The 72,089-nt window shown below is 32.0% G+C and overlaps 2 protein-coding genes across 2 annotated transcripts; both read left to right on the forward strand.

The window, feature by feature from the left end:
- Nucleotides 1–262: 262 nt before the first annotated feature.
- LOC114716416 (G-box-binding factor 4-like) lies at nucleotides 263–51,302 on the forward strand. Its single transcript, XM_028901423.1, has 5 exons — nucleotides 263–487; nucleotides 48,258–49,010; nucleotides 49,130–49,201; nucleotides 50,161–50,190; nucleotides 50,757–51,302. The coding sequence occupies exons 1-5, from the start codon at nucleotides 263–265 to the stop codon at nucleotides 50,835–50,837; spliced, it is 1,161 nt and encodes a 386-aa protein (XP_028757256.1). The 3' UTR covers nucleotides 50,838–51,302.
- An 18,386-nt stretch (nucleotides 51,303–69,688) lies between these two features.
- LOC114716442 (uncharacterized) lies at nucleotides 69,689–71,904 on the forward strand. The gene is made up of 4 exons (XM_028901450.1): nucleotides 69,689–69,973; nucleotides 70,069–70,184; nucleotides 70,542–70,931; nucleotides 71,619–71,904. Exons 1-4 carry the CDS (start codon nucleotides 69,835–69,837, stop codon nucleotides 71,688–71,690), a joined length of 717 nt encoding a protein of 238 aa, XP_028757283.1. The 5' UTR covers nucleotides 69,689–69,834; the 3' UTR covers nucleotides 71,691–71,904.
- The last annotated feature ends 185 nt before the right edge of the window (nucleotides 71,905–72,089 follow it).

Below are 72,089 nucleotides of genomic sequence, written 5' to 3' on the forward strand. Positions count from 1 at the left end.
TGTGCCCTTCCTTTCTTCATATGTATCCAATTACTTTAGTTGTTCTTTTCTTTTAGCTAACTTTAACTTGTGTGGTGGCCTTACATAGGAGGGGAGAAGAATACTGAATACTTGACAAACTACATGACAAACTAACATAAACCTACATTCCCTACCTCTCCAAAATCATTCTCAGGGCATTGATGCCATCTTGAGGGACTTAAGAGACACAGTCCAAAACATAAGACAAATATTAAACAAGCATCAAGAACAACTAGTTACAATGAAAGAACGGAGTAATAGCCCTGTCAAGGAAAAAAGCCCTCTTATCGATGAACCCAGCGATCACCATTCTGCGAAGGGCTCTAAGCATGACTCTAGCAGCAATACTAGCAAGTCTGCCAACCCAACCTTATTAAAATCACCTAAATTTGAGAGCATTTTTGAAAGTTTAACCTATCAGTATTTGAGGAAAGACTCAACCCAACTAAAGCAGAGGATGGGTGAAGTGAGTAGAAAAGATCTTCAGGATTGTCCAATACACCTCCCATCAAAAGGTGCATGTAGCCGAGCAGTTGTTGCAGAAGGCAACCCAGTAGTGGGGTGATAGTATAAGAACTTAGACAATTATTTATTTAAAATCTGACGGATATATATAGATACATATATATATATATCAATTTTAAAATAATAAGAATTTTTGCTAGTGATGTATTTGTATTGAAATGTGCTATTTAAATTAAAAGCAGTTGTAAAAGAAATGCTAATAAAAACACCATAAAACTACAGGAATAAATATGGAAGCGACAAAAAAAAGTCTGGAGCACTAAAATATAATGTTAAATATCAATAAATCACAAATATATCAAATATCATTAATAAGTTCGCCATAGATAGGGAAGCTAAAGGTGTATATCATGATGGTGGCGACTCAACATTAATACCCATGGATATTAATCTACACAACCTTCTATGGAATTAATTTAAATGAAGGTGCATTCATTATTTCATGTGGTTTCAATTTAGAAGTATGATTTTTGAAGACTATTTAATGTAAGGTTGAGCGAAATATGCATGTAAGGATCTTATATGTGCATAAGCATGGGAGAAATGTACAAGAAGTGGTGCAATATGCAACTAGGCATCCGTAATATGTAATTAGAATGTGCCATATGCAACATTAGATTAACAATATACAATTAGGATTTGTGATATGTAATAAGGTACCATACGCAACTAGGCATCTGCATATGTAACTGGAATCACTAATATGCAACTTTGGATCCATGATAGGTAATTGGGATTTGTGATATGTAATAAGATGGTATATGCAACTAAGAATTTACAATATGTAACTAGAATTAGCAATATGCAAGTTTGAATCAATGATATATAATTGGAATCTCATATGCAACTAGGCATCTGCAATATACAATTAGAATAATTATATGCAACTTTGGATCAACAATATATAATTAGAGTAATTTAGTTGTGGAAAAATTGTAATAAGATCCAACCCAAGAGAATTAAATACGAAAAGGTCCCTTAAAATTATTAAATTATTTTGAAATCCTAAGGGATCTCATTGTAAGAGTTTTTATTTGTTTAATTACCAAATTGCACTTATTTTTTTTAAAATATGTATTGATAATTGGAAGAGCGGTCATTCACAACTTAAGATATAACGATTAACAATTACCGCAGCAGGTATTAACAACACATTTTCTCATTGCATCATAAAAATATACTACATGAGTTGTCAATTTGTGTCATAATAATTGTTAATCGTTACACTTTAAGTTATTAACGATTGCATTTTCAGTTGTCAATGCATACTTTAAAAAGAAATAAGGGCAATTTGCTAATTAAACAAATAGAATCTCTTGCAATGGGGTTCCTTAGAACTTTAGATTATGATTTCAAGGGACTTTTTTATATTTAATTTTCTTAGGTGGAACTTTATTACAATTTTCCCTTTAGTATTTCACCCACTACAATTAATTACACTCAAGGACCTAAATGTTTCAGGTTAATGTCCAATTAATTTTTCAAACAGGTACTCATCCCCAACTTCTATTTTTCATGACAAAACATTTCTATTTTCTATTTAAAGTTTACAATCGTGATTGTACTATATATATTTAGCTAAAAGTATCGCAAATTCATCACAATATTACCAACAGAACTCTTAATTTGATTAAAAAAGTTAAATAACTGATTTTTTTTGCCAACTAAATAACTAAGTTTATATATTTTATTTATTTAAATTACTAATTTAATGACTAATAAATTAATAAAAATTTAATATTGATTAGTTAACTGTTGTTATTAATAAATTAATAAAATCAATAAAAAAATTTCAAAATCTAACCTATGAATATGTTCTCTTCCACAGTAAATCTCGAGTTTCAAATTTAAACATGAAATTTATTTCGGTATTAATTATAAAGATTCACAATCGAAGATGATTTTTATTGAAAATTTGAAATTTCACCGTTGGAAAAAAGTATCCGTTGCATTTGAGGTTTTAACTTGATGGCAAAGCAACTCTTCACCTCGAAACAGAAGGGTTAACCGACAAAGAGAACATTGATAGAGTGAAGTAAGAAGCCGCAATCGATGAAGAAGCGATGGACTTCGAGCCAGTGGACGGAGATTTGATCGATGAAGATGGCTAGGTCAACATTAATGGCTCTGCATTTCTTCATGCTTCTCCTCTGCTACAGGTGATGCTTCTCCATCTTCTCCTCCTCCTCTTTCTTCTTCTTCTTCTTCTTCTTCTTCTTCTTCTTCTTCTTCTTCTTCTTCTTCTTCTTCTTCTTCTTCTTCTTCAAATTGCGAAAGAGGAACCAAAAATCCCCACTTTTCCTTTTTCTTTTGTTGGACGAAACTTACTTTACAAATTATTGGATGCTTGCCTGTGGGATGTTCTTTGAAGGAACTATCCAAAGTGAACAGCAACGGCAAAACAACGTGTGGTTAACTGGACTGAGCACGGTTGACGACAATACCAAAGTTGGCATATTCAAATCTCCGAACCCAAAGATACACGTTTTGCGCATTTGGTGCCTTCTTTACCACTTTTTTCTCTGTTTGTGACACATTCCTTCTTCTCTATGAAATCAATGAAGCCATTTTTATTTACCATTCATCTCCCATCCCTCGCTACAATGCTCATTGTGTTTTATATAGGAGCATCCCAATATTGTTCTTTGGAGCAAGGAGAAGAGAGAGACACAGAACTCTCGTAAGAAGCGTGGGATGACATTGGTTTGTTTTTGTAATGATTATTTCCTTCCATTTGGTCTTCTTCACTCTGTTCTATCTATTTTATTAACTGGATTTCACAACTATACCCGCTAACATTAAAACATAAGTAAATAATCCGAGGTGTACACTTTAGATTTTAACATATCTTTTTCCAAGGTCTGGCCTTTAGCTGTTGGAGAGGCTTTGATGCAAATTCGTTATTATGTTCGTGCTTTTCTACGAAAAGTAAAGCAGGCCACCAATATTTTCTGCTGAGGTAAGAAAAATGTTTGACTTTATTTTTTGGTTTTTTGTTTTCAAAATTTTCCTTGCTGTGAATAGATTTCTTAATGTTATCTGGTAGAACTTGATGATGTTTTTTTTTCCAGTTAGTTTGGTTTTATACATGCTTCACGAGCAGTGAAAGTATTGTTATATCCATCTTGAGAGACTTTTTATTTTCTCCTTAGATTTTAGATACCATCCAACTCAGTGTTCTCTTTAATAGCTCAGAAAAGTCCTATACTCTTGCTGCCTTTTTTGCTGAGTATCGTCTAGGTCAGGAATTGAGGGCCATAGCTTGTTTCACATATCTGTTCAATGAATAATTATACTTTGTTTGACATTTTTGCTTGACTTTAATTGAATGTCAAATCATTGTTTTTTGCTTAAGAAGTAGCTGGATTACTCTGATGGAACTAATAGTTTTGCTCGTTAATGTCAAGCTAGTCAGCTACAATCTCTTCTGGAGGGAATGGGAGAGGAAAATTGATAGAATAAAGCTACTAGGAAAAGTTCCAATGATCACAATAAAAGAAAGCGCCAAAAACAAAGTACAACAAATAGTTCTTCCTAACATTCGAGAGGTTAAGAGCTCTCCACAACCTCCATTATTCTGCCCGCCTCTCCACTAAGGCACACAACCCTAGACAACTATCTAACCACTACCCTGGCCATTAGTGGGCCCTTTCTCAAGTCTGCCTCACATCTTGTGGTCCCCTCTCCTGTTCTGCATCTTCCTCATGTTTTTGGGCTTGTCTTTCGGCTGCCTTCTTTTATATGTTCGGCCCAATGATGTGCTGAGTCCATTGTATAATAAATATTAGGCTTGATAACTCTGATACGTAGAGAAGGAGCCTTCACTTAGTTATGCAATTTTGAGTCTAATCATCCCTGGTTTAGTAGACTAGATAAATACAAATGAACTTAACCCGTGAAAAATAAGCTTTCTAGGGTTACATATATAATTGTATGTGTACTCAAACATTTTTGTACATTTAAGGGTTACATATATAATGGTATGTGTACTCAAACATTTTTGTACATTTAAGTGAACCTTGTAAATTTATCATTCATTTGATTTTGGAAACCTCTCCTAACACATACACATTTATAACAGGGACTCTATTCTCCCCTTCGGGCATATGACTAAGCATGTAAAGGTGCTTTTAGGTGCCTGTTGTACAAAACTTGACCTACATCCCTCCCATTAGCTCATGAACATTCTTTCCCTTTGATAATGTTGCTTTAATGGATCTCGTGACGTATTGCAAACAAAGGCTTGCTACGTGTGTGTAACAAAACATGTGACATAGAACATTGATGCATGTTGGTGTTGAACTTGAGTCTACTCTTCATATTAACTATTAAAACTTGTATGCTATGACAAATTAAAAGAGAAATATCCATCATGAAAATCATTAAGCATCCCCATATAATCAGGTTGCAATAGGTATGTGTTTGTTAGGCTGTTGGCGCATGGTTATATATACACAAGTCTATGCCTTTTCTCCGTTCTCATTTTTCTTCTTAATTTTCTTCTTTTTTCAAGATTGCCTTTCATTTACATTTTTTTTAACTTTAGGTTTTAGCTAGCCAAACTAGGATTGTAAGAATATTTTTTCACGTCTTATGCCGTAGATTATTCTAGGTTGATTTTTCTTTGATTATAATCAAATCTGACCATTTTAAGTTAGTAACATTGAAATGATAACTTTCTGATTGTGATAAAGATTATATGTATTCATGGTTTATGCGCGCACACACATTCATTTTTCATGTTTTTATACCTTTTCTGGATGTTTAGGTGCAGTAGGGGAAGCTTTCAGAAAATGGATCCAGCCACTACTTTCAACAACTAATTGATGCTTCTACTCATTGTCACAGTAAGTCTAAATTTAAGAATTTGTTCATTTAACTTGTTTGACTTGGTTTGACACACCAACTAGCATTTTATTAGTGTTAAGCAAAAAGAAACTAACCAAATTCTTCTCTAACTTGGTTTGTTCCTATTTAGTTTTAATATAGTTTTGGAATATGCTACAGATATCATTTTAGAGTCAATAATTATATTTATGTGTAAGTTGGGACTCAGGTGTAGCCATTACACATGTTCTATCCCTCTAAGTTTTACCATCAATTTGTATTAATTTTTATTTGTTTGTTTGTGCCTTTTAAAATTCAAGTGTTCTCAAATAATCTCGTTTTGTCCCTCAACTTCGATGCTAATCTTTTTAGGTACATGATGGAAGTGACCTCTTAATACTAGTGAAGAAAGTGAATATCAAACCAGTATTAAGAATCTGCACGTTTTCAGGTTCTTTAAAAGTAGTCAAGATATCATATCTCGTTGTGGGTTTTTGTCATAAGTGAAATCTGAGTGTCAACCTTTTTAAATCTTTTAGTAATCACGGCCTTCATTTTTCTTCTATTGCACTATTATAGTACAATAAGAAAGACGAATTGGCAACTTTGTTTACCATACTAATGTTGAACTTGTGTATGATTAGACATAGAAAGGCTGTTGTTAGCAAGAGTGGTGGCAGCCTCATTGGTAGCAAGACTTGATTCAATTCCTATGGCCGCATTCAAACTTGCCTTCATGTGCTGTTTCTTTACAAGTAAGCCATTTAGTCCTTTTTTCTATTAATTTTGTTTTATGTGTGTGGTGTATATATATTCATGTTGGTATTATTTATTTATTTATTTTATAGAACAGAAACATGTTTAGTTTTGCTGTTATTATGCCTAGAAAAATAATGAATAAAATAACTAGGTTCACCTCTTGGAACCTTTAGACAAACTACCTGGTTCTATCTAGTCGATTTTGTCTAGCGCAATGATATCTAGATTCCCCACCGGGAAGGACTGGTATCTTGCCAGCCAAAAGGGATCAGACCATGGTCTCATGACCTGTTTGTCCTCTGGTCCATGTTTAGCTCTAGTTTCTGTTGGGATACATATTTGGTTATGCATATAATTTTATAGTTTTTAATTTTATTCTATTCAATTTTGTTCTTTGGTGACTGCTAGCTAGTCAGTATAGGTAGGATGAAGATTCATAGGAAAAAAATGCCTCCATGGAGATGATAATTTTTATTGTCTGAATTTGGATTTTGTTATGAAGTTGTGATAGATTTATTATCTAATTTATGTGTTTATAGTCGATTGAATACATGTGTTTGTACGTTGTTGATTGAAAATTATGCTTGTATATGTTGACTGAATTAGAGGCTGATATAAAGTCAAAATGTTGTTGTGGGGGCCTAAGCAGTTAATTTATATACCCTTTATTTATATTTTTTATAACAATACCCTTAATTTACATTGTCATTACTATATATAATCTTTTCTTTATTTTAGTTTAGCTTTATCATGTAAGGCTGTTTTAGAGACAAATGAGATTGGTATGTGCAAATTTTGTCACTTAATAATCTTGAGACTAAAATTTGTTATATGTTGGCACTGTGGAATTTGTGTTTTGTATTGTAGTATGATCATAATTTGAGTTTTGAGATGAGTGATTGTGTTAATGTTTGCAACCACTTGTGGGAGGTAACTTTCTATTATATGAGGCAGGAGTTTTGTGAATTCTTTAAAATAGGAAGATCATTTTTTAAAAAAATAGTTTAGCAATATATTTTGATTTGAATCTATCTATTTTTTTCCTCCTCCTCCTTATCATAATTCTTTTAGCCCTTGTTTTTTTGGCTCCTCCACCCCTCTTCGTTCATTTCTTTTTGTTTGTCAAACATTATTTTTCTTATCGTCAATGCATTGTTATTTTCATGGACTCATATGCAGGTTTATTGAATTTTTTTATTATTTATTTACTATTCATTTCTTTATCTCTATTTCTTTATAAGTCTGCATATTTATCAACTTGACTTTTAATAAGGCTATAGTATACTTTTCTTTATGATGAAATATAGGAAACAAACATTAAAAACTGATCATCCAACAGCGTGACAATCCTTCTTGGTATGCTGATTCCAGCTTCATCTTCCTTCACTACTTAAATTTCTCGCGGAGGTCGTGTCCATTCCATCCACGTAGCATCCTGATTTGTAATGAGCCTTGCGAGTGCATCCGCCCATCTGTTCCCTTCCCTATACATGTGTGAATTCTAGTTCCCATTTCCTTCTTAGAAGTTCTTGCGATTGGATTGTGCTTTTGTTGCTTTCGTTGAGTACTTTCGCAGACTGAATGTTTTACCCTCTGGCCTTAGCATCCCTCTCCACTTCTATTTGTCTAAATCCTAGCTCCCACGCTAGTTTTAAGCCTTCAATTAATCCTCTTATCTCTGATTGTTCAGGTTCATAGGTCTCCAACTGCATTGAGAAGCTTCCAATCCCTTCCCCTTTATCCCCCTTATTACACCTCCACATCTCTTTCTTCCATTTCCATTCCTCATTCCATCCACATTCAGTTTGCACCATCCTCTCTTTGGTTTCTTCCACTGCTCCCCTACATTTTGCTCCTTTTGTTCTCCTTTATCTTCTGGGTCCCATCTTTTCTTGTAATTCCCAAGGTACCTCCTTATAAATTATTCCAGGTTCTCTACATTGCTCTACTTCTCCATGTACCTGGTCATTTCTCCATCTCCAAAGAAACCGGCATCCCACAGTAAACAACTCCTACCAATCCGATTCCATCTCTCCCATCCACTTTCCCTTCAAATTTTGTCATATCCGGTCATTCCCTCCCATCGTAAAAAACTCCCTGTGATAAACTTTGTTAACTAGATTTGCCCACATATTCATGGCCATGGGGCAATTTCTCAACACATGTGGTTGTGATTCAGCTTCCATCTGGTAGATACTGCAATACCCATCTCCAGCATCCCATTTTTGAGTCAGTTTTCTTGTAAGGAGTCGTTCATGACAAGTTTGCCACATGAATACTCTCATCCTTTCTGGTACTTTCAGCTTCCATACTTGTGTCTTCCACATTCTTTCTCTTTGCACATTGACAATTCCTTGCAAATTTTCGTAATCACTAGCCGTTGAGAAGTGCCCATTTTTCCCTTGTAGCCATCTTATTCCATCTCCCTGCTCTCAACGTCAGGGGCCTCATTGAAAGAATTTTCCTTATCACGTGGATTGGGGCCCATGGCTCTATCCCGTCCGACTTCCAATTGCCCTCTGCATCGACTAATTCATACACTTTCATCCTATTGTCTGTCTATATTATTCCTGTCCTGAACTAGTCTGCCCAACGGTAGTTCATTTGGTACCCATCTATCAGAACAAACAAGTGTGTCTCGGCCATGCCTAACTTCTCTATGCGTGTACCCTTGGAATTGCTCCTCTGACTTAACTATGCTCTTCCATAGGCTTAAGTCCCTTCCTTTATTTTTAAAAAAATATACTTTTATCCTTTAACCCTGAAACTATTAATAAGAATGATGATGTTGAGGTATTGAGGGCTCATAAAACATTTTCAATTACTAACATATTAAGATTAATTTTCAAAACAACTATAATTATTATTAAAAAAATCATTATTTAAGACTAATGATTTTAAAGTTAATGGATTAGAAATACGCTTTTTTAAAGTTAAAGGATTAAGTTAAACATTATATAAAAATAAAAGGCTAAATGTATACTTTAGCCTTTAATAAACTATTCATTCATCTCTCTTCTTATCTGTTGTTAATTAATTTAGTTAGTTATTTGTTATTTATTATTATTTTACTTGTGTATTTATTTGCCTGTTTTTATTGGTAGGAAAATTGTATAAAACTTTTGATTGATTGAATTTATTTGCATGTTTGTTATCTAATTAAATAATTATCCATTTTTCACTAAATGATTAAAACATTTTCAATTACTAACATATTAAGCTTAATTTTCAAAACAACTATGATTATTATTAAAAAAAATTGTTAAGACTACCGATTTTAGTTTTAATGGAACCAGAAGTATGCTTTTTAAAGTTAAAAGGATTAAATTAAAACATTATATAAAAATAAAGGGCTAAATATTATCTTAGGCTTTAATAAACTATTCATTCATCTCTCTTCTTATTTGTTGTTGATTAAATAGTTAGTTATTTGTTATTTAATATTATTTTACTTGTGTATTTATTGCCTATTTTTATTGGTAGGAAAATTGTATAAAATATTTGATTGATTGAATTTAACTGCATGTTTGTTTATCTAATTAAATGATTATCCATTTTTCACTAAATGATTAAAAGGATGGGTAGGATTATCATACACACTTTTTATTTTTTTCATATATTTTCAGTTAAATGATAGGTCCCTGAAATTTGGGCCTATTTTGATTTTGGTTCCCGAAATTTTAAACTTGTGATTTTGATCCTTAAAATTTAGTCTATTTTAAAATTTCAATTCCTAACATATTGGGGATTAAAACCATAAGTTTAAAATTTTAGGCGCCAAAATCAAAATGTGCCCAAATCACAAGGACAAAAAATGACATCAACTCTTTTTGAAAAATTTGTGTAAGTGTTGACTGCTCTCTATATTTATGATATTTTTATTGTACAATTATTTATTGCTTAAAATTGTCAGCATAATTATACTTTATAAGTTGTTTTACAATATAAGTTGCAATACAATAAGGCTATCGAATCATTCGTTCAAAATATTTGTTTCTACTGCACACTTAGTGATTGATTGCCATTATTTATTTATTTATTTCTTCATGTTTGATTATTTATATTTATTTTTTTAATCTTTTATTTGCTTAATATTTATTTACTTACCAGTTATTTTTACCTTGCTCATAGATTTTTTAGTTTTATTACTTAATGGGTTTATGTATTCATTTATTTGTTTGTGTGTTACTTGTTTATTATTTGTTTCATAATTTTTGTTTAACCTTTTGTTAGATATTTTTCTTAAAAAATTGCAAATAAAGACTGTGAAAATTATAAATTTGATATCAGGAATCGTGACAGCACTTTAATTGGTTCTAATAGGAATTAATTTGCAGATCATAACAAATTTTTGGAAGAATTCCTAATATGAGATTTTGTAATTTTCATGGTATTTGTTTTTGCAATTTGTCCTATTTTCTCTCGACTCTTGTTATGTTTTATAATTATTCCATGCTCTATTTTCAATTTTGTATATATGAATATAATTTATGAACCTCTGGCAATAAATTATTAATTCATTCCCTTAATTATCTATGCGTATTAGATAAAAAAAATTATGTTCCTTACGTAATTGATTGGATTAATTGAGAATAGTGTTTATTACTTAAGATTGAAAATTTGAGTGGTGTGTTGATAAATTTCTATTCTCTAGTACACCTTTTTTTATATGGCTATGATAAATTTTTCGAATTTACGTGTGCGCTTGGTTGTCCTCTCAATATTTTGTCCAAACAATTTCTTACAAACTAAAGGTCATAATTTATAAACTACATTTATTCAACCAGAAAGGTTATTAGTTTATTCACACAAAATGAATATTATTTTATAATTAATTATTGACTTGCTTATTTATTTTTAATTTACGGGCCAATAGTCATTTCCTATGCGTCTATGCTGATTTGATTCAATTTTCAGTTTTATGTCGAAGTTCTGTCTCTTGTTTGCATCAAAGCATGAGCTTTGAGGTTTTTTGGGCTTTGTTGGAAGTTAGAATGTGATTATTGTTTGGTTGAAATTCATTTATGATTTGAGCTCCGTTCGTGATAACCTTTCTATCTTACGTGCGTTTGACCAAAACATGAGATAGGTAATTTTTAAGTGATAGGAAATAAAGCTGGTGAAGGACTTATTGACCGTATCAAAGTATCCTATTTTATGCCTGATGGCATGACATATTGAGTGATAGTAAATAAAGCTTGTGAAGGCAAGAATCTGGAATGGAACCAGACATTGTGAAGGCAAGAATCTGGGATGAAACCAGACAGACTGCAAATGGAAGAATATGAGACGGACCAGACAGACAGCAAATGGAAGAATTGGACGAAATTGGACAGATTGGAAAGGAAAGATTCTGGACGGAACTAGACAAACTGTAAAGGGAAGAATCTAAATGGAACTAAAGGCAATAACACAAGTAGGGGGATGCAAGGAAGATGCAACTTGGAGAGAGAAACTGCAGCCTAAAGCTTTGGATTGTTTGAGGCAAATGATGAACATGACTATCCAAGAGTAATTCTGATGACGAATCAAGTTGCAAATTGGGAGGTGGTCACACTTTGATTTGACATTGGGCAATGCTAAAAGGAAGAGACCGACACAAGTTTGGAAGTGATTGGCATGTATAAATAGGTATGACTAGACTAGGATGAGCATATCTCCATTTCTTTTTCTTTTTCTTTTTCACAGGGTTATGGAAAAACCTGGCTTTGGTACCTTGTTAGATGTAAAGGAACCAGATGTACTGTAACGTCCCAGGTGTCAGAGTGCAGGCTTCACCACCCCAGGTGTCGCTCGCAAATATTGTCCACTTTGGTGCTGCTGTAACTACCTCACGGTTTTGTTCACTTAGATGCAGTTGTAGCTACCCAAAAAACGAGTCTATGAGGGAGAAGTATCCACATTCTTATAAAGTGTGTTTTGTTTCCCTCTCCAGCCGATGTGAGACTTCACGATCCACCCCTTTTAAGGCCCAGCATCCTTATTGGCACATCAACTTGACTGTGGCTCTGATACTAAAATTGTAACATCCCCATGTCTCGGAGTATAACCCAAGTGTCGCTCGCAAATAATGTTGGCCTTGGTGCAGCTGTAGTCACCTCACAATTTTATTCCTTTAGGTGCAGCTGTAGACACCCAGGAGACGTGTCTACAAGGAAGAAGTATCCGCACTCTTATAAGGCGTGCTTCTTTCTCCTCTCCAACTGATATGGGATTTCACATGTACTACGAAGGCAAGAATCTGGGACGGAACCAGACTTGCTGTGAAGGCGAGAATCTGGGATGGAACCAAATAGATTGCAAATGGAAGAACCTGGATGGAACCAGACAAACTAGAAAGGGAAGAATTTGGACAAAACTAGATGAACTATAAAGGGAAGAATATGGATGGAACTAGATAGACTGCAAAGGCAATAACATGTTTGTGACAACATATCAGACAGAGGCGGGGGGATGCAAAAAAGATGCAGCTTGAGAGAGAAAGTATCCATAGCCTAAAGCCTGGGGATGTTTGAGGCAAATGATGAACACGGCTATCTAAGAGTGATTTCGATCATGAACTGAGTTGCAAATTGGGAGGTGATCACAGTTTGATTTGATGATGGGTAATGCTAAAAGGAAGAAACCAACGCGAGTTTAGAAGCGACTGAAATGTATAAATAGATATATGTGACTAGACTAGGATGAGCATGCCCCCATTTCCCCCTCTTTTTCTTCTTCTTTTTCACAGGGATTGTGGAAGAACCTAGCTCTGGTACCATGTTAGATTTTGACGGATAGAAAGTTAAGGGAAATAAGAACATCAGGATATTATTAATTCTTCAATAAGCAAAGTACAAATGAGCCTTTAGATAGAAAACTATAACCTAGCAAACTAACTCTAGAATCTTATCTGATTTAATGTAATCCTAATATCTCAAACTTATTTTTCTAAAATATGATAATATAATATCCAAATGTAATCGTAGACAATGTCCCAATATAATTCTAGATTATTGGATTATTAATAAAACATAGGAAAAATCCAAAAAAAAATGACCGTTGAATTTTAAAATTCTAAACAAGGAATTACTACAAAAAATGTATTATTATTTGCTTTTCGAATATAATCATTTTCTTTACTAGTGTACTAACTAATATTGATTTAAAATTTTGAATTGAATAGTCATTTTTTTGAGATTTTCCCTAAAACATAATACTAATTAATTAGTCCAGTACACTTTCACATTGAACAATGGTGCTCTTGATTTGCTTAAGTGCCTTGTTAAAGAATTTGACGTATCAATGTCATCAGTTGCAATTTTCATAACCTATTGATTTTATCACATAATTGTTGTTTTATTATATTCTATGTACAAGATAATTGACTTAGATATTGATTGGATATTTTATCACATAACCCTTCTATTTTCATAATAAGCCTTGGGGAACGTTTTGGAGCTCTTCCAAATTTTTGGCGCGAGGGCTTAAATGAGTTATTTGACTTAAATAATGTGTTTAATTGGTTTAGTTCTATTGGAATTTGAGTTATATGTGATTTGAGGTGAGGGTTGTTGTTAAAAAAGGGATTTTGAATTATGTTTATTTAAATTAGATCAGAGTTTTACTTGGTTTAGATTGTTAATATTGATTAGATTTCAATTTTTGGTGTGTTAGAGGTTGCAAATTCTAAGTATAAATTGAGATTTGTTATGGAGGATTGATATTGAGGCTGACTAATGTTTTCTCTGGGTTGTTGGGGTTGAGGAAACAATAATTATAACTTTAGACTAAGGAATTGAGAGTTTGATTGTTGGAGTGGGTGGTGAGGTGAAGGGTTGAAGCCTTGACTTCTTTGACTTGTTAAGGGTTTGATATCGAAGTTGTGTGCAATTCAGTGATACTTTGTGCTTAGACTTAGTCTTTTTGGTTCATGTGCACCAAGTCTTATTGTTGTAAAGGTGGGTAATCGGTTTATCGGTGGTTATTGTGTCCTAAGCCTAATTACATATTTATGATCCCTCAAGGATGTTTGTAGGATTTGTGGGCTATCATTGTGGTTTGGGGGGGGGAGTTTAAGGAAAACTCTTCTAACCATTTGCATTAACCCTTTCTGTTATAGTTAGTTTTATTAACTCGGGTTGATTTTTTTTTTTTTTTTTACTATGGTAGTCATAAGTCTTATTGTTATGAAGAAAGAAGAGCTTTTCAACTTGATATGAGAGTCTACTTTTGATTTTAGGACATGTGGGTTATGGGCCCACAATGCTTTCACTCTGCTTTTTTTGACTTTTGTGGTTTATGGGCGGATACTATGACTTAAGCCCAAGTTGGTTTTGTGTGTTGTCATTGTGTGCCCTAAATCCTAAGGTGTTCTATTGTACTGTATGATTGTGTTTTGGGAGGAAAAAACATATAATGAACTCTCTTGTATTCATGATAGCTTTTGCGTTAGTTTTAACCATTTCCATCATGTTTGGCTTTATTAACTGAGGTTAACTAATTTCTTTCTTTTTCTATCATAGTAGGTTGTTATGGTTTTAAAACAATTAAGTTTTATTGTTATGATGAAGGAACTTTTCAATTTGATATGAAAGTTAGGTTTCAATCCTGAGACCTGTGGGTTGTGGGCCTATCATACTATTGCTTAACTTCTGTCTTTTTCTATGATAGTAGATTGTTTGATTTTAAATGTTTAAATTTTATTGTTATGAAAGAAGAACATTTCAATTTGATATCAGAATCATGTTTCAATATTAGGACATGTAGGTTACGGACTCACCGTGCTTTCGCTTAACTTCTTTCTTAAAACAATCAAGTTTTATTGTTATGAACATTTCAACTTGATATTAGAGTCCTCTTTTGATCCTGGGACTTGTGGGTCATGACAATAAATTAAGGATCACAATGAACTGGATAGTGGTCGGTAACTAGAGCTACTGTTTTGTGAGGTTCAGCTGCTTCACCAGTTGGGTCGTTTTAACGGCCAGGCCAGAGTTAAGCCTAAATATAAGGCGACTTTCTGGCTAAATTTTGCAACGCAGGATGTTAGACAGATTAAAGGTGAAAAAACAAGAAGAAGAAGCAGAACAGCTACTCGGGATATGACCCTTGTCGCCATCGTTTGTCCTTTCAAGTGTGGGCATGGAGTCGATTGCTAACCTAAGGGCCACCATAACATGCGATTCGCGTCATCTTTGGCGTTCAGCAATTTGCTTATATGGAACTACCAGCCTGTGACTCTAATGAAAAGAAGAAAAATATCAGTGGAAGGGGTACTGTAGAAAACGAAATCAGCTTGGTGAGGCAGATTTCTTTTGCTAATATGCAAATGTAGATGTAGGAATGACTTGCGCTATAAATTAGTATTAATTAACTTAATAATTACTAGCATTTTTTGGAATCTTTCAGAACCAAAATACTTTTAAAAACTAGAGATAATGCAATTAGTTTAGAGATAACATGATGATTTGGTTTTTTAAAACATAATAAGATCTCTTTTCTAAAGTTTGGATTTGAAAAAAAAAATTAATTGTGATGTAAAATTATATTTATTATTGCATATGACAAAAGATAAGGATTTACTATATTATATGATTATAATACATAAAATATGCAATTCATCTTCTAGAAACACCATGATATGGTATTTTGAGACAATGAGTACTCCCAAAAGTTAGTGGAGCTGGTTTCTCTTAGCTACCTACTCCCATCCGCTGCCCTCCATCGCCCAAAATGACACGGTATTTTGAGGGATGTGATTGGTTTTTTTAAGTAACATTTAGTATTTTGAAATATTTTTTTCTATAACACTTAGTATTCTAAAATAATTTTTGATATGCTCATCATACTAAAATAAATTTTTCATGAGCACCTAGTATCCTAAAATATGTAATTCATTCTCTGAAAAATCCTTATATTATTAATGTATATATAGAGAATGAGTACACCCAAAAATAAGAGAAGTAAGCTTCTCTTCATTACTTGCTCCCATCCATTGCCTTCCTTTGCCCAAAGCATCGTATTTTGAGGGGATGTAAATTTTTTTAAGCAATATTCAATATTAAAAAATTTTCAGTGGCATTAAGTATTCTAAAATAATTTTTTACAGACTCATCAGGAATATATTTTTCAGCATATTTTTAGAGTAGCACTTACTGTCCTAAATTTAGGGTGCTATTTTAGGAAGCTGGGTGTTATTGAAAAATATTAGGATACTAGTGTATAAAAAATTATTGTAGGATAGCTACTACTGACAATAATATTTTAGGATATTGAGTGTCCCAAAAATTATTTTACGATAATGGATATTCTTGAAAAAATATTTTAGTTTGCTGAGTGTACCAGAAGTTATTTTAAGATACTGGATACTACTGAAAAAAATACTTTAAGATAATGATTATATATATAATATATTTTAAAAAGGCAATCATCTCCCCCTTATTTACACCTAAAACGATAAGGATACTAGGTAGGCGTCTGCTCCTAAATAAGCGACTAACTAGACAAAAATGAAAAATTATACTAAAAGTTTTAAATAGGGTATTAGTATCTCTAACATAACAAAAACGCACAAGTTATCCTTGTTTGAGGGAGTATTAATATTATTTTTATTTAATTATTATGTTACAACCGATTGAAATATGAGAATTGTGAACCGCCTGCCTTTTCAGTTTGATGTTCGATCTGGCTCTTAAAACCTCGCCAGTGGAGATATGCAAAAGTCGGTGAAGAAAGCTGCCAGCCACCAAACAACAGTGTTCCTTGCCCCCATAATAATGAGTACATTCTAAGGTTTATGCAAGTATTGGTCTTACCCATTGACCTCGGGCTTAGGAAAACGGAAGCAGTAAATAAGGAAACTGCAATTATGATAGAGAATGACCTTTAGGAAGAAGAGGACTGTTAGAAAAATGGAGGCATAGGGATTTCTGATGTACCTGTGAAGTGTCAACCCATCACTTCTAAGAGAGAAGAGTCAGATTAGTTTAAGTGGCCACAAAAGTCATAGGCCACTTCTATCATGATAATCAATTAGTACCATATGAATCGCTTCAATCCCCCAACTTCCAATGGTAAACCTATAGAGGCATCATGTCACTTGCAATGATTAGGTGACAAAGTTGTGACATGAGGTGAGAAAGCTGCGACAATACTTCCTTTTTAGTGAATGCAACATGTTAGGTTGGTAAGCTTAATATGGATTCAATCTGCTAAGCATGTAACTCATAGTTTATGAGGGAGAAAAATCAGACCAACTTGAGTGCCCACAAGGGCCATAAGCTTAATATGGAAACACCTGAATTACTTCACTCCCACAACTTCCAATATAGAGGCATCATTTCACATGCAACGATTAGGTTGGTATGTTGCGGTAATACTTCTTCCTTGGTGAAGCAAATGCAGCATGTTAGATTGGTATGTCTAGAGAGGCAATTGATTTGCCCCAGTGACGCATAATTAACAAGAAAATGTTAATCGCTCTTCTTTACAAAAGAAAATGTAAAAATAAAAAGAGGAGTATAAGTTAGGTAACATATTCCCAGCCCAAAAAGAGATTAGCTTAACATGAAACATGGACCGTAGAAAAACGAACCGTATAAAATAAAATTAATATGAATTGAATGAATTATTTGAGGAAAAAAACCTATAAAAATAACATTATTATTAATTATATTATTATATTTTACATCCTATCTAAAAAAATTAAAAAAAACTATATCATTTATTTGGTATTTTCAATCAAGTATGAAGGAGAAAACAAAAATTTCATTATATTTTGTTTATATTTTATAAGAAAATATTTTAAAAATAAAAAATAGTTGGCGAGTTGGCTTCACATGGGACCCTTTTAATCCGCGCCGCCTAAACCCTAACCCTGTCATGGGCCAACTAGCAACTCACAGATGACCTGTATTACTACTACTAGAAAAAGTTGCTTGTGCTTCTTTTCATATAAATAAAAATGTAAAAATAAAAAGAGGAGTACCAATGGGGGTTGGTCCAAGTGGTAAACGGCTTAATACTGCTTAAGCGAAGTCTCGAGTTCGAACCTCAGCGTATGCAGAAATTTCCATTGGGAGACTCACCCACCACAACCAGGTGCACGACGCGGGTCGGATCCAAATGTAGTCGAAGCAAGACTCCGGTGAATTGGGTAGGCAACCCACAAAAAAAAATGTCCCCATCCAAAAAACCCAAAAAAAAAGTGGTAATTGGCTTTCTTTGTGATACTCATCCATTTTTATTGAAGAAAAGCTAAATTATATAAAAATTTCCCTTAAACCTATGAATAATCTTTCATATTTACAATAAATTTTCCCAAACTTTAAATTTATACAAATAATTTCCGTATTATTAATTTTATTCATTATTTATTTCTAAGTGAAATTTTTGTTTATTCTTGCAATAATAAGAGACTAAGGACATGAAACTAATGGGATGATAGGTATATTTTTCAAAAAAGTAATTAATGACAGTTATACTCCTCCACTGCTTAATATATAACCTAATTTAAAAATTAATGTCAGTCCTATATGTAAGATCTATTTTACATGCTTATGATTTTTATCCTAAATTAACCTTATTGATATTTTTTCAACAACAGTCAAGTAGGAGATGGAGGGAGAAAATTAAGAAAAATAATTAGGGTGTTGTAAGAAAAAAAAACACATCATATTAACCAATTTAATAATATCCTTAATCTACTCAAATTAGTTAATTAGGTCTTATATTAAGAATCAGAAGAATATAAAGTTTGATCTAACATATATTTAATGGTGTAAATGCAAAATAGTTATGACATTATTGTGCCTTCAAAAGGCCGATTCTAATTAACAGTACCTCGTGACGCAGGGGTATGAATTAAGATTCTTTTAGATATGATAAAATGTTAAATCATCACAAAATAATTAGCTTTTTTTTTTTTACCAGCACATCACAAAATAATTAGCTAAAGATCCCATTTTTGCTTCAACGCATCATTTCAGCTTAATATGTATAAAAAGTCAAGTATTTATAAGTTTTCAAGGCATGCAAAATATATAGATTCATTATCAACGTTTTGTTGTCCAGTATTATACCCATATATTTAAATATTAACAACTTGACCTCTTTTAGCAATTTAGTCATGCTAAAATCAATGCATACTCAACATCAACAAATTCAATATAGTTACTCTTAAATGAACCCTATTGATGTTTTTATAACAATAATTAAGTAAAAAAAGATGGGAAAGAATTAAGAGAGGTGCCTATGATATTTTAGGAAAAAAATCATATTAACCAATTTAACTTGTCACATCCTGTCAAATTTGACACTGGGAATGTGAGTAATAAATTAGATAAAGAGTCAAGTGATAAAATAGACTCAGACTTGGAATCACTTTTGAGTTAAGATCCGACTCTTGTTCGGACTAATATTTTTGAAATTATCGGTCCAGAAAGAACAAAATGAAAAAATTGGAAAAACATTTCAGAAAATTTCTAAAAAATAGTAAAAAGATAAATTAGATGTTTTGGAACCCTATTTGAGGCCTTAGAAGTGGAAATTGCATAAAAATAAATTATTACAGAATTTTCTGTAAACAGAGGTTTTTCTGGAAAAACAATAGAAAATTAGCTTGAAATAATTATTTTAAATATATAGAAGCCTCATTAATTCCTGAAAAATTTTGGAAAAGTTATTTAAATATTTATTTGAATTTATAAAATTATTTTCAAGCCCTGGAGGTGAAAGGATTAACTTTAGAATATTTAATTACTGAAATCTTATCGCTAAAACCCGATTTCAGAGAAAATTCAAAATAAATAGTTAGGGGTGGAGATAAATTTTCAAATTTTCTAGAATGCTTTTCTATATTAGAAAGGAGTTTTTGATGGAGAGAAGTAAATTTTTAGAGGCCCAAAAATATTTTTGAAAATAGTAACCGACATAGTGAGTTTTGGTCAAAATTGATATTTATGAGTAGGCTTCACTTTTTTTTTTTCCTTTTTGAATCAGATCTGAGCTTCACTTTGGGCCAAGAAAGCTCAAAAATTTTGTGCAAAACATGGCCCAACATTGCAAGGAGTTTATGGCCAAATTAACCTTAAAAATCAGTGGAATATTCTTAGAATAAGGACACTTGGCAAGATCAGATTTTTTGAAGCACTTGATGGCAGCCACTTGGCCTCTTAAGTGGCAGTAGAACATGCCACATATGCAAGGGAGAAGGCCAGAAATTTTCTCTATAAATACCCCCTAAAACCATAACAATTCAGCCAAAATAGAGAAGCACAGGGGAGGTGCTGCCAAACTGAATTCTTGACCTGGAGTAAGAGCTTTTAATCATGCATCTGAAGGGAGAAACACCAAGCTTTGATCAAGGATTAATTGAGGGAATTTTGAGTTTGATTTTGGTTGGATTTAAGGGTTGTTTTAGTTCAAATTTCATGACAAAATCCTAAGGTTCTATGCTGTGATTTTTGGTCAGTTTAAGGATGGATTAGGGAAGGATAGAAACCTTAAATATGAGGTTGGAATTTCATGTTTAATTAATGTTTGGATTGAATTTTGGAAGAAATCAAAGTTGGGGTTTTATAGCATACTATTCGGCCACTTGATATTCTTGGTGTAGGAGTTTGTTTTGATATGTTTTGATGATTCTAATGAGTTCAAAAGGTGTTTTTATGTAAGAAAACATGGGAATCAAAGATAGGAATTTTGGAAAATAATACTACCCTACTCGGCCAAACTAAAATGGAAGAGAAAGAATGTGATTTTGTAAAATTTGATTTGATATTTGGATTCTAAATGAAAAATTGTACGGGTATTGACCAAGAGATTGATGGAAATAAAGAGGAAATAATTATGCCAAAAATCAATGAAAAAGGAATTTAATTGAATTCAAGGTTGAACATTAATGTTCATGCTTGAATTATTGATAATTTGGAATGTGTTTATGTATGGATTGATAGGCATTGTGCAAGAGGACAAGGAGGAATCCATAGGAATCAAAGAAGCTGAAAATCTTGGACTCAAAAGAGGTTGCATGGAATTCACAATTTATAGTGTTAACTTGGTTGGTTGTTATATAATATGAATTCTTAAATAATTGCTATGTTATGCTTGAGGTTATTTGAGGAAAATGACATAGTAGTTGATTGCATTGTAAGCCCTAGCACCATGCATTAACATGTTAATTGTTAGTGAATTGTGATGATATTTGCATGACATAGAATGTTCATGAATCTATATGCAACTTACCTTGCATGTTTAACATTATCATTGTAATTACTGCTACTGAGATTTCTATGAAATCTCATTCTTTTATATTTAAATATTTACCAACTAAGGGTTGGATCAAGCAAGGAGAAAGGAAAGGAATTCACCTTGGAGGATGAATGAGCTTAAAGCCATTTTAGTTATGTTTTGTAAACTATTATGTATTGTTATGTATATTTACAAACCATGTTGGAATAATGTATTAATGATTAATGATACTTTACATGTGAGCATTTGATTAAGAAATCATGTTTAAGTATATGTTAGATGATTGGAAAGGTCATGTGAAAGGAAAAGAAAAGAAAAAGGGCAAGAATTGCAAAAAAAGAGATAAAAGTTGACTTTTTAAGGGCCAAGTTTGACCAATGAGATTTTGTGCAATTGGTTGAATTTCAAGCTGAAATTTGACAGACCTATCGATCATATTTTTAGCTTTAAAATAAGTGTTATTTCACTAAATTTGGAGTTTTGTACAAAAAGTTATATCCTTCCAAAATTAGGCATAAATTCTGAAAAATTGAAAAATGACTATATAAACAGTACTATTTTGAATGAAATCAAGGATTAATAAATGAGTTCTGAATGCCAGTAAGTATTTTTCCTTCAAAGATCATGTCAGGAGCTTTCCATAAAACTTGGAACCACCTCATTTTAATTCTTCTAGAATTAGTTATGAATTTTCAAAGTTTGGCTTTTATGAGGGTTATAATGAATAGTAACCCGAATTTAAGAAAATTTAATGTTCAAATTTTTTCAACTTAAGGCCATAAGATTATCCAAAATGATTCCAATTGAGATAAAATGAGGGATAAAGTAAGGTGTGACATAACTAATATTATTAATCTACTTAAATTAATTAATTAGGTCTTACATTAAGGACTGGAAGAGTATTTTATATACTTGTGGATTTTAAAAACGTCAATAAAATAAACAATAAAAAAATCTATATAATAAAGAAGTTGACCTTCAAATTCAATCCATGTATAAGGCATATTACAAATATAGCCTATAGACGGAATGATAAAAGGAACAAAGTAGAAACTCTATTTCACAAGTCTACTGTACAAAACACAATAATTTTATAAAGTTTATTTATTTATATGGACAGGAACAAACAGTTATTTTATTGGCCTTCTAATTTTTTTGGTTGATAATGTGAAATAGGAACAATGGGGAAATAATAATCTATTCATTTATTATGTATTATTCATCAATGTTAATTATTTTGAATTAAAAAGATACATTTTACTTACTTTTTTAATTTGAATTATTTTTAGAACCTTTTTGTATCCTTATTTATTTATGCTAATTTTTTTGGGCTAAATATGTGAAATAGAGATAATGGAAAGATAATCAAAATAGATGGGAGAACGTGGCATGCTAGGAATATGCTTATTTTGTAGCTTAGTGAGATTATTCACATATATAGTATGCTGTGAGCTTGTGAGCTGTACTGCCTTTAAAAATATCAAATTAATGAAGACAAAATGGCTAGTGAGTTCAAGCTCATGTACTTTATTCACATAGTATGACCCATGTACTGCATATAGGATAATTTTATAGTTGATAACTACATAAGACACATGATATTTTTTGCATTGTAAAAGTAGGTTACATAATATACGAAAAGTTAATGAAGACAAAGTGGTTATTGATTTGAAACTCACATATTTTTGAATCAATAATTACATAAGATAATTTTATGGTCAATAATTATGTAGGACATATCAACGACGATTAACTACTTGCTCAAAAAACTTTAATGCAAATATGAGGAATAAAATCTTTTAGCTCAGGCTTGTGTTAAGGATTGATGGTTTAACTTTCATTAAAGGATGTTTTAAAGGAACTTAGTTTTCCAACCACAAAATCACTTTTACTACTCTTCATCACTGAAATTCAACAAGTCAAAAAGATTAGAAAACCAAGTAGAGATGTACTCCCATCAATTGAAAGTGGTGGTTGAGTCTTCTTCAACTACGATAATAATGGAATATCAAGGAAAAAAAATAAGAAGCATCTAGTTAATCAACTCAAAGAGAAAAGACTCACCTTTCTTAATTAAAAAGTAGGATACAAAGCCTTGTCATCTTCCTACATGTAAATCATGTTTTGTATATTCATAAAAAACGCGGAGAAATTCAGGTTAGTGAATGAGAAATTTTAGAAAGTTTTAAGCTGCAATGCACTTTAAATGAAAGTTATATGGCCAACATCTTATAATACAAACAATACAATGGGCACAAGAACAGTAAACAAAAACAAAAGATTGAATGACTGAAATGCACATGTGATGAAGGTATACTTTCTAGAAGTTCCAATATATATATGGCAGCTTTTCGCCCCTGACCATTTTGCAGATTATATGCCAAGCATTCTCAAACTAAACCAAAATCATAAGCATGTTAAAGAAAAAGATTTTGTCGTAGTCTTTATATTTCAACATTCGTACTCAAAATAAAGAAAATCTAAAACATTTGCTAAATAAAATCAAATCAACATCAAAATATTAGGATTAATGGGACTTTGATTCTCCCAATGCTATATATGACTGATATAAAATAAAGAGTAAAATTTGGCATATGAATAGTAAGATAGAGATGAAGGCAGCATTGTCAAAAAAGTGATAAGGAGTTGAAATCTAAAACATAAATACTTGCAGACCAAGACAACAAAAATCATGATTGGGTGAAGCATTATAAAAAAAAAATCTAGTTAGAAAATATGAAATTGTGCACCCAAATAAATCAGGGTGAATCAAGGAAGTTATATCATTTTCATATATTTTTAATTTAAAATTTAAAATATTTATTCAAGATCTTTATTTTAAGAACAACCAATTCAACCAAAATAATTCACACAGGAATATTGCAGTGTGGGAATAACTGACAAGAAAGAGTAAAATTGAAGATTAAAAAAAATCTATATCCTCATGAATAGGAAACATGGGTAGAAACGTGGCTTGTAGGAAAAATTATGAAGAAACTATTGTTAGCATTTGTCCCGTGAATAATTTGAAAAAAAAGAAGAAGAAATCCACATGAATAGGGGAATATGGGTAGAAACGTGGCTTTTACAACAAACAAAAAAATGAAGACCATTTATCTACACATAGGTGATATCACATGTACAGCTAGCAACTTTTACTCTGTATTTTACTTTTATATATTAACTAGTATAGTGCCTGTGCAATGCACAGATATGAATTAGTGGTTTCTTTTATATAAGATAAAAAGTTGAATTACCACAAAATAATTAGTTGAATATTAAATTACTATTTTAAGTCATGATTTCAACTTAATTTAAAATAAAATATCATTAAGCTTTTGAAATCTGCAGTATAGGTAGATCCATTATCAACATTTTTAGAAATATGCTATATATGTAAGTATATAAATGGATGTTCCTTTAAAAAGATTGAATTAATGGAGACAAAGGGTTAATGGATTGAAACTCAAATATTTTATTATATTTAAGAATTACACAGATAATGTTATGGTCAATAATATTATATTGGACAAATATGACATCTGATTCTATATTATAAAAGTAGGCTAATTAATGCAAGAAAAATTAATAGAGACAAAATTGTTACTGAGTTAAAATATTTTGAATTAGATTTCAAAATAATTCATAAATAATAAATAATAAATATTTTAGGTATAAATAATAGTTTAGATTTAGGGCGTATGATATTATTTTCAATATACTAATAGACCAGCTGAAATTAAATTTCAAGCATAATTAATTTTAAATAATACCATCAAATTTCAAATTTTGAACATACATCATGCCTCGCATATATGCCACGATTTTCGGGATAAGAGAGTTTATATAATTTTATTTATTTTTCTTAATTTAAAATATTTGCATATAAAGGGTATTTTGGTTTTTACAAAAAATGGAAAAAATAAGGCTCATTATTGGAGATAATTGCAATAAATTCTGTAATAAATCGGAATTAATTGAATTAATCAAAAAATTATTAAAAAAGTAGATTTATCTACCATTAACAAAAATCATTATTTTGCAAAAATAAATAGAAAGACATGAAACATGCACTCAAATAAATATGATTGAACTAATTTCTAAGACGCATAAATAGAGAGATCATGGTTAGAAATGTGGCTTTAACAAGAATAAAAAAATAAAAAAATAAAAAAATAATCTGCAAACAATTCAACTAAAAAATAAATAAACAATACATCCCAAGAATTCAACTAAAACCATTTAAATAAAAAATACTGCATTATGAGAGATAACTAACTGATTCTGCCACAAAAAGAAATAGGTAGTGGGAATAAGGAGGAACATACGTTATGGTGGTGAATAACGCATAAATAAGGAGTTGGACATAAAATTTTGGCTTTAGAAAAAAAGAAAAAAAACCTATTTATCTACATTCTGGTGAAACCAAGTGGTAGTCTGTTAGTAAGTCATGCAAGATACAATTATATGAAAAAATTGCCCATGTTTCTAGATTTTGTGAATATACTTCTTCCTATAATTTATCCATTTATAAATCAATTTAATAATTGAGTGGCCAATTTAAATTTTAAGTCGCTTTACATTCCAAATACAAACTTTCAAAGTGTTTTTAGATAATATAAGATATTTCGAATGCTCGTTCATATCGTAAAAGATAAATATATAATTAAAAATTGCCACACGTTTCCATATTTTGGGAATATACTTCTTCTTATAATTTATTCATTTATAAATCAATTTAATTATTAAGTGGCCAATTTAAATTTTAAGTGGCATAACTGTGTTTTAAATTCCAAATTCAAACTTTCAAAGTGTCTTTAGATAATATAAAATAATTTGAATAATTGTTCATATCTTAGAAAAAATCATGACATGTTGACTGAAAAATTCTCTCAAATAATAAACAGTTAGTGAAAACGTGGGCATAAACATGGGTAAAAAAATGTGGCCTTTTTTTATAAAAAGAAAAAGAAAAGAACATTTATCTGATCTTTGGTGATGCCACTTGTCACGCTGTCAAATACTTATGCCTTATACTCTACTTTTATATATTAATAGATTTTATAGTTATATTGATTAGTAGACCCCGCATGATGCGGAGTGGGTTTAAAAAGCATTAAAATTATACACTTTATATGCTGATTTGCTAAATAAATGGATGGCTGTGTGTCAGCAGCACGGAGAGTTGATAAAAATTAGCAGCAAATGAAGATTTATTTAGAAAAGAGTTAGAAAAACATAACAGGTAGAGATTAATATTGATTAGTCTACATTTTGAGTTTGTTCCAACTAAAACACATTCCAATCAATTGTATGTGCGAAGCAATAAGGACAAGATTCTTAACCTTGTATAACTGAACAAAAATAAAGTAATACAATGGCTTAATAGAAAACACTTGTACAAGTCTACTTGATGACCACACATTATCATTTACCGTCGTGGGGACTGAGTTTGGTCCCACGCTGTATGGGAAGGGGAAATAGCGGGATACTTGATTCAGGAAAATCTAATTATATGATATAAATAGCCTGAGAACTATGTAATTCAATAGCCTATTGGGCTCGTGTTCGTAGAGCGAATACATTTAAGTATATGATATAAGAAGTCTGATGAAAACCTAATATACTCTAGATCACCTGTGAACATTTTAAATATTTATAAATTGATACACACATATATGTATTTAAATTGATGAGATTTGAAAGTATTCGGTGAAATCTCATTACTCTGTTATTTTATGAGAATTTTATATAAGTTCAGATGCATCGTATTTTTTTGGCAATTTGTTAAAAAAAACTTTAAAATAATAAGATTAAAAACTTTGACCGGTAATTCTTTTTGCTTTATTATTATTATTATTAATATTGCTATTGCTGTTGTTATTTCAGTTTTCTTATTACACATGTTTGTAACATGATGTGATAAGATTTAATAATTTATTAAGTAAGATGGGTTAAATGAGGCCGGCCACTTGACTGGGAATTATATTTGAAATGTATTGATTATGATGTTTAGTTCTGTATTGGTTTATTTTGATTTTGTTTTTGAGTAATCCATTGCATAACAGAATACACAATTTATAGAACTTAGTCAACTCTCAAGGATTTCCCATGTTTGTAGCATAATAGTACAATACTGAATAATTTCTCTATTTAAATAGGTTAAATGAGGTACTTAATTAGAAATTCTGTTTGAACCCACTGATGCGCTTTAATTAAAATACTATTACATTATCCAGGCATTTAAATGGATTTATATGCATTTCAGTTACGATCTCATTATTTTGTTAGGATTTCATTTTGTTAGAGTCTGAATGGCTAGATCATGTGCATTATTTTATCAGATTAGTGGACTTCAAATACTGGTTATACATTTAAAAAAAAAAATAAATCGCAAGTAGAAATATTTACAAATCCAAATCATCTGAAAGGATCAGGCACTATATGCATTAAACCATCTAAACAAAGAGTCGACCATGGATTATATACAGTCAAATTACATAGCAATGCGAGTCTTGCAAAATAAACTATCCATATTTCCTGTAATTCTGATTTCAGTGTGATCATGCGCTGATAGATGCAGGCCTTCCCTCATAGCCAACCATCATTGTCTGTATGTGATTTGTGATTATAGTTGACATAAGAAAATTAGAGGAAAAACTGATATTTTTAAATGACATGATTAGTAGTGCATTCAATTCCAAAAATATTTGAAAGCATTTTTCATTATTGGAGATCAACATCGATTGTGGTTGCAATCTACAAAAACTGAAAAAAACACACACACACACACAAAAGACTCACCCAAGCTAAGATACTCATCAAAAAGTGGAGAGAGAGACATCAGCACGAGTACCCCTATCTTTCCACATCCCATATCATCAAAATTGCCCTCAACAAAACACCACAGTCGTAAATCAACACTTTTCAAACTAAAATAGCTCTCAGCAAACTCATGGCAATATCCTTGGAGAAAGATCAATTACATGTATCAATTTATGTGCGTGGAGAGACTTGTACCGAGAAAATCAAAAGAACAGAAACAGGATAAATAGTTTTACTCACAATATTGACTAAGGGGAGGGGGGAAAAAAAGAACTCTGGTTCAGCCTCTTCTTTCTTCTCCTCAGATACGACCCAATCATCCATTCTCTCCTTAACCATGCCGCCGACAAGCCGAAGCCACGAGATATTTACAAAAGTGAGAGAGAGAGAGAGAGAGAGAGAGAGAGAATGAATGGTGTTGTTGCCGATGAGAGATGGGGAGGCAGTAACACCGAAAAGGATAGAGACACAGCGATCTAGGAAGCTTCGACTCTTGGGTGAAAGAAGAGGGAAAAACTGAGTATTGTGGAACGTTTATGTCAGCATCGTGCAAGCAGACCGCTCTGGGGTTGCAAGATTAGGGCTTCTCGTTGGCTGAACCTCCAAGACAAAGCGAGAAAGTTGGAAACTGCTGTAAACCGCGCCTTCAAAAGGTGAGAAAAGAGAAGATTTCTCTGATAGTTTGAAACTGCTGTAAATCCTCTTTAGTATAAATCATCAAGCAAACAATGACGTACAAAACCCTATCGATATAATGCTTGTGACCATCCCTAGTGATATAAGAAGCGCGAGTCCATCCCGAAACCGGTGTCGGTAAAGAATGATATGCGTGCCACGATCGTTGGAAGGGGCAAACTACTACGAACTGTCTCCATCAAAAAGAGTAACTGCTCCAATAAAAACATGGGTAAGGAGCACTCACACTAAAGCGAGACCATCGGAGACACGTTTACAAGCTCCCTCACTTACCACCTTCAAGCCCATTAACGGAGAACCCAAAACGCCGCACTTAGAAATTTACACCTGCTTTAAAAAAAATTTAATATTATAATTTAAAATCTCCCATAGTTGTTGATGGACACGTGTCACAAGGAGGCCTACTAACTACTTTTATAGTTATATTGATATTGACTGATTGATATCATGGAAGTAGTGTGTAGGAAATTCCAACTTTTACAAAACTAAGAAAATAACATAAAGCACATATATTGGATATATCAGAGGAGTTGTGGGTAATTACAAAAATAGGAGAGATGTGCTTATAATTTCATATTTTAAAAAATAGAAAAATAAAACTCATCTATCTGCATCCTTGTGAAGCCACGTCGCATTCTCTTGTGAGTCCTGCTTTGTACTCTACTTTTATATACTCCCTCCGGTTCTAATTATAATTAATATATCATTCATAGTCTAAAAATGAGGTCTTATAATTAAGATTGGGGGTAGTATTAACTAGTGCAGTACTCGAGCAATGCAGAGGTATGAACAAAAAGAAAATTCGGATAAAAAGAATTTTATTTATTTTTCTTAATTTAAAATATTTGTGGATAAAAAGAATTTTGGTTTTTACAAAAAGAAAAAAAGAAAAAAAAAACTCTCGTTATTTGGAGATAACTGCAATAAATTTCGTAAAAAAATCAAAATTAATTAAATTAATCAAAAAAATTAAAAATAGATTTATCTGGCAGCCCCAATGAACAAAAATCGTTATTTTACAAAATAAAAATAAAATTATTTTTAAGATTGCATTAGTTGGTTAATAAATTGAGTGCTTGTTTGGATTAACGGTGAACAACTATGATTTTAGATAATCATAAATTTTATAAGTGACACTGGCTATAAGTAACACTGGTTAATCATGATTTCTTTTTGGATAATTTTTTTTATAAATGATTTTAAGAATTCTGATTATGTTTGGTTTTTCATTTATTAAAATCACTTATGGATGTACACTACTACAAAAAAGATATTTAACGATAGTTAAAATGAGTTTTTCACAACTATTTTAAGAGCAACGTCTATGCTATCGACGTAAAATATAAAGGATTTCACAGTGGTTGAAAAACAGTCGTGGTATGTGACTTTTCACGGTGATTATATAAATAACCACCATGAATTTTTTTTTTTTAGTTTACTTTCATCCTAATGATCAGGATGGAACGAAAAAATAAAGCCCCAAAGGAAGGGGTTTGAGAATCAATTAACCAATAACCTCTTACTAGTTAAAAGCATTCTGATGAAGCAAATATAGATTCTTTTCCATCATAATAGTGCCATTTTGCTTCACCTTCTATCACCAGATCGAAACTACTAAGATTTAATAAAAGTAAAATTAAAAACTCAAATATGATAAAATTCATGAATTTCAGGCTGTCAAACCACAAAAACTATGAAACCCATGGAAAGAATGGAGGAGAAAAGATGAAAAACTCACGAGTAAGAATGAAGAGGATGAGGCAACAGCAACAGTGATAGCGACGGCAACAATGACAGTGACAGTGATGGAAGAACATGGAGGAGACGATACAAGCAAAGGATAGAGGCCAGCAAAGACAGGAGGAGGGAGAAAATCAAGTGAGGAGGTAATTGGGGGACTATGAGCTCTGACTCTAAAAAATAAAAACTATCACGCGATAGATAAAGTTTTAAAATTCTGATAGACTTTTTAAGACGATTATTTAAAAAACTACCGTTAAAAGTATTTTTTATGACAGTCATTTAAAAAACCACTGTTAAAAGTACTTTTTCATTACGGTTTTCAGAAGTACTTTTCACAACGGTTTTAATGGTGGTTTTTAGAAAACCGCCATTAAAAGTACTTTTCACCGCAGTTTTTTAAATAACTGCCATGAAAAGTAAAATTTACTTTCCTATAATTACAAAAATGCTACCGTTATGTTTTTTACAGTGTTATTTTTAATAACCGTCGTAAATTAGCGTCGTAGAAACTCTTTTTGGTAGTAGTGGTATAATTACTAAAAAAGGCATATGAAGTTAATAAAGTTGTTTACACTTTCATAATTATTATATTTAATAATAAATTTTATTAAATATAATTTAATAAATGACATGAATATTTAAATATTATTTTTATTTTAAAATTATTATTATTTAAAATAACTTACAAATAAAGAAGGAAACAAACCTTTTGGTTGCTTGATTGATTCGAAAAGACGAGACGACGGCCTCTTAAAAAAAATTTTAAAGTGGTTTAGGTTGAAAAATTGTAAGCAAAATATGTGGAGATAATATTTGAGGAGATATTTTAGGAAGAGTGGTAGGGTAGGTTGGAGAAAATTTAGTTGCAAAAGATTAATTGGGATTTTTCAAACGTATAAGCTACTCCTTGTTACTTATCCTAAAAGTGCAGTAGAAGGATAAAATCACGATTTAGCGCGGTTTTATAAAAATTACCTAAACAAGACAAACGTGCTTTATAATCGCTTATTTGGATTTAAACATGCTTATTTGAGATCCCACCACTTAACCAAACAGCTTCTAGATAGAAAGACATGAAATGCACACATGACATATATATCGAATATGAACCGATTTAAAATTAAATTAAACTAAATTCCAAAAAAAAGTTATAAATAGGGGATCATGGGTAGAAATGTGGCTTTAACAAAAATAAAAAATAGAAAAATATTTATTTGCGAAATGGTGTTACTATATGTTAGCCTGCTATTAAGTCTTGCTTTGTATTGTCGTTTTATATATGAATAGACGGATGGATTAATAATAAAGATTAATGATTTATGATTATGATGGCAATGATCAAATTGACTATTAAAATTCTTTTGAATTTATTTTGTACATTTTTTATTAGAGATTATTATAATTAAAATATTTCTGTTTCAAAATTATTTATTATTTTAAAATTTAGTGAAAAATATTATTTATTAAATTGTGAATAAGGGTTCAATGATTTTAAAAAAAATCAAAATGACCACATTTATCTCACAATTTTAGAAAAATTCACCCCACAAACAGCACACTTATTTTTAAAATAAATTAGTTTAAATTCCTAAATTTAGCGGGCAGTTACAGAAAACATTAATTCACAGAATAGATTTACAATATAAATTACTACTAGTTTATAATGCTTCCCCATAAAATAATGGGAAAATGACAATAAAATACCACCTGAATTCCAAAAAGACAAATAAGGGACCTGAATAAGCAAAATGACATATAGGGGACTGGGTACCAATCTGGAATTCAGATTTTTGGCCAAAAGACCAAAATGCCCTGTCTGAAAATGAGAGAAAGGAGAGAGGAAGAAAGCGACGCAGTGAGAGAAATGAGAGAGGAAGACCGACGGTGATGAAATGCGGGAAGAAGGAAAGAAGGATGTTGGAAATGCTATTATCTTACTCCTTCGCATCACCTTTCTGTAGAGATTGTTGATTTGGTAGGTTTTGGTTGTGGGAAAGAGGATTTGTAGTGAGAGAGGGAGTGAACCTGCGGGGAAGATGAAGTGGAAATCAGAAAACAATGACAAGCAATTACGTTACGTAACTGCTGTCATATGTCTGCTGGTTTTTGGTAAATCCCACTACGTGAATGGTAAATCCCACTATGTGAATGGTAAATTTTACTATACATGTAGTTAATTATGAATTTTACAAAATACATATTGTGATTTACAACTTTTGTAGTGAAAGTGACTACTTTGTTAATGGGTTTTGCAACCTGTTTTCAGGAGATAAACAACTTGTTTGTAAAAACTAATAAAATTTCACGCTAAATTTGACAAAACGTATAGTGGGATTTACAACTTTCGTAGTAAAAATGACCACTTATTCAATGGGTTTTGTAACTTGTTTTCAGGAGATGGACAGCTTGTTTCTAAAAACTAATAAAATTTCATACTAAATTTGACAAAACACATAGTGAGATTTACAACTTTCGTAGTGAAAATGATCACTTCTTCAATGGGTTTTGTAACATGTTTTCAAGGGATTGGCAACTTGTTTCTAAAAATCAATAAAATTCTATGCTGAATTTTACAAAACATAGAGTAATATTTACAACTTTTGTAGTGAAAATTACCACTTCTTAAATGAATTTTGCAACTTCTTTTCATGGGATGAGCAACTTGTTTCTAAAAATCAATAAAATTTCACGCTGAATTTGACAAAACACATAGTGAGATTTACAACTTTCATAATGAAAATGATCACTTCTTCAATGGGTTTTGCAACATGTTTTCAAGGGATTGGCAACTTGTTTATAAAAACCAATAAAATTATATGCTGAATTTTACAAAACATGTAGTGAGATTTACAACTTTCTTAGTGAAAATGATCACTTCTTAAATGGGTTTTGCAACCTCTTTTCAGGGGATGAGCAACTTGTTTCTAAAAACCAATAAAATTTCACACTGAATTTTACAAAACACACAATGAGATTTACAACTTTTATAGTGAAAATGACTACTTCTTAAATAGCTTTTGTAACCTGTTTTCAGGGGATAGGTAACTTGTTTCTAAAAACCAATAAAATTTCACGTTGAATTTTATAAAACATATGCTAGGATTTACAACTTTTGTGATAAAAATGATCGCTTTGTTAATAGATTTTGCAACATATTTTCGGGGGATGAGTAACTTACTTTTCACCACCAATAAAATTTCACGCTGAATTTTACAAAACACATAATGGGATTTACAACTTTTATAGTGAAAATGACCACTTCTTCAATGGGTTTTGTAAACCTGTTTTCACCGGAAGAGCAACTTGTAAGTATAAATAAATCATTCAGCGAACGTGCACCTGAAGTACATCACAATAAACATTGAACTATTAAGTTTCATAATTAACTACATGTATATTAAAATTTACCATTAACGGAATGAGATTTACCATTCACGGAATGGGATTTACCAAAAACCAGCAAACATATGACAGCAATTACATTACGTAATTGCTTGCGACTATTTTCTGATTTCTGCTTCATCATTCACCAAATACTGAATATGAACCCTCAAATGCAATAATCTTGTTCCTATTTCACCATGAAACAGCCACAAAAATGAATAATCCAAATCCCGCCATCAACTTCTACTCACTCATGAATAATTAAAATACTTCAGCGACCTCTTCGACGACAACAATTTCAGGGGGTACAAGTTATTTCAGACAGGGTAATGTATTTCAGCGATGGTAACCAAATTCAGCGATGGCAATCTACTCCTACGACGACGGCAACGTGATTTCGAAAAATCCTTTTTGGTGACTGCAGGAACTTGGATTTAGTTTCGTAGAAGGAAATCAGTTTCTCCCTTTCTCTATCGCATGAATACACTGCTCAATGTTCAGAGACAATCAGGGCAATTCAGTCTTTTGGCCGAAAATCTATATTCCAAATTGGTACCCAGTACCCTATTTGTCATTTTGCTTATTCAGGTCCCTTATTTGTCTTTTTAGAATTCAGGTGGTATTTTATTGTCATTTTCCCTAAAATAATTTAGTTAATTCATTGGCACTTAGCAAAATTTAAAAGATCTAAAAATTTTAGACATTTTGTTTTTTGCCATAAAAGTGATAGCCATTTTTAAAACATGGAGAACAAATTCATGGCGAAATAAAATTGTTAAAAAAATTTTATTGCACACCCAAAAACCACAAATTCAAATTAAAAAAAGAATATAAACTCAAAAATTGGGATCAAATAATTCTAAATATTTTAATTTAAAATATTTATAAACAATAACATTAGTCAAGAATGAATAAATAACAATGAAATAACAGAATGTTTCAAGGTGCTTAATGAACCTTAAACCTAATAAGTAAATTTTATTTCATCATCTATTTTAAAAAAATTGTTTTGTACTTTCTAAGCATATGAACTAATACTTATGATGAAACAGAAGAGATAAACATTAGCACATCTATCTATTCTATCTACAATATCATAATAAATCAAAATCAATGACAAGCCCGGACATTTACAAATCCTAAACAGCTCTACTCTATTTTCACTGTTATATAAACAGTAATGGCCCTATGAACAATACAACTTGTATGGGGCTTTGTTTCCTGTTTTTTGAGCGGGAAGACTTCAATTTTTCATTTTGAAATTTCTCTTTCATCATTCCTTCTCTCTCTATCTACCTTTCTTCTTTTTCAAGTCTGGTTTTCTTCTCATATGTTCCTCTCTGCTTCCCAAGGCTTTCTCTATCACTATTCATTGCCCTCTATCTTGTTGCACTCATCATCACCATAAGAAACCTCATCAATCTGACTTAGATGAAAGAAATAGAGTATTCTGATATTCTCTGTATTAGTAGCCAGATTGGAAATGAGGAGATTGGCATGGCTTATTACTAGGTTTGCATCTGATAATTCCTTGCTTCTGGTTTTTTTCCCCCTTAGTTTTCGTTTTGATTTATTTTCCATTCACATTCTCCCTTCTTCTTTGTTTCTATCACTCTCATCTATAAATTATAATTCCTTTTGTTCTTAACGCTCTAGATTTTTGTTGAAATCAACGACAGGGATGGGCAAAGAGTGAACAAGGAGCATGAACACTAGCAGGTGAAGGGGATCTAGAGGCAGAAATATCCCTTTGCATACTTCTAGATTCTTGCAATCCATATCCATAGATGTAGTGGCCCTTCATGTGGAATCCTGAGCTTCTTCAGAAGTCTTGCAATCCATATCCTTTTGCATACTTCTAGAATTACAGATCTTAGTTCTGCACTAATATTTTAAAAGTCGGACTAGAAGTCAAGTTAGAAAGATCAACGGGTCATAATTTAAGCAGTTAGATCAGTTAGACAGTCTAATCGAATCGATGACACGATGATTAATAAGAATAATCATATATATGCATAATTAATATATATATGAAAAATATCAAATTATTAAATAATTTAGAAATACATTTAGACAATCTAAAATTATGGCGACTTGATAAACTAATATTACCTCCGATTTTTAATCTAAGAGCTAGTTTGACTTTTAGTTTAGTCCTAAATATGAGATCTTAATCTACTTTGTCTCCAATATTTATTTATTTTGTTCTTAGGTAATCCATATAGTGGTTGTATATATTAAATAGTTAATTGCTTTCAATTTGTAATTCAAACACATGTGATTAATAAGGGCATTTTAGTAGAGACAACATCTATTACTAAAAATAACTAATTTAACTAACTCCTTTAATCTCCAAACAGTCAACTAAGTCTTATATTAAGGATCAAAAGTAGTATAATAATATATCGCATAACTCACAACTCATTGAAAATGCACTAAAACATTATATATTTAAATTGATATATGTTTAAAACATTCAATAATATTAAAAATTATTAATTCATTCCAGTCAAAACATTGTTTAAAAAGCTAGACTAAACATCAAAGCAATAAGGTTAATGGCTCAGTTGTGACACCACAATATATGAAATTTTCAGTGAAATAATACTATATGGTTACAAATAGTCTAAAAGAATATTAGGAGTTTTTAGGGGATCAAATTTTTTATTTTTCTTATAATTTTTCAATATTTTGTTCAATCAAGCTAAAAAACTATTTGGTTTTCTAAAAATCATTCTATTTCCTAGTCTAACTTGGAGTTATGACTTAATGATGGTTCAACTTTGGTCTAATTCGTCTTAACCGTATAAGCGGTTGTTTGGTTCAAACCGAGCCACTGACAAGTCTGGTTGACAGTTTGACTGATCGGGCCATCTAGTCTAATTCGGTTCTTTAATCATTGTTCTATACTACTTCTTGATACCATAGATTGCTTCTTGCTTCTCCATGCTACCAAGTTTTCCCACATATAAGTGCAATATCCTACAATGCTCCTCCTGTGCTCTAAAGACTTATCATGATCTACATCTATGTAGATTTGTATGCCTCTTCTTCTGTTCTTCTCAAAGAAGATTCCTGTTCCATGATTGACTTTTAGGTAGCTTAGGATTCTTAAAATAAATGGCCACCATTTTTTCTTCTCAAGCTTAATGCATGAATTGGTTGACTACTTCCACTACTTTTAACTTATGTCGGGACATTTGTGAATCAAGTAGATTAGTTTTCCCACTGGTATTCTACACCTTTTTTAATCAACTAGAGTGCCATCTGGTTTTACCTCCAAGTTACATGTAGCTTCCATTAGTGTTTTACTTAGATTAGCTCTGAGCATTCCTATTCTATGGAAGAGGTCTAGTGTGTGCTTCTGTTGGGGCACATTGGTTGCTTTCTCAGTTCTTATTACCTCTATGCCTAAGAAATATGTCATCTAGCTAAGATCCTTTACTTAAAACTCAACTTCTAACACCCTCTTGACTTACCATCATTTTCCATGACCATAATATCATCCACATAGACAATAAGTATGGTATCCATCCCATTGTTTTGTTTCACAAAGAGTGTGTGTTTAACTTGACCTTGAGGGTACTCAAACCTCTTCAAATCCTTTGCAAACCTATCAAACCATACTCTTGAGAACTGCTTTAGTCTGTCTAACAATTTTCTAAGTTTGCAAACCTTAATAGCATTTTCAATTTTTGTCACTCCTTCAAGGATCTCCACATAGACTTTCTACTCTAAATCTCCATTTGGGAAGGTCATTCTTCACATCTAGTTAGTGTAGGGGCCAATCTAAGTTGGTTGTTATAGATAAAATGACTTTAATTATGTTGAATTTGGCCACCAAAGCAAAGGTTTTCTTATAGTCAATCCTATTGGTCTGAGTATATCTTTTTGCAATAACCCTTACTTTAGATTTATTGAGACTGCCGTCTGGATTGAACTTTAGTGTGAAGACCCACTTGCATCCTACCATCTTTCTTGGAGTTAATGAAGTGATGTCCCATATTTTGTTTTCCTTTAAGAATGTTAGTTCCACTTCCACTGCTTTTCTCCAATCAAAACTGGCCATAGCTTGTTGGAAGGACTCTAGTACCTTTACATGTGCACTTTTAGCAACAAAACTTTGTATTTAGCAGGTAGGTTACTGTACAATACAAACTTCAATATAGGGTATTGGGTACATGATCTTGCTCCTTTTCTGAGAGCAATAAGCCATCCCAACTCTTTAAGATCAAACTTATGTTGGAGTCATGGTCATACCTTGGAGTGGGAAAGTGATAAAGCCTAATTTTTATACATTTTATTCCACGTTAATTTAGGATTTAAATAATAATTTTGAGTTTAAATGGATTTTTTGCATTATTAGATTATTTGGTTGATTTTTGGATTTTTCATAAAAATTGAGATTTTGGATTGAAAATATAAATATTTTGTGATTTCCTATTTTTGACTTGGAATTAATTTTTTCTATTTCTTTGGAAACAAGTCTCATATTTTTAGAAAGATTATTTTTAGAAATTTTTGCAATTTCTTGCCTAATTTTTGTGCATATCTGATATTTAATTTTTTATTATATTTGGATATAATCTACATTAATAGATGCACTTAAATTCTTGCAAGTCAAGAAAGAGTACATAGGAAATCCAATGGTGCAAGATTGTTTCTTGGGATTTAAGCACAATCCAATGGCTAATATCAAGTGGGTCAATTAATTACTAATATGCTTGAGTTTTGGATCCAAGAAAATTTTCTTTTCTCCCATTAAAATAACCCCTCCAGCCTAGGCCTAGCATCACTTTTTTTAATCCTTCTCCATTCAACCACACAGACACCATTGAACGTGAATTAATCTGACATGCCATATACCTTATATTACATTCATTCCATAGTCACCAAAATAGGGGGACAACACGTTCTTTGAATCACCCAACAATTATTATCACCTCTCATCATCATCAATTCACGTCTCTTCCTTGGCCAAATTCTCATCTACACCTCATCAGTCATGGCTATGGCATCTAACAACTTTGGAGGAGGAGGCATTTTGATGGCAGCTTAAGCTTGTTAGGGAGGCAACTTAGGAGGAGCATGGAGGAGACTTGAGCCTTGGGCTAGTACTTGAAGACCATAAGGGAGTGATGTTCCATTTATCTTTTTAATTCAAGGACTGGAAATTATTTAGTTTTAAATAATTTTAAGTTGTACTTTTTGTGAGACAATTTGGTTTTAGATTATCATTTTTATTCTTGGATTGGATTGATATTTGGATTTTGTTTGTATGGAGACACTTGCTGAAATTTACATTTATTAACCTTTGCATTGTTAATTGAATTTATAATTGAGTTTTCATTATGAATTTAATTATCAATGTGGTTTGAATTGCAAAATTTAGGTCCTTTTGCCACTTAATTGTTTAATTAAGTTGGTTAATTGCCTCATTGTTTAATTGGATAATTTCAAACATAGTTTCCAAAATTAATTTGAGTTATTTTCATTGGTTTTAATAAACTTAATTAACTAACCTTATACTGTTATGAGTTCTCTAATAGTTTAAGGATTTTTGAAATTGAGGGTTCCATTTGTTTCAAGTAGGTAATTAAGTTTATTAATTCCATTTTCTTATCACTTCCCTTTGGTCCAATTAACTGATTAAGGTTATGAAGGTTAAATCCATGTGAATCCTAAGTTGTCCCCTCTACCTTACCTGAAGAGAAACTTCTTAATTTTTACTTGTTAATTTTCTTTGCTTTCTAGTTAATTTTCTTTATTCATCATTTTTATTTTCCTTCTAAACAAAAATCCCCCCCCAAAATATTGCATTGCATTCATTTACTTTAATTTAATTTTCATATAGATTTTAGGACATTTACATCTTGCATTTAGAATTAGAATTTTGCATTTTAGTTTAGGTCCAATTTATTGCATTTTTTTATCACCTAAATTTTTACCTAAAGAAACCCATAACTTGCTCCTTAAAAGTAATAACCTAGGTTGATCTTAAATTACAAATTAATTAGGACCTAGTTTAATTGAGTGTTTTAACGACGGATGCATCATCAGAAAGTCTCTCCTTTTTGTTTCTTCTTCCAATTTAGTTTCGATATCGAGGTCATTATCTCCTAGTTTTGTTGGATTTTTTAGCATCATTTTTGTTGGTCTTGGTGGTTCTAGAAGGTGAATTTCATAAGGACTTGATTTTGTTTTGAGAGGTTTTAAGACTATCTTGTTGATCTTTAGACCTAGTTAAATCTTTAGAATTATCCTGTGAGTTGTATTATGTCTATTTTGGGTTGTATTGTGAGTTTTCAAGTAAATCAAACATAGTTTCAGGTTTGTTTGATGGTTTAGGTGTAGTTTCAAGTGACTGGTAGGTATTAGGCTCCTAAATTAGCCATTCATCAGCTGCACAGTTTTCACCCTAAATGGGTAATTTAGGGCAGTATGCTTCTTCTTCATAGAAGACAACATTCTTAGTGATATGGACAGTTTTAGTGATTGGGTAGTAGCATTTATATCCCTTTTGTGTTGGGGAGTACCTGAGAAAAATGCACTTTTCAACTCTTGATTCAAGTTTTCCTTCATTTTTGTACATAAATACTGCCAAAGACTTTTGGAGGTAAATTGTTAATAAGGGGAGAGAGATTTCTAGCAATTTCTGAATTGGGGTATTTAAAATTTAGAATCATATAGGGGACTCTACTTATGAGGTAGGCTGAGGTTAGCATTGCTTCTCCCAAAAAAGGATTTGGAACTTTTATTTTTTTAGGACAATTGTGGAGTTACCTGACTTCACCAAATTGACATTTGGTATGCTGGTTTGTTTTTCCAGAATTTGCCTTAGCAATTAAAGTTCCTCTATGCTCAGCTTCTCTTCTTTTTCTTCTTTCTTTTCTACATGGTAGATTTTCTTTTTAGTTCATTGCTTGTTGTTATGATTGGATGGCTTGCTATTTAACTTCCAACAAATGTCCCTGGTGTTACCTTTTTTATTACGGTGGTCACACCATTTTTCAGCTTTCTTTTGGTAAACATTGTCTCTTCTTGAAAGTCTTGTAATGTATTTTGAAAAAATTATGCACACTTATTTATTTTTTCAAGATAAAGGTCAAATATTATACCAATACCTAATAGTTATATGATAGAATCGTCGTCAAGTAAGGCACTTGACGGTTCTTTCCGAAAAATTGACCAGTAATATATGGAATTAAAATGACCAAAATTGGTAGTTCATTATTTGACATTTTTAATTTATAACCATCAAGTTTGGTTCAAATAGCTAGTTTACAGTTATTTGTGAATTAACAATCAAGTATGTGAATGCAATCTCAATACAACAAAATCCATTCAATTTTTTTAATTTTTAAAGTTATGTTGGTTGAAATTTAAGCCTTAATATGATAAGGAAAGAAGCAAACAAATTTGAATTTGATGTCACAAATTCAAATTTCCTGTAGAATTGCAGTAAAATGTTCATCAAATTCAAAATTTTTCCACCAAATTCAAATTTCCTGCACTATATTCTAACTTTCACACAAAATTCCAATTTTGCTACACTCTTATATGCAATGAACAAAGTAAATTTTCAAGTAAAAAATTGCGACATACTATAAACACCCATAGCAAGTGATGAACATATAATTTACCCTTAGTCATTACGACCACAACCATGAGTAAACAAGAACACTAGATTAAAAGGAATCAAATATGTGAAGAACAAAATAAAGGACGATGATGGACTGGGTTCAATTTTTTTGCATGGGTCTAATCATTTATCTCTGACCGAGTGAAGATTAATTTACAACGCAAATATAAGGGGGGGGGGGGAAAAACAAAGAGTAAAATTTATATACACGATGTTGTGCATTATTTTCTTCTCTTTGTTTACTTTTTGTTTGTTATGTATATGCCCAAGTTGAAATCTCAGTTTCATATACTGGGTTCTCTTAGAAGGAACCCGTGAGAGTGTGTGCGTGTGTGCATGCGTTCATGTGCCCACACGCGCACGTTTGTGTGAATATAGTCATTGCTCATTGTCCTAAAAGCGTATACTTGGAAAAGAGTCTTGGTCCTCTCAACTTCTTCAAGCACCAATTCATCTTCAAAATTTGGGAGCTCCAGATGTACTTTTTAGTCAACGTTTCAGGGGCAAATGGGTCATTGGTGATTTGAGGCAGGTGACCAAAAATATGTTCCCGCCAAAATTTTATATGTTTAAAGGAAAATCAGCCTTCCTCCAAAAATTTGTTACTCTTACGGCTTACTCAAACCAAACGCCCGTCGCCAGTGGAAAATCTTGATTTTCCATTTCCATCGTGGGATTTTCTTTGAACCAAATGGGCCCTTTTACTGGTTTGTTTTTATTTTTATAATTTTAAAATGAAATGTTGGATCCGTTGATCGATGCCATGTGTCCCCATCGACCTTGCCATCTCACCATCAATGATGGCCACTAACCGTCGTTACATCACAAATTGTTTGCATTTGTGACCAAGCTCTAGTTTAAATCCTCGACCACGTTCATATGTGCAAAATCTTTTACCAATTGAACTTAAATGAAACTACAAACTTGGAATGTAAAATCACACACACACATATATATCGTTAGTTTAGATTGATTTATGAGTTTTGGTTGGCTATTGTTGGTCATTGTAGGATCGTCTGAGAGTTCATTCCTCCTACATCTTGGGTTGTGCTCATCATGTTCTTCTTTTCAAACGTGACTCTAATTTATCTATTGCTTATCCTATTTTTCTCTTCAAATTTTTACTTGCTTTATATATGCGAGTGTAACGTTTAATTTCTCTCAAATTATGCTGCTGTAACAAAGGTTTGGTTTCACCCCACGATTCAAGAAATTAAAGCAATGGCTTTAGAGGGATTGATCCTTCAATCACCAAACAGTGGATGATCTTTTTTTTTTTTTTACCTCAATGATAGATAAGATATTTTTTGGGTTAATACAGTTTTTAACTTTTCAAGTTTATCCTCATTTTAATTTTGGTCTATCAAGTTTTAAACTATAAGTTTTGGTCCTTCAAGTTTTTTATAATTTAATAAAAACTTGGACCATTTTGTCTTTTGATGGATCAAAACCAATTGTGTTTGAAACTATATTTGATATGTTTGAAAAATGAATTGAATCTTGAAGTTATGATTTTTATTTTTGTATAGGTATCAAATTGATTCTAAAATGGAAAAGACAGTAGTGTCCCTATATCTTTCATACTATTCATGTTTTTTCTTCTTTCCCCCAGTTGTTCACAAACTTAATTGTCTATTGTTTATAATCAACATCAGACAATGGAGAATCACGTAACAAGATGATGATGCTAAATCGAAAAAATTAAATTAGAGCAAAAATTCATAACTAAAAGAATTCCACAAAAAAAAATTAATTAAATGCTAAAAGTGTATATCTAAAGTCCCTAGATATCGAATCGAAGAAGAGATATGAAGATATTTAGATGGGAAAAGTAATCTGTCAATTATTATAGTTTTATTAGATTTTGAATGAATTTTGTTTGACCAGATTTGAATCAAGTTTATTGGATCCTCATAATTTACTGAGTTATAGAGGAGTATATATGCTAATTGATCAATCCCATTCCAATGGTTCTCTTTCATCTCTTCCTCCTACCTGCGGCATAAAATAAAGAGCACACCTTATGATGAAATTACGACATTGTTATAAAATTAGCTTATTAATGAAAGGAGACTGACATCTTTGACATATATAGTAAACTACAAGGCTCTAACAAAAAGAAGCACATATATAGAAATCTGATTCAAAATTTGATAAAACTATAGATGTTGACGGATTAATTTGAGCAACTGTGTATGTATCTTTAAGCCAATCCGTCCTTGTCACTTCATAGCTAGCCTCTTATATACTTCTTCTGTCCTTAATATAAAATTTATTTAACTAATTTGATTAAATTAAAGAAGTTAAGCAAGTTAGTTAGTTATAAAAAATATGACATGTTTTTTTTTTCTAAAACACCAGAATTATCTTCCTTAATATCTTCTCTCCCTCTTCTACTTGATTATGGTTGAGGGAGTATCCATAAGGGTAATTTAGAAAAAATTAATAAATATGAGAAATGGGTCTTATATTTAGAACCGAAATCAACTCAATAATTAGGTCATATATTAAGGATTAGAGGAGTATAATCTTCCTTAGAGCTTAGACATCCTACAACATTGCCTTGAATGGTTTTTTTTCCCCTTGCCCTTTATAAAACACAGCTAATTAATATGCCTTAAAAGCTAGAGCTCCAACTAGCAATATGGATTATTATTATTATTATTATTATTATTATTATTATTATTATTATTATTGGTGGCCTCAAGGATGGAAAATTTAGGGTTCATTTGGTATGAAGAAAATAAAAAGGAGACGAGGTGAGAAAAAATTTTAATGAGTTCAATTTAAAAATATGGATAAGTGAGATTAAAAACTTTTAATTAGTTTTTATTACTCTTTTCTATTACTTGTTCTTTTTATTAAAATTTTAAAACCCCACTTCCCTAATCTTTTAAATGGAACTCATTAAAATTTTTTCTTCCCTCTCCTCTTTTTTATTTTCCTGGTACCAAACAATACCTTGGTGTGTAGATCCACTGCTTATGATTTTATTGTGGGTGTGCAAGGTTCTTTGGACAAGAGAGTTTAGTTTGGTTTGTTGACTTCTTTGGACATCATGATGTTCGTTTTTGTTTTTGAAGAAATCAACAAAACAGCAAAGGACAATCTTCACAGATGCAAATACTGCTTAGTGGAAGGTGCTTAGTGTCATTTGATCTATTAGTCAGGCCTTAATCAAAAATAGTCATTCTAGGTTTTTTTTTTTTTTGTACAACAGAGGGCCTAGCACCAAAAAGATTAACTAGTAGGGGGATTGGATCCTATCAAGTATTTACTTGTCATATTTTATTAAATAATATTTACCTACTGCACATTAATTATAACACACATGACTATTTTTATAAGAAGAATTAATCCATAATTCCTTATAATTTCATATGATTTTTAAAGAGGTCCATATAATTTTTTCCCCTTTATTGAATTCCTATAATTTTCGCAATTATAGATATTATTTCTTATACTCATAATTTGTTAATTTGTAAGAAAAACAACTTTTATTATGTAGTTGATGTAACTCACACTTAGCATACATCTAGATTAATTTTGCCACATGGATCTAAATAAAATCAAAATGAATCATATTACTGATTATATATAGATGCAAGGAGAGTATTATTAGCATAATTCTTATTGTTTCGTTAATAATAAATATATTTTATTCAATTACTTTATTTTTATTAGTTTTTTTATTTTGTATTTTATGACAACTTACATGTCACTTAATCAATATGACATGGGCTCTAATTAACATACATATTATAAATATAGGAATTACTGGCTAAAATTGAGGAAACTATAAAAGATACAATAAAAAGGGGAAAACCTATATAGACATAATTAAAAATCATATCAAATTATAAGGATTTATTTTCCTAACATTTTTTTGAGCAGCTAGTTTCAAGATATGAGATTCTAACTATTGCAAATGGCTCCAATTGAACAACAATTCTTTCCTTGCATTCCAATAATAATAACTTTTCTTGTTTTCATTCCATCCAAAACTTTATAGAATGTCAGGGAATGTATGTGAAAATCTAGACCCTACCCATTTACCTCACCATATTTCTATAGTTCTCCATGACAGTGTCTAGAAGCAGGGATATTTAGGTCTTTTTATATTGATTTAATTTTTACCAAAACACTAGGCATTGAAAATCAAAATTATTTTATTACAAAAATTTCGAATATCATTATATAATTTAAAGTTTATGAACTTCTTATCATATGAAACTTGTTGGTTACTAAATCAGTAAAAAAGAATAGCTCAATAGCCAATAATTTAATTATGGGTCAACCCAATCATAATTAAAAAATATAATTTAATTAAAATATATAAAATTATTTATATATGACCCAGAAAATTAATTTATAATTATGGCTACATAATTCAATAAAAATATTTGTTATTAGAGTAAATATGGTGGATTGCTTTTTCTCTTTTAAAATTCAAAACAATATCATTTCGGGCTCAATAAAAAAAATGCAAAAACAAAAAAAACTAATATAATCGATCTATTTAAAACTCTTGACCTGGCTTGCGATAAAACTCACTAGCCTAATTAGCTAATGAAGGTTGTGTTTCAATACCTTGCAAAATATTTACCTACAAACAGAGTTAGCAATACAGGATGAGTATGGGGGTTTCAACTAGCCAAAAATGATGGGTTTTTGCCAACCTGTTAAGGTGCAGGTTATTTCAGCCCACACCTCTTTGAACCTGTTATGTCACAGGCTAGTCTTTTTTTTTTTTTTTATAAACAAAATTAATTCTCACATTACATTATCTTATCCAAACTCACTAATTCACTATCCAAGTCCAAGACTATAAGTAATAAATTGATTAACCATTCATCAAATAATAAATTACATTTACATACTCTTTTCAATTAGATTCTCAAATCCCATCAAATGCAAAACATGATTAACAATAATTAAAAACTGAAAAAGAAAACCAACGAGGTTGCAGAGTATGAGTTCAACATGGAATTGAAAGTTTATTTATTTGCATATGCACCAGAGTACAAGTAAAATAAGTAAAAGAAAAAGAATTGAAAGGGATGGGATCATTATGGTTTACGGAGGCTGGCAAGAAAGAAAGAAAGAATTTGTTTGGAATAAATAAATTTGTTGGAGATAACAATAAGAAATGGTAGAAGTGGAAAACAATTCCAATCCATCCGCCTCCCTTGTAAACATCCGCTTTTGTTTTTTCCCCCCTTGTTTTTTTGGAAAAGCATGCCGGCAAGGTGGGGCTCCCTTAGCCCGCATTGCTTTTAACCCACATCGTCACAAGCTAGCCTATAACCGCACTTCCAGCTTGCTTTCTTTGGTCTACCTACAATATCTAAGATACGTATATTTACCTGCAAAATATTCCCGTCTATTAATTTTTGTTACATAGTTTTCTATGTAATTTTTTTTAGGAAAATGATAAAAAAATCTCTTGAATTTTAAATTTTTTTGTCATTTTCCTAATTTTTTAATTATTAATATGAAAAAATCATCTCAGTTGCTATTAGTCAAGGTCCATTTGGTATGAGGAAAGGGAAGGGGAAGAAAAATTTTAATGAGTTTGTTTTAAAAAAATTAAAAAAATTGGGTTAAAACTTTAAATTAATTTTTTAGATGAAATAAGGGTATTCACAAGTTATATAGGATTTGAAATTAATTCTTTTCGAGCCTGAAATTGTTAAGGAATAATACTCATAATAAATGTGTTTCACATTATTCAAACTTGTGTGTTTTTCACTACAAATTTATTAAAATTTTCTCCCTCCTTTCCAAACATAAGGTTAATTACTGGGGCACGATTGGATAGACAAACATGCGAAACAAAGGGCTTGTTTGGCAATATGATGAAACCATAGTTTTGGAACCTAAACTTTGGACCAAAACCATGGTTTTGGACTCAAAATCATGGTTTTCAGAAGAAGTGAATCCATTTTGCTTCTGACTCAAATTGGGAAATATGATTGTGCCTATCAGATTAGATCTCAACGATAATATGACTTTAACACCCCTCAATTATTTTTATAAATATATTTAATCTTATATTTTATAAATATATATACACATATTAATTATTTATTAATTACATTATCTTATATATTATTAATTATGTTGGTAAAAAATATATTATTAATAATTTTATTCTTTCAAATTAAAATATGTTATAAAATCTATCTTTTATGTAATTATCATATTAACTTATGCTTTCTTTTAGTAATTTACACATATAAAAAGTTCTTCTGATAACAACTAACCAAATACTCTCACTTTATCAAAATCACTTTTTCATAAAATATATTCTTTATAAAATTTATTTTTTCAAGAATCTATTCTTTAAAAACTATTTTTCAAATTATAGTTAGGTTTCAACTAAACACCCCTAAAGTAACAAACTGAAACTTGCCTTCAACTGGGAACCGGTTGCTCCCTTGTCTCTTATCTCGCCTTCTGCTCTCAAATTCCTTGGTCTACCGGTCACTCCCGGTTTCACTAGTGGCTGCACTCCCTCGACCCCGATTCCCCTCCGAGCTCCGATTCCAACGGACGACGAATTCCCAAAGCCCCAAACCCTAGAGAGAGAAAGCCCTGAAAGTCGAAGGGCTTGCTCACTGAAAGCCGGTCTCTTGGGGAAGAGATAGCAGACCAGAATTTGATGGCGTCGTCAAATTCAAGAAAATCGGATCTATTGCGCCGATCTTCTTCTGCTGCTGCTTCTACTTCTACCAGACCCCAATCCGTATCCGCAGTCGCTGGTGAGAATGCTAACAGAGGAAATTCGGGCTCGATGACCGTCGACAGCATTCTTCGCGATGCTTACGAGTCTGGGCCTCCCACGGAGTCTACTCTCCTAGATGCCCAAATCACTTTAATGGAGACGCCGGCCAATGCCGCCCCCGCCGCGACCTCCACCGACGGCAATGACGGCGGTGGGTCACTGAATGCTTCGAAAACCATGGATGATGTTTGGAAGGATATGATCTCTGGTGAAAGGAAGGAGTGCAAGGAGGAGGCACTGGATGAAATGATGACTCTAGAGGATTTTCTGGCCAAGGCCGGGGCTGTGGACGATGATGATGATGTGAAGATACCTGTGGCCCCCACCGAGCGGATGAGTGGGGGTGTTTTTACGTTTGATTCTATTAACGCAACCACGTTCCAGTCATTGGATAAAGTTGAAGGGTCGGTAGTCGGGTTCGGTAATGGAGTGGAGATGGATGGTGGTGGAGGAGAGAGGAATAAGAGAGCGCGTCTTGTTTTGGAGCCGTTGGATAAGGCTGCTTTGCAGAGGCAAAGGAGGATGATTAAAAACAGAGAATCCGCAGCAAGGTCTAGGGAACGAAAGCAGGTATGCCCGAGAGCTGGTGTTTTTTTTTTTTTTTTTGTTTTTTTTGTTTTCCTGGTGGACTTCTGATATATGATTTGACGTAACCGTTGTTTGTTCTGTTTTTGAATATTTGACTCCAGGCATACCAAGTTGAATTAGAGTCGATAGCGGTGAGACTAGAGGAGGAAAATGAGCGGCTGATGAGGGAAAAGGTGCTCCTTTGTGGTCCATTTCACAATTGTTGATAATGTTAACACGCTATGTTTGCAATTGTTTTCTGAGCAGTGTTTTTCCTGGGTGAAGCATTTAATTCTGTATCGCATTATATTAGCAGTCAGTTCTGCTTTATGTGAAACCATTCATGTGCTTGTGCTGAATCTTCACGTACTTTTTAGTTGTTTATGTGAATCCAAATTTTTAGGGAAACCAATTTGTGCTCACTGGCATGTATAAAAGATAGTAATTCTTTAATACCCTTTGTTCTGTCATAATTATACGTTGATGGATTAATTTACTCTGAACTCTTGGACTTCATCCCATTTTCTCCTTTATCCCCATCTATATGCACCAGTAGGATCTATGAATCAGAGTAGTTTATTCACAAGGCATGGTTCCGGGAAATATATTAGTCCCCCTTTGGGTCCAAGTTTCTGCACACATGGGATTGCAGTTTCAGGCTTTAGTTTAGTCATTGAGTTGACAAGTCCTCTTCTAAGTGATTTCAACATAAATGGAATTTGCTTGTACATTGACGACATGAGTATGCTTAGTAAGCAAGATCTTGCTGGCTGATGGATTCCTAAGCTTGGTGCTAGGTCTGTTTCCGCTGGAGGTCTTGCACTGTGTAGGTAAAAGTCACCAGACATTTGAGATCAGTGTTGTTTGTTTATTAGGAGTTTTGTAGTCATGGTCTGTCTAATTATTGATTAAGATAAACAGAAAAGGTTATTTTACATGCTGAGTACTGACAATAATAAATTAACATGCTCAATGGTGTTTTTAAACACCTATGAGAATCTATACCCAGTGTTGAGTTTGTCAATAACCTTTTTCCCTCAAATATCAGTATTATTTTACGGTTTAGTGGTCTTCCAGACCTGTGATCTTTCCGACCAAAGAGTTATACATCTTTTTTATTTTTCACTGCTGACGAGATTTTTTTTTTTGGCAGGCCGAGAGGACCAAGAAAAGATACAAGCAGGTAATTGTTTGCTCTTCTTTTTTTTTTCTTTTTGGTGAAATAATGGTTTGCTCTTCTGTTTTCTGATGTATTTTTCCCTCACTGATTCAATATCCTAAGGTAGTTTCTACAGACCGAATATGGTGTCTGGTTTCTTCTAAAGTCTTTGGTAGTTCAACATGGTTCGTGATGTTTGTACATTTATCGTGTTTTGGTTGAGCATACAATTTTTCGTTTTATTCATTCATTATTTTCACTTTTTACTGATTATACTGGAAGATATTGGCTTAGTGTCTCAAAGGTGCTTATAATACGGGATGTCAACTTAGGGAACTTTTGCAATGCCATCTCCCCTGGGATGACCAGTTTAACTTTATTTGCCTCTTATATGGCTTTAGCAGACTTAAAGAATTGCAAAATAATTCAGCCAAGTTGTCTTGTAGTACAAAATATGAAAGCCTAACCGGTTCATGCGGTTACTTTTCAGGGTTGTGTGATTAACAACTGTACTGCCTCTAAAACCATTTGCTTGCTATTGAGAGTCTCCTTTAATTGGCTTGCAACTGACCTGTTTGACTGTTCTGCAGCTCATGGAAAGGGTTGTTCCCATTGTTGACAAGCAAAAGCAACCACGCGTACTCCGTAGGGTTCGCTCCTGGCAGTGGTAGGTCAAGTTTGCTCGAGGTACAGAATGGGAACCAAAGATCTTCCGACGATGTTGCACAGGGATGGTGAACTAAATAAAAGGGGAAAATTAATTACTTCTTAAACTCATACTCAAATCTTTAAGTTGTCTCAGGCAGTTGGGCCTAATGATTTGGTATATGTAGGAAGGAATTGAAACCTGACTCATAAGGAAAATTCCTTGGCAGGTGTTTCCCCCTATTTGTAGGAGTTGAAGAGGTAGAAATCTGAAGTTGCACATTTAGAGCAACGGGGGATTTTAGGAGAGTATATATAGCTTAGTCACGCTTTAGAGACAGAGAATTATATGTCCAGAAAAAAGTATACATAAAATGTTGATATCATACGTTATTTCAGGATAGTCTTTAGAGTTGAGATCCATGTCCATGTTCTTTTAACCAATATATGAATGAGATCCTCTGGCTTGATAACATAAGATTTATGACCCATTCTGAGTTCTGTGAAATTGCATTGTGCTTACTGTAGTTATTGACATAGATTTTGGTCTTCTGCCTTAAATATTTACTGACTATGATTATAAAAAAATGAATATTGACTTGTGTCTCGTAAAAAGCTTCTTTAACTTCTCTGATTCATGCGCATCAAAAGAATATATCACGTTATTTGCCAGGCCAATGTATACACAAGATTGATGCCATTGTGCGGCAAGAAAAGTGAGTCCATTAAAAAGAGAGAGAATTACAATGAGGTCCCAAGCAAAGAAAACAATTGAAAAACAAATTCTAGAAGTTGTCATTCTCATTATAGGAATTATAATTATAGGCTGTTAAGGTTGTTATTTGGATCTTTTAATAATTATTTTTCTTCTGTGGGATTTGATTGTAATTTCCTCTTAAAAAAACCAAAAGAAAATAAGAGGAAAAAAATTGTCCATAAGAAAGTCATTGGTTGGCTTATTTAAACCACAAAGAAGAAAGAGAGCTCGGTTATAATTGAAAGAGAGGCAAATTTTAGCTTAACCCGCTTAACTCACAGGTTGGCTGCTGTCTTTTATTTTTAAGAATAGAACTGGATTCTGCATTAAATAGAAAAAATTACAACACTAAAATAGAAAAGACCTAATCCTCCGTCACTAATCCACCTCATGAACAAAAAGTGGAGGTTGATCAATGATGCAAAAACTATCAAATTATGGGCTAGCTTAGCCATATAGTCTGCTTCAACAATCAAAGACCTATCTACATGCATGAAATTTATCATCCCTATGAATGATTAATCTAGCTTCCTTAATCAGGTCATAAAAGGGATGGTTTGTGCCGATCCTTTTTGTAATCATGTTAACTAATAACTACTTCTAAAATAATAATCTTTTTAAAACCCTGAACCCAGCAAATATGACATCCATTGATATAGCTTATGAGTTCTGCAATTGCTGATGACACCACTGTAGTCTTCACATTGAAGCCACAGATCCAATTATCTTCACTGTCTCTAATTACTCCTCCACATCTGCTGTTGCCATTCTCGAAAGTTGAGGCATCTGTTATCAACTTCACAAAGCCCTCTTTAATCCTTATTTCCCTCTTCTGCTCCTCTGAGTGATCTCTATAAAACTACATTGATTTTACAGTTCTATATCCAGTGCTGCTTCGAACAGGCTTTTGTTTGCATTTCCTTGCTCGACGACTTCTTGATTGCTAAATAATTTGTTACAATGTGATACCCATATATCCCAGCACAAGTAACCAAACAGAATGCCCATGGAACTTTGTGTGTATGCCCGACTCCACCTTCAACTTTTAGATTCCATTTTAGCCACTCCGTCCCTTGAAGGTTAAAGAAAGAGATGGATGTTCCTGTGCGAGTACTAAAATCCATCTATCCTTTACATTTGAGCAGTCCCTTAAGAGATGCATGGAGTCCTCCTCTTGCAAGCATCCAAATGGACACAAAGCATTTTGATTCACTCCCCTCTGCTCTATTAGCTTTCTCGTAATGCACTTTATCACGAGAGAATAACCACATAAGCATTTTAATTTTTGCTGATAAGTGCAATCTCTAGATATTCTTTCATAAATTTGCCCCCTGCTGATTTGTACCTGCAAAAAGAAATTTATAAGCGAATTTAACAATGAAGAAACCATCAATGGACGGTTTTCAATAAAATTTGTCCTCTTCTCTCCTTTCACAGGGTAGGTGTGCATTAGTAATGTGGTCTACAAGGCATTAAGGGAACCACGCCCTCATCTTCACTCTATCCCATTTACCATCAGCTTAAACATAGTCTATAACTTTTCCTCCCCATTCACAACTCTTCAAGCTCAGGATACAAACAAGAAAGGTGCTGTTTAGTTCCGGCCAACTTTCATGCCAAAATAAAGTGTTCCTCCCGTTCCCTAATTTCTTGCCAACTCCCTTTTTTAATTTCCTCCATACTTCACATTCCTCTCCACGTTCGAGAAGCCATAAAGTGTTTTTCACCCTGGCATATCATGCTCCCCGCATTTATACTTCGATCTCAACATTTGAACCCAAAAGAGCACTACGATTACAAATCAAGTTCCAGCACAATTTCATAATGAAGGCCTCATTTTGTTCTCTTAGCTTTCTAATTCCCAATCCTCCATCATTCTTCTATTGTTTCACCACATTCTAGGATATAAGGTGTAATTTCTTCCCCTCTTCATTGGCATCCCACAGCAAACTCCTACTTTTTTTCTCCAGATCATTAATTATCTATTTGGGAAGAGGTTTATCTCCATACAGTAGGTTGGAAGGCTTGATAGAACTGATTTAATCATGGTCGCCCTGCCTGCCATGTTTAAAGTTCTTTCTTTTTTCTAGCCCTCCACTTGCTTCTGTACTTTCTTCAAAATAGCCTCAAAAGTCTTATGAGAGACCCTCTCATGGAACAAGGGGATCCCTAAGTACTTTCCAAGATTACCTGTCAGACCCACTCCCATTCAGCTGCTCATTTCAATAGCTCTTAAAAAGTGAACATTTTTTTAGAAGCATATCTTAGTTCTACTTTTGTTCATCTTTTATCTTGAGGCCTCATAAAAGGAATTGACACATTTCAATATTATATCTACCAAAGTAATGCTTGCTTTCCCAAACAAAATCAAATCATCAACAAAAAAGAGATGGGATAATCCAGGTCCTCTAAGATTCAGCTTTATCAATACTCAATCTCCTTCATCAATAGCATCTTTTATCAAGTGATTCAGCCTTTCCATACATAAGGTAAAAATATATAGTGACATGGGATCTCCTTGCCGTATACCCCTGGATGATAGAAAAGTTTCTGTTTTTTGGCCATTCCATAGGACGTGGAAAGGAGTATTAATACAGGCCAGAATAAGTTCACACATTTTCCTATCTAGACCCAACTCTTTGAGAGTATCTTCAATAACGGTCCATTCCAGTTGGTCATAAGCTTTTTCCAAGTCTATATTCATTGCCGACTAGCCCATTAGCGCTTTCTTGTTTTTCATAGATGGAATCACCTCTTGTGCCATCACCTACTCTGACAGCCTGCAATAAAACTACGTTTATGGTTTCCAATAACATATCCCAGCAACTCTCTGAGTCTTCCACTAACTACTTTTGTTACCACTTTGTAGCTTACATTGCAAAATGAAATTGGCAAAAAGTCTTTTATTGTTTTAAGTCTTTCTTGTTTTGGTATGAGGACCAAATTGGTGTTAGTTAGACTCTTAATCTTTGCTGGACAATTAAACACCTCCTTCACCATAGCACACATTGATTCCCCAATCAAATTCCAATGTTCTTGATAGAAAATGGCTTGTATACCATCTAGAATATTGTCTCTTTTATTTCTTCACAAGTCACTTCTTTTGCTAGCTTTGCCAACTGTGCTTAAGAGAGCCTGAAAAAATTATGATTTTTATGAGCAAGGACCCGTCCCACTGTTTTAGTTGTAAATAGTTTTTAGTAGTAGTCACTAGCCAAAGTTTTCAAGGCTTCTTAATCCTCAATCCAATCTCCTTTAGAATTTTGGAGGCATTCTATTCGATTTAACCTTCTTCTTATAGTGGCTGTATTATAGGAAAAAAAAGGCACTATTTTTATCCCCCCACTTCAACCAATTATGAGAACAGAATTTTCATTTGAGTATTGGGATGATTAATTTTATATATTTTTGCATATAAATGCATTAAATCAATAATGTATTGTGAATTCTCCCATTATAATTGGCTTTTGGTTAGGAGCCTAATATTTTTCATCTTAAAATGTGCAATATCTATTATTCCACCGTAATAATACACATAGATGGCTATTAAAAGTAAGTTGGGATCACTATTGGATAAGAATCTCCTTATTCTTGTTTGTCTCTGAATGAAATAAAATAATGTTTTCAAAGGAGATTTATAAATTTCAGAGACTTACATTACATGTTCCCAATATGAGGGGAAGAAAATGTGTAGTTGGAAAAGAAAACACATTGAATGCATTCACTATCAAATGTAGATCCTCAAATATAGTAATATGAACTAGAAGTTCATAAAGTATTGCATTTGTAAAACATTACTAATATCTGTCGAATGCAATTACCGACCCAAATGAGAATTCTTAATTTTTATATCCCAGCTAAAAATGCTCCTATTTTTAAGACATGCTAAAAGCATGAGAATATGATCGGTTCCAAAAGAAAAGAAAAAGGAGAAAATGATTATGATAATCATACTAAGGAGGCATAAATTGCAAACGAGATTAAGACATAACTGTTTGACTCTTGAAGAAGTTTAAGTGTATGAAAGCAATAAAGAGATATCGATATGTTATATCATAAAAAAAAGGGGATTGATAAAGGAATAAAATTATTGACAATAATTTTATTGATGATATCATGTGATTAAATGAGGCTCTTATTTATAAATCTATCATAACATACAGATAGAAAAATGGTTGGCCAACAGGGAAAAAAAAAACACAATATAACAAGGATTTGTGTATCCCTAGCTTATGCACTTGAATTATAATGCTAGTATTATGTAAGTAGGCATTTGTACAATATAAAGAGAAATAAAACCTTGTGATGGATTAAATTATATGTCTTATCAATCTGGCCGCCTAGTAATAAATGAATTTTTTTTTTCATGTGCGTCTTAGAAATATATAACTATAATGTATGACTTATTTTATAGTGAAATTATATGTGAATCCTAGAAGGATTCAAATCCTTGTATAAATTCAAACGATCCAATACATGAATAGATCTGGATCATAATTTATGAAAATCCTTGAAAGATTTGAGTTTGTAGAAGCATACAATTATGTTCTCAAGAACATTATTCAATTAAGTCTCTGTACGAGGCATATGTGGTTAATATCGACCGAAGGAATGATATAAACATATTCCAACTTGTTCATTTGTGAAAAGATTCAAAATGAGTTTGTTATCAGTACTATTTATGATGATAGCATCGAAACTCCTGATGAGTTTTCAAAAACTACAAATTACTTTAAAAAAAGTTTAAAATGAAAGTTTTCAAAAGAATACATATGGATAAGTCACATCCATTATGTGGATAAGAAACATCCATTATATGTTTCGGTAGTTGCAAGATCTTTAGATGTGGATCAAAAATTGATTTAGACCTCTAGAAGGTAATGAATAAACACTTGGTCTAGAAGTACCATATCTTAGTATTACTAAAGCATTTATATATCTATCTAACCATGCAAAACCTGATATATCATTTGCTAATTAGCATGATATAGTTCTTTATCAACATGAAGATGTTAGAATGAAGTCAAAAATATTCTTTGTTACTTTAAGGGTGCCATGGAGGTAATATTATTTTATCTAAAGGTACCCAAGACTAATCTTAATGGCTATATAGATAAAGTATTCTTATTTGATCCTCATGTCAAGAGATCATAATATGATCCACATGTGGATAAACCATAAAAGGACTATTCGTCTCGTGATTTTCAGAAGATTATAAAATTTATATTTGACGTTTTTATCTTATTACAATAGTCGGAAGGGTTGTTCGTTAGATTAGACTTTGCAGGCTCAAAGATATCAACTGATATTGCCAAAAGGGAGAGTTGATACACACTGAACTCTTTTTTTCTTGTCTATGGTTTTGTCCCACTGGGTTTTCCTAATAAGGTTTTTAACGAGGCAGCATTGCATAGTGTATCAATGAATGATGTACTTTTTTTCTTTCGCTAGGTTTTTGTCCCACAGAGTTTTTCCTAATTGAAGTTTTTTAACGAGGCACATTCATATATATTGGACATTCAAGGGGGAGTGTTATGAATATAATATCTTTGTGGATGTCTATATATCCCCCATTATCTCATATAATCTTTAATATCTCCTATTATCTCCTATAATCTCCAATATCTCCTATTATTTCTAAATCCCACAATTATCTCATATTATTATGTAATCTGTAGATTCTATCAAAGGTGTAAAGTTATACCTATAAATAAAGGTTATGTATAATGTATTGAGTACTCTTGATGGAATGGGAAATACTCTTTCTTGTTGATCCTCTCTTCCTTTGTATGATTCTTCTTTATATTTCTTCTTTATTTATAACAATATCATACTTTTTGAAGACTTAAGCTTGAATCTTTAAAAAAAACCTCCATATAGACTCAAGTTTATACTTAGACTTTGGCCACGTTTGGGTAACTGCCCAAACCATTGTTTGGGCAAAAATTAGCCAAAAACCAGGAAAAAAACCAAAACCATGATTTTGGGTCAAAACCACAGTTTTCGCCCAGAAACCATGGTTTTGACAGAAGCAAAATTTTCTGCTTTTGGGAAAAAAAAAAAAAAGGGAGAGTGTCAGAGCTTTCATGGGATGTGTCTTGCTTCTTTTTTTGGCCCAGACAGATATACTCCTCCCTAATTATTCATCTCTTTTTTCATTGTTTCAGACGCACCACGAGAGAGAGCTTGAGAGAATCATATATATGTGTTGTGTGTTTATTATTAATTATTATAATAAGTAATAAATTGTTTTATGTGTGCTTATTTAATTTTGTCAAAAAATATCATGGTATTTCATATATATAATCTTTAAAATAAAATAATATTTTTCTGTTGGTAAAAAATATATTATTAACAATTTTAGTCCTTTAAATTAAAATATATTATAAAATCTATATTATATGTAATTATCATATTAACTTATGTCCTTTTTAGTAATATAAAAAGTGCTTCTGATAATAACTATCCAAACTCTCTTACTTTATCAAAATCGCTTTTTCACAAAATCTATTCTTCATAAAATCTATTCTCCCAAGAATTTATTCTACAGAAGCTATTCTCCAAACTATGGTTTGGTTTCATCCAAACACCATCTTTATATGTCTGTTGCAGGTCTAAACTTATTTGGTTAAAACCTAACCTATTTTTGGCCTTTTTTGGGGGAGCCAACAAAAATGAGGTGAAGTCCGACCTAAACCCATTTTCTCTTAAACTCATGGATCCATGATCGGCCAACTCCAAAAAAAAAAAAGAGAGAGAGAGAGAGAGAACTACAAAGCAGCCATGACACCAACAAGCCACTTTTTTTTTTTTTTTTGCTAAAGCATAGGTATCATCCAATTGGAGACAATTAAAAACGCTTACAGGAAAAAAAAAACATCAAAGTGGAGCCAACAAGCCACTTACATGAGTATCAAACATCAAAGAAGCTTGTAGCAAAAAAAAAAAAGAAAAGGAAAAAGGGATCAGAGACGCAACGAGAACAAAAATTCTATGATCATGAGGACAAGGACCGGTGAAGGTAAAACTAAACTTCTGAGCTCGAATCAAACATATACATAATAAAAGGCTTGTTTTTATCATTAATATAAGATTTTGATTCACTTCATTTCCTAAATTTATAATATCTTTTCCTAAATCTTACTTAGTTGATTGCATATATTAAAGGCACTAAGGGAGCAGTTTCTATTGCAAATAATTAAAATGGATGCTTTAAGAAAATAAGCACGCATTTTTCTACATAAAAATAATTTAATTAATTTGTTTGGTTTAAATCCACCCCAAATTTATATACTTTTAACGGATTTTAATTTTGATCCTTATATTTTTGTTCAATTGTTTTTGTCCCTATACTGTGTGCCATACAAAACCATTTTATAGTTTTATAAGAATTTGAATCTAAGCTTAACAATGTTAATTTCATTGATGTGGCCACAATAATATTAAGTAATGACACCAAGTGTTAACTGGAACTAATGCAGCGACCAAAACCAAAATATAGTAAAAGTATAGGAATTAAAATGGGAACTCGTTAAAAAGTGGGACCTAGAGTGGGTTTAAACTTGTAAGAAAACAAATATTTAAACATGCAATAGAGGATTAAAAAAATCAAATTTTACTAATAAAATTGATTTTCAACAATAAAATTTGATTTCCAACATTTGAATTCATGCGGAAAAAACACAAAATCAATTTTATCATTTGTGGATTTGATGAAGAATTCGAGTGTAAGCGTCAAAATTTGGGTATCAATATAGTTGCAGGCAGCAAGGATATGTTTCTCCGACAAATTAGAGTGGAAGAAGCAGACCATCGCATTTTAAGGAACCCATATTCGATGAGCTTGGAGAAGATAACGAAGTTGGTGTTAAATTGAAAAGGTAGAGTCAATTTCTCCTCTCAAAATTGATTTTCTCAGTCAAAGTTGATTATTCAACCCTTGTCTCGCACATTTAGGTTGCTTTTCTTTTTTATAGGGTTAAACTCATTTATATCCTTATACTTCTAATAAGTTTTGATTTTGGTCTGTACATGTAAGTCACATCAATCTTATTTAGCAGTTTCACATTTGCCTACTTAATGGTGTCAATACCACATTAACAAAGTTAACACCGTTATGCTTATTTTAATTGAATTTTAGTTGGATTCAGTTTAGTTGAATTTTAGTTCAATTGTTCATTGGAAAGTTTGTTTAATTGAATTAGTTTAGCATTGGTCTGTTTTGTTTATTGGAATTGGTCTTTTTGATTTGATAATACAAGGAGGTTGTATACAAATTGAAATAAAATAACATAAAAAACTGAAACTTTTCATGGCGGTTATTTAATGCTAATTAGGGGGAACTTTTCACAATGATTGTTAGTGAAAAATCACAATGGAATGTTTCTTTTTACGACGGTTTTTAACAGTCGTGAAATCCTTAGTTCATTGCATCAACAGCATTAACATTGGCCCTAAAATCACCGTGAAAATGCCTTTTTAACTGCCGCAATAAAGTGTTTCTGTAGTAGTGTCTTTATGCAATTAGAAGTATCAATGTTTCGGTCAAAAAATTAGAAGTATCAATGTTTTGGATAGTGCAAAGTATGCGGACAAAAAACAACGAAACAATATTATAAGAATTAAAACCAAAACTTATTAGAAGTATATGGCAATCCTTATCTTCTTAATCTTTGTAGATTTAAATTAGTTATCTAACTCCTAATAAGAAGGAATACTTGTTTAAGTGAACCAAAGTCATTAAAATTTTCACTTAATGCCAATTCCTAAAATTCTTGTTACGTCCTTTGCTTATTAGTTATCACTCATATCGTTGAAGTACTATGTAATCATATTCCATGGACTTCCTTTCAAAATTTTCAAAGAACTGATTCCCAAACTTACGAATATGATCAATTTTATTTTATTAATAAAGATCTTCTAACATTATATATGATCATTACTTAATTGATTGAGCCTTTTAAACAACAACAATAATAAATGCAGAACAATGGAGAAAATTAAAAAGGTATTCCAGAGAGATCAGGCCGTAAGGTCGTTTGCTTTTGGTCATTCTGCTTTTTTCGTATTCTGCAGATTTGTGGCATTTCTTCCAATGAATATGGCTTTTAAAGAAGCGCAGAAAGGGATAGCTTGAAGGATTTTATTCCCTTTTGCATCAAAGTATGAGTACCACCATCACATTCTACAATGAAGGAGCTTTCATTTTAATTTTAGCCCTTTTTTTCAAAATAATAATAATGATTAAAAAAAAAAAAGCAAGTTGCTTTTGCCTTCTCACCAACCAAGGAGAAAGCCAGAAAGGTCTTTTGAATTGAAAAACACAACATAATATTAAATGATTAAATCAATGCACTAATCATTTAACAATAATAAAACCCATCATATCATACACCTCACTGCCTAGAACTAGAAGTTTTCCTCGTCCTTCTGCGCAACTTTGATGTTATCCAAAACTGACGTGATGTTAAATTGGGATATATTTGCCCCAAACTTGCAGTACTAGCATCCAGATGCACGAGAGAATCATTACGCAGAACGAGAAGAAGAAGAAGAACATATACTCCGTTTGTTTATTATTCGTGTTTGGAATGTTTTATATTACAATTTATAAGGTGTTTTATAAAATGTTGAGTTGTTAGTGTGTTATTTATTTAAAGAAAGATCTTGACAAATAAAAAATTACTAAACCCCATTATGCCAGTTTAAACAAATTGGCTCTCGGTCTTACAGAGCGGGTCTTGAAGGTTTCAGACTCACAAACCTGCTTACCTTAAAATCATTGTTTTAGAAGTCCTGTCATCAATTTGAACAAACTTAAACAGGCTTAATTCATTCCACCAGCTCTACTCTTAAACTAGAGTGATGATTTTAATGGGCAACCCTCCAAGGTGTCTTCCACATTCCATTATAAAGCTTTAACCCTTAATGAATCAGTCCTCAAATGTGAAAAAAGAGACATGGGCAAGGTGTGTGATTGTCAATTACTTGTTGATGCTATTCTTTTAATAAAACTACATAAGCTAATTAAGAAGATTACTGAAATTAGTTGTCCCTTTTTTTTTTTTTCAAAACTTGATATTCCCAAACCATCCTTATATCTCAAAAATATGATTTTCATTTTCTTTGGAGTTTGAAATTAATATTGCAGCATGTAACATCTAAATTTTACTTTCATGCATATAAGTAACATAGGAAAGTGACTTCATTTAGTACAGATTTAGAGCAGCTTAATTGGTTATTTTGTTGAGGTATATTAGGATATGAAATTGGAAGGAAAATGCGAGTCTTTTTTTATTAGAGTATCCAATCATAGATAGGAAATAATATGGGATGTGTCTCCAATAGCAAACTTCAACAAACATTACAAAAAATAACAAAAAATTAGCAACAGAATTTAGTTACATAATTTCGGCACTAATCAAAATTAGCAACAGATTAGTAATAAAATTTAGTTAATGAAATTTTTTTCCATTACTAGTTATTTAGTGACGGAATTCAAACTTCCACAGCTAATTAGCGCAACGAATTACTAACAGATTAGAGACGATAATTAGTGACGAAAAATTTTCATCACTACTTTATTGCTAATTAGGGACAAATGTGATGAAACTTTTGTCATAAAACAATGACGGATATGTGACAGACATTTTATCGCAAATTAGTGATGAAAATATCTATCACTAATTTGTTGCTAATTATTTTTATTATGCAAATTTAAACCATGTAGCAACCGTTAATTGCCTCCACATGTCATGTCTATGATCACCACCTCACCACATTCTCTCTTGCCCATGTCACCATGTCATTCTCTCATCCACATCATTGTCATGTCTCCATTATTGTAAGCTACCATGTTATTGCCTTGTCTATGTCATCATCACGTCACAAAGCCAATTTGTGAAAGAGTGGTGGTTCGAACCTAGACTACTTGTGCACATACTAAAATTTTTGTCAATTGAGTTGAAAAATACCTACGAAATTTTTATGCTAAAATAAATATATATAATATTTCTAATGATAAATACAAATATATATAATAAATATTAAATATAATTTAATATATACTATATAATTTCATATATTATTATTTATTTCAATTTTTTTGTATTTTTAAAAAAAAACTAATAATTAATACATTTATCCAAATATTTAATAAAATAATAAGTATATTATATTTTTTATGTTTATTTTTATTTATATATAATATATTATTGAAAAATTCTCATATGTTATATTTTTATTTTAATAATAAATATTAAAATATAAATGTTATATATTTATATTATAATTTTAGTGATGGAATAGCGACAAAAATTAGTGACAAAATTTTTTCATCACTAATTTCATTATAAAATGCTTTGTGAGGGGAGTTAGTAATGGATTAGTAACAGAAATTAGTGACAAAGAAATTTCATCACTAATTTTTGTCACTAATCCTTTTAAAATAGAATCAACGATGGATTAGTGACCAAATTTAATGACGGAACGAAATTCCATGACTAATTCCTTGCTAATTTAATCCTTTGTTAATTTAAGGATGAAATTTGTTACGGTTTAGAGATGAAATAAAATTTTGTCATTAATTTCTTGTGTTTTTGTAGTGAAAGAAATAGATTTTACCCTAAGAGATGTCTAGTTGTGGACCCTCAATCATGTCTAAGGCTAAACATGCATAAATACTTGAATAAAAATCCTCATTTCTAATGTAGAAGCAGAGAAGAAGGAAGGGTTTTCAATACTCCATCTCCTATTTTAGGGTTTGTGGTTTTAGAGGTTCGAGAGTATGAGTTGGAGCTTTGAACACTTAAGAATGTTTGAACTTTGATTTTTACCCTTGAACCTTTCTTTTCTTAGGTTTAAAGAGAATTTGTGATGGGATATTGAATCATGGTTGAATAGAATTTTCACATATTTATGATATTCATCATTATTAGGGAATATTTGACTTGAATTTTAATATCATTGTTATCTTTTAATTGTTATTTGCATTCTCATTTAAGATTCTAGAATTTTCTATCATTAATTTCTAGGATTAGGTTGAGGCCTAAAAATAGCATCTCAACTTATTTGCTTTGAACGTCTTATGATTTGAATAAATAGATTATTGAGTTTCTTCGTCTTTGAGTTCTCTTCGCTCTTTATTTGTCTGGTTTCTCTCTCCTTTCTTGTTGTCTCAGTCCTCTAGTCTTTCTCTTTCCCTTGTCTTTCTCTCCTTTTTCCCTTTTCCCTTCCTCATCTTGTGTCAATTCAAGTAATGAATTTGGTTAGCATTTTGGTGTGTGGAAAGAATCTGAAATTCGACCTACTCTGCCTACTTTCTAGGGTTAAAATAGGGCTTTTAAATTCTGATTTAACAGTTTAACATTGGATTGTTTTGGAGTGTTTTTTTTATGATAAAAGTTTAGGGTTTGGTAGGTTTGTGTGAGTTTTGATATTCTCATCGATTAAAATGCAATTTCATGGTTGGGTTTTGGTTGTTAAATGTTGAAATGAGATTTATTAATTGGTTTAGTTTTGGTGTTTAAAGTTTAATTGGCCTTACTTTGAGAAATTGGAGACTTGGTTAAATTTACAATTTGAATAATAACTTAAGGATTCAATGAGTAATTAAGAGTAGAAAGGAATTTGGTCAAAGTTGTAACCAATAAACCCTAGAATTAAGTTTTGGAAAACTAGGGTTTTGTGATAACTTGATTTTAGTTCTTTTATCTTTGTATGCATAAATTGTATACACAGTTTGTTGGAGGTTAGTGGTTCTCGATCACTCAAGTTTTGCATTCGTGTGTACATAAGCTCAAAAAAGATAACAAGATCGATTATTTTTTCATATAATTGTAAATCGCACATGTTTTAGATAATTTGGTGTTCACTACTACAGATTTATAAATATTTGATACCAAATACTTGACGATTATTCCAAAAACAGTCAAATAAGAGGTGCATGAGAAATAGTTGACGATTATTACTAATAACCATTAAGTATTGTATTCAAATACTTGACGGTTTTAAATAACCGTTAAGTATTGTTTTCAAATACTTGATGGTTTTAAAGAAAAATCGTGAAGTATGGTTTCACGGAGGAATATTTGACGGTTTTTCAATAGAATCATCAAATATTTCAGGAGAAAACTTGACCGTTATTAGTAATAACTGTCAAGTATTTCCTTTTTTAATTAAATCCCTAATCTGTTCATTTCACCTAGACTCGTTTTAGGTTTTTACTGTCATTTCTCTATTATGCGCTCTCCCTTAGCCTTCGAAGATTCAAATCTTTGTTCCTTACCTAAGTTTCACACTTTCCCCTGTGATTTTGTGCTTTTCCACCATCATTTTCATGCTCTCCCCTTCATTGCCATCGAGTTTGTTGTTCATCGCTGCCATGATGCTCCCATTTCAAGACAGTGCAAGAGGTGGTTTTGCTTAGCATTCCAGGTTCATCACCTTTCTTTTTCTTCTATAGTGTTTTAAAAATGTTTTAGCTTTATAGTGAATGCCATTTGCTTTGGTTCATCTCTTCTTCTTGTTCTTCTTCATTTAAATGTTGATCGATGGGTTTGTTAGCTGTTCTTCGTTTCAATGTTAGTTCATTTGTGTAGGTTATATGTTGTTTACAAGTTTTATAAGTGTTGGGTTATGTTATCTGAATTGTGGGTTATATGTTTTGATTATGGTTTGTTGGGTTTGATTTCTGGTTGGATGGAATCATTTCAATTTAGTTAAAGCATTATTCCTAGTGGTTTGAATGATTACATGTTACATGAGATATTATTTAGACTAAATTAAACTTCCATCAATAATTGTCTTGTTGGTTTGGCATTAAAAGGTTTATTTTTTGAAATTAAAATAGTAAAAAGAGAAGGCATAAGGCCTAGGAAGTGCTCATTTTAAGTTGTTATGCAGCCGAATTTTTTCCAATTGAAATGGGACATGATTGAATTTAGATGGAATTGTTTCTAAATTCAATGAAATTTGTTTTTAGTATGAAGAATTAAACTTTCATACAAGTTAGTTGGAATTTAGTGGGTTTGTTTTTCTTTCATTAATGTTATTAGTTGTGATATAGTTCAAATAGAAGGCATAAAACCTGAGAAATGATCATTTTTAAGCTGTTATACTGTCAAATTTTTTTTCAAATAAAATGGCACATGATTTAATTTATTTTGATTACTAGTTGTTAACAGTTAGAATAGCAGAACTAAAATTAAAGAGAGTAACATGTGATAAGTTGTGACTTATTGATTTCTTATATTTGTTTAATTCATTCAACATGTTTGACTCGCTGATCACATTTCCCTCTAAATGTTTAATGTTAGATGGGGACCATAGATAAGAAATGGATATCTACTAATCACATATCAAAGAAATATTGGGATTGCATAGAATATTTTATTAAGTTCGTGATTGAGCATGCCAATAATCGCAATAGCATTATTTGTTCTTGTGTTAAATGTTGCCTTTAATAGAGTTTATGGAGTTGAAGGAGGAAGCGTATTGGTTAAAGAGCAGGTCAAAGCACAAGTGCTTCTAGTTGATCAATTGATCATGGGCCAAGCACCATAACCGGCTTTGAATCTCATCCCGAGCGGGAAAGACAACTGCACATTCCCTTCTCTACCTAAGGTATAATAGTGCTTGTGTTTATATTATCACATTTAATTATTTTCAAAACAAACTAAATAAAAGTTATATGTTCGCTTAGGGTAAAGTAGACATCTAGTGTGTGGCAGATAGCCGTAAACATCACACCGTCACCACGGGCTGCATGTTGAACTTACTGAGAGAGACTATGATTCAAAATGTGGCTCTCCCTGCTCAACATGTAAGAATATAGTTGAACACTACTATAGATGGCAATTGCGCCCTTCTTATGCCTACCTCAGATACGAACACAGTGGCCTAAGCAGTTGGTAACTTTGTTGCTTGGCTTGGATGTTTTATTAAGTTAGAACCGCCTAAAAAGGTGGGTGTGGGTGTGGGTGTGGGTGTGTGTGTTGAAACCTTCAGCTAATTTAAAATAATATATAAATTATGTTTTAATTGCTAATTATATGTTTGTTAGTCTAAGAGAAAGAAGAGCCTATTGGGAGATTAGTCATTATCATGTTCACAGAAGAAGCCCTCTGAGCCTACTCCTATACTGTCATCAAGATATAAAATATGTCTTGAAAAATATGCAATTGGATCAAAATTAGAACACAGCTACTACTTGATGATTCTTCTCACCTTTGAGCTAGAGGTTTACAGGACATTCGTATATGAGTACGTCACAAATGATGTACTAAAAGAAATTCTGGCTCATGAAATGGCTAGCACGAATGCCTGTAACTTTTATATAAGATATTTCTCAAACCATGATTAAATAATTAATTACTTAGAATATTTATTATATTGATATTTCTGTTTAGGCAGTTAGGTACCTTTATAAGCATTTCATTATTCCTAGCGGCCTTGATGAAAAGTTTAGGTTCATCAGTCCCTATACCTTTGCTGGCCACGACCCTGATATGAAGCAAGACTTATCGAGGGATTTGGTGGATATCTTGATTTCAAGGGCAGTAAAGAATAGGGACACTTTCTTTTTTGCACCTTATTACCAAGGGTAAGTATACTAAATTTTCTTGCATTTTTTTATTTTATAATAGTTTTCAATTGTTCTCATTGTTTTTATTGTATTTAGCAGACATTAGATGCTGATTGTTGTCAATCCCTTTAAAAAAAAAAATTTGATGTTTTGATTCTCTTAATAGAGATCTGGCCAGTCGACGATTTATGCAATCACTGTTTAACAGGTAACTTAAATGTGTTTTATCACGTTGAATTTAATTTTGTTTTCCTATCTAATTTTGACAATCATTAACATTTAATTTCATTGTATTCTTAGAGTTCTGTGGCTGATCTATACGGATCAAGGCTTAGCATACCTCCCAATCAAAGGTGATTTGTGGTTGCTCTGTATGAATCAAGGCTTAGCATGTTCCTTGGTCAAAGGCAATCTATTTGATTCCATGTTTCCATGAAAAAAAGTGAAGGTATTCATCACTATTGACTATTCAACTAAATATAGTTTATCATTATATCATCATTAATATATTTTCCTTTCCCTTTCTTTATAGTGCCCCTTGCGGGCAGACAAGAACTCAGATTGTGGATATTGTGTCATAAAGGAAACTTGGGCAAGAGAAAGCAAAACAAAATTTTGTTATGGTTTTTGTGAAGAGTCAATTTTTGTTTTGGTTTAGTACTTGACAAATTTTGTTTTGCTTTCTCTTGCCCAAGTTTCCTTTTGTATATATTATATTACTTTTGGTTTCTTAAAATATAATATCAATTTCTATTTCTAATTTGTTTGCTGGATTGATATATATGTTCTTTGTTCTATTGTTGCTTTTTGTTTTCAAAACGCAGGTGGGCTGCTAGAAAAGCAGCTACCTAATTTTTTTTAAAAAAAATTCCATAATATTTGACAGTTATTCGATATAACTATCAAGTATTGTAGATATTTTATAGTTATATCTAACAACCATCAAATATACATAATACTTAACAGTTATAGCAAATAACGCTTGAGTATGTTTAACACATACTTGACTGTTATTGATCAAAACCATCAAGTATGTTTAATATATACTTAACGGTTTTGATCAATAACCGTCAAATATTTGGCCACAATACTTGATAGTTTTTAGTTAAAACCGTCATGTCTTGTATCAAATATTTGACAGTTATTAATTGTTAAATATTACTCACATAAATATTTGACTCCTCCGTATTTGACAATTATAAACCGTCCAGTATGGTTAAAAATAACTGTCAAATATTTATATTTTTATAGTAGTGATTGTTTTGGCATTTGTAGCCGACTGAGGACTTGATATGATTTCTAATGTTGGAAATAACATGTTCTGGGTTGAAATGATGTTAGAATTGTTTGTAAATTGTAAGGTACTTATGAAACTTGTAAGCATGCCTCTGTACACTAGAAATCTATTGTATTGTGGTTTAGAATCAATCAGGCATACTTAGGTGCATCGAAACATTTTATATTGTACTTATGAAGTTCTTCGAACATACTTGTGTGTAAAATTGTATTGGAACTATGTTAGAAACATTGTCACATAGTCTAATCATTGTTACATGGTTTAATCTTTTTGACTATGCTTGTATGTGAGGCTATTTTTAAAAGGAAATTTACATTCTTAACGTGTTTATTAATCCAAAAGTGGTATAAGATGTTTTTTTCAATTCAATACAATTAAACACATAGGCGCACAATCATGTCAATGACTAGTGCTCCAGCAAGAATACCACTTATCATGTTTGGACAAAATTCAAATGAGTCAATTCTACAAGCCTGATATGTTTCCTCAATTTTATTATTAGATGTTTTTCAAAAAATCATGACTTTGATTCTCCTAATTAATTATAAATGGAACACAAACAAGGGTTAAGATTTAATCAGCATTTTAAACTAACACTCTAGAGTAATTTGTGAGACAATTTTAAAAAGATGCTAATTGACGGACATTTGGGGGACTATTAACGTAAGGGTGAAATTGCTCCACTTTTAAAACATTAAAGGTCAAATTGCATAACAAATTATTTTAAGGTATTGAATGTATCTGATAAAAACCCACTTGAAATAGGTTATAATTTTTAATCATCATTTATGAAATATAAAGTAAGTATTTAAGAGTAGTTTTATCTCGACTTATGTAAAACATATTTATAAATATTTATAAATACTATGCTAAACAGGTTCAAAATATTTTGAGTTTTAGATATATCTTAATCCTCTAAACAATTCCTTATTAAACGCGACACTGCTTATATTTTAATCCAAGTACCTGGATGAAAATTCCTTTAATTTCCTTTTTAGCATAATTAATTCGAAGGTAGTTTTCGAGAAGCAAAATAAGACGGCCTTTTGCGCGTAAAGAACAAGGTCAAGCACACCTCTCCATCCTCCAAGGCCCTGACAATTTTGCAAATTTAACTGTATCCAAAGCCTCTCTCTCTTTTTCCCTCTCACAAGCACAGTCTTCAAAAAATCTTTTGTTTACTCTTATCTTTCTTTGCTCTTCTCCCCCACACACACAGTCTCCAAAAAAACATTTTCCTATTTGTATTTCTTCTGCATTTCATTATTACCCACATTATTCACTCATATGCAAACATAAAAAGCTTCCATAGCCTCTTCTTGGTACAGCCTCTCTCTCTCTCTCTCTCTCCGCTTCATCATTATCTCCATCATCAACACCGCCACCATGCCCTCCTTCGTTTCCGTTTCTCTCTCTCCCCTTCTTCTTCTTCCCTTGTTCTTCCAGTCTTGTTTCTGTGCTACAATTTTAGTTGATGGATCCTCAGAGTGGAAGAACCCCACAGTTCACATTGGAGATTCCATCAGTAAGTATTGCAGATCGAGTTTTCTGGAATGTTCCTCAGCTTTGTTTACTCAAATGAGCAGCTAATAATGTGTGTTTTACTCTGTTTTGGTAAAGTTTTCAAGCACAGGCAACACTACAATCTTTACATTTTCAAGAACCAGAAAGCCTTTGATCTCTGCAATTTCACTCAAGCCACTCTTCTCACCAAATCCCATGCAACCTCTTACACGGTAAATAATTTTCTCTCACCCTCATTTGACCATTTGACGTAGGAAAAAAAAATTCAAAATCTGGTTTTTCCTGGCAATTTTTATATGGGCATTTCAGAAATGGCTTCAAAATCTGGTTTTTCTTAGCAATCTCGATATGGGTATTTCGCAAATAGCTTCAGAATCTGATTTTTCTCGGCACTTTCTATCTCGGTGTTTAACAAACAGCTTCAAAATTGTCATTTCCTCAGTAATATCTATCTGGGTATTGTCGGAACTTCTTCAAAATATTGTCTTTCTCAGCATTTCTATCTGGGTTATGCAAAGTTATTGTTTTTCTCTTTCAATTTCTTACCAATTCTGTAATGATGTTCTTAGTGGCACCCATCGCGTCCTGGTTCCTTTTACTTCACCTTCAACGACGGGTCGTTTAAAGCATGTGAAGCTTCTCTAAAGCTAGGCATAAAGGTCTCGCCGGCAATACCGCCGGAGCTTTCTCCCAAGGCGGCTCCTGCTCTGGCTCCGGCCTCCGGCGGCGGGTCAGTGCCGTCGTCCCCTTCATTCCCTTGGCCTTTCCGTCCTCGCCAAGCTGATTCTCCTGGCCCGGCACCGGCCGGAAGTTCAACGGCGGCATTTCCCTTAGTACCTACCAAAGGAGGAGGAAACGGCATGCCGTTTATCAACAGTAATCCTGCGGTTCCTCTTCCTACTGGTGAAGTGGACTCTGCCACCATACGCCCTCTCCCAACCTCGGGCCAAGACAGACAGGTGCCATCCCGCTCTGGTTCACTGTCTTACTCTCTTTCTTTAATTACAATATTTAATATGTTTGTATTATGCTTATTTTGTAGTCTTCCTTAATTTTGAATAGATATTTCATATTTAGTTATGTACCCATAAAAGCGGAAAATTTTGCGCTTTTTCTTGGGAAAAAATTAGCATCCAAGATCTTGTCTTTTTTCCTTAAAGAATAATTTGAAGAATTTTCAGTTGTGATTTTTTTAGAAAAATTTAATATAACACTTAATTATCCACAAATAATAAGGTCTTTGACATTACTAGATGATTTGCAGCACAGGTCAAAATACTCCAAAAAAAATGTAGAAATGATATATTACCTACTAATAAAATTTTAGAGTAATATAGTAAAACTCAATGCATGCCCATATTATGAATTATATTTTTATTAAATGTTTTTTTAGAAAAAATTGTGACATTAAAAGACCATATTTAGATAAAGAGGGTAAAAAATCAAGTTGAAAATGATACTGTGTAGGTTTGTTAATAATGGTAGGTAAGGAAAAGGAAACACGTGAACTGTGGTCATGATGGCTGTGTGAAGTACTTGCTAATGGGGGTTTTATTTATTAATTAAATTAAATATTTTAAAATATTAAATGCATTAAATATTGCATGTAAAGATAGACAAATTTGATGGGCTTGTGATTGATGCAGGTGATGATGATCATTAGGTTATGTGGATTTGAAATCGGTATGACCCTCCTCACTTTATTGCTGATGCTGTAACAAAAGTTAAGAGTTAGAGAGAGAGAGAGAGAGAGAGATGAAGAGATGATGATGTAAAGTAGTAGAGAGAGAGAGAGACTAATGATTGAGATTAATATATATAGCAATATAGTTTATGTGTAATGTATTGTCTTTAGATTCTCTTCCATTTTTACTTTTGAATGTTTCCCACTTTTGGATTTACTTTTTGCCAGTTGATTCTCATTGTGCTTGCCTTGTCTTCCCCTTTTTTTATTTCTTTTGTTTGAATACATTCCTTTGTTTTTTAAAAGGAGAATTAGGTGACGTCCAATACGATGATCAAAACATTTCAATGACATGTGAATAATTTAAACATGTCATTGTAATTTGTCATTGCAACCTAATCAGTTGTTAGTGAGTATATTTTCTTGGCACCTT

The sequence above is a fragment of the Neltuma alba genome, unplaced genomic scaffold (assembly GCF_004799145.2).
Source record: "Neltuma alba isolate B1F8T4 unplaced genomic scaffold, ASM479914v2 tig00011656_pilon, whole genome shotgun sequence".
Taxonomy (NCBI): domain Eukaryota; kingdom Viridiplantae; phylum Streptophyta; class Magnoliopsida; order Fabales; family Fabaceae; genus Neltuma; species Neltuma alba.

Excerpts from the sequence above, each read along its gene's own strand:
- LOC114716416 (XM_028901423.1), top strand. The coding sequence starts at position 263 with ATGAAAGAACGGAGTAATAGCCCTGTCAAGGAAAAAAGCCCTCTTATC. Across the intron at positions 49,011-49,129 it reads GGTCTAGGGAACGAAAGCAG|GCATACCAAGTTGAATTAGA; the intron begins GTATGCCCGAGA and ends ATTTGACTCCAG. Across the intron at positions 49,202-50,160 it reads AGCGGCTGATGAGGGAAAAG|GCCGAGAGGACCAAGAAAAG; the intron begins GTGCTCCTTTGT and ends TTTTTTTGGCAG.
- LOC114716442 (XM_028901450.1), top strand. The coding sequence starts at position 69,835 with ATGCCCTCCTTCGTTTCCGTTTCTCTCTCTCCCCTTCTTCTTCTTCCC. Across the intron at positions 69,974-70,068 it reads TCACATTGGAGATTCCATCA|TTTTCAAGCACAGGCAACAC; the intron begins GTAAGTATTGCA and ends GTTTTGGTAAAG. Across the intron at positions 70,185-70,541 it reads CCCATGCAACCTCTTACACG|TGGCACCCATCGCGTCCTGG; the intron begins GTAAATAATTTT and ends TGATGTTCTTAG.